The sequence below is a fragment of the Adiantum capillus-veneris genome, chromosome 10 (assembly GCF_014529385.1).
Source record: "Adiantum capillus-veneris isolate H3 chromosome 10, ASM1452938v2, whole genome shotgun sequence".
Classification (NCBI taxonomy): Eukaryota; Viridiplantae; Streptophyta; class Polypodiopsida; order Polypodiales; family Pteridaceae; genus Adiantum; species Adiantum capillus-veneris.
This window is the reverse complement of record NC_140940.1, coordinates 100,465,473-100,537,561: the sequence shown is the minus strand read 5'-3', so window position 1 is coordinate 100,537,561 and position 72,089 is coordinate 100,465,473. Positions and strand designations below refer to the sequence as shown.

General features: G+C 43.5%; 2 protein-coding genes across 2 annotated transcripts; both read left to right on the top strand.

The window, feature by feature from the left end:
* Nucleotides 1-38,548: 38,548 nt before the first annotated feature.
* On the top strand, nt 38,549-41,584 carry LOC147449345 (uncharacterized). Its single transcript, XM_086521806.1, has one exon. The coding sequence runs from the start codon at nt 38,781-38,783 to the stop codon at nt 40,275-40,277; it is 1,497 nt and encodes a 498-aa protein (XP_086377932.1). The 5' UTR covers nt 38,549-38,780; the 3' UTR covers nt 40,278-41,584.
* Nucleotides 41,585-66,327: 24,743 nt separating this feature from the next.
* On the top strand, nt 66,328-69,363 carry LOC147449344 (uncharacterized). The gene has a single exon (XM_086521804.1). It carries the CDS (start codon nt 66,560-66,562, stop codon nt 68,054-68,056), a length of 1,497 nt encoding a protein of 498 aa, XP_086377930.1. The 5' UTR covers nt 66,328-66,559; the 3' UTR covers nt 68,057-69,363.
* Nucleotides 69,364-72,089: the final 2,726 nt, after the last annotated feature.

Genomic DNA, 72,089 nt, shown 5'->3' with positions numbered 1-72,089 from the left:
ATGGCCGCTTCAAAAATTAGGGGTGGGGCAAAGGCGGGTACGTCCTCATCTCCGCATCACAAGTGCACTCGCCGATCTCGATGATCGTCAGGTGGAGGTGGTGGTTGCTATGGAGGAGGGTCCACAGATGCTTCGACCCCTCCTCACTCACGACCCCCATCCTACCCAGGCACACCTCTCGACACACCTCGGACACCTTGGAGGGCACAGGATCCTAGTGCCTCCAAGCTATAGACTGTATGGATAGATGGTTCTGTTGACATGGATAGAGTCGGGACTGAGATGAGACAGCGGATTCGCCAGCTCACGGAGCTGCAATTTTCGACCAGCATTCTGACGTCTTGGGGTGAGCAGGAAAAGGACAAAGTCAATTACATAGTGGAGACCATCCTGAGAGAGTACCAGTCTGCTCCGGGTTCAAACGTTATTCTGAGGAGGTGGATCAAGGGTGTTGCACGAGACACCGTGAAACATCGACGAGATGCATCTCGGAAGGCTTTCAGGACCGGCTCGCTGAAGCCTTCGAGCATCCCACACAAAACGTGGCTGCAGATCAAGGAGGATGAGCGAACAGCAGACACGCGGTTCAAATAGCAACGTGAGGCCACGCAGATACAATAGATGACTAGGGGGACATCTCATCTTGGCAGCGGAGGCTTCGACACCTTTTCCTATGAGTTTGTGAGTTTCTAATCCAATCTTAACTATGACGTTTTTTAAAACGCGATGAATCATGTATTCTTATTACTTTGATTTTTGTATAAACGCAGAATCTTGCGATGCATCGAGCCCTGACACGCCAGGAGGAGTCAGATGGATATTGCAAAGGTATCTATGAAGTATTGAATGATCTTGATGATTCAAGAGAGCCTGTAGACTGGGAGGCCTTACGGTCTTGCTGATCGCTTGAGGTGAGACGTTAATATGTGTGAGTTGATTTAATTAAGTAAGTATATGTGAAGTAATATCAATACTATTTCTGTGAGTTGTTCTATGTGCAGGTTGTGACCCCTAGTCATCAGTGGACCAGATTTCATAAATATGCTTTGTGAGACACAGACACGCTTCTATGTCTCTTTTTTGTATAGACATATATGGTTATGGTTATTGTTCAGACAGTTATTGTTTTCCTTATGGTTATGGTTATTGTCATTGTCATTTTATAGACATGGTTATTTCTCCTATTCTTGTATAGACATAGTTATGGTTCAGGTTTTGTTTATGGTTATGTTTAACTTTATGGTTATGCTTATGGTTATTGTTAATTTTGTTTATGGTTATGGCTATCTGCATTATGGTTTTGATCAAAGTGGTTATGACCGGTTATGGTTTTAAGTTATGGTTATGGTTCGTTATGGTTATGCTTTTAAGTTGGTACGGTTATGGTTTTGCACAAAGTTCATTTCATTTCTTTCATTGGCCTTAAATCTCATGTGAGATCCTACATGGATAGCATGTAGGAGGCGTATACATGATATGGTTTTTTTTGAAAAGTTTATGTAAAAATGAAGGGAACTCTGTCGAAATTTCTGCGGGAACACGGTTGATTTTGGTGCTGCTCGCTTTCTTGGGCAGAGGGCAGGAAGTCTGGCTATGGTGGCTGTGTCCATCTTTTCACTTGGCACAGGCTAGGCTACCTGTCCTCTGCCCAAGTTTTTTTTTCTATTATGGTCATCGATATATGTGTCTATATCCGCGTCTATACTTTTCTCGAAATCTGTGTCGCTATCTGTGTCTATATCTGCGTCGCTATATGCGTCGCAAATAAAGCCTTTCCACATGTATATCGACGTAAATTCCAACAGTTTTACAGGGATGCAGATAGCGACGTTAAGCGTTGCTATATACGTCGATAACACCTTTTTTTGTTGTAGTGTTACATGATGTTAAGAAACCTCTCTCTTTTGATGAAGCACAAAAATTGGATGGCTGCCATGCAATCCAAATATGATGCACTTATAAAAAATGACAAATGGACTTTATGTGATTTTCCTCCTAGCAAAAAGGCCATTGGTACAAAGTGGGTTTACAAGTTGAAACGCAAGCCAAATGGTGAGATTGATCGCTATAAGGCTCGACTTTGTGACAAAGGGTTATTCACAGACCAAAAAGGCATAGATTGTGAAGATACTTTTTCTCCCACTCGTCATATGACTACTGTATGTTTTCTATGTGCATTGAAAGCTCATTTTGGTTGGGATGCGCATCAATCATACATTGTCACTTCTTTTTTGAATGGTGACATATTTGACGAAGTTTATGTAACGTAGCCTCATGTTTTTGTCAAGAAAGGACAAGAGGATAAAGTGTGCACATGTAAGAAAGATTTGTATGAAATGAAGTTATCTCTTCGTGCTTGGTATGAGAAGACTGACACTCGTTTGGTCAAATGAGGCTTTTGTAACAGTTCAACAGAAAGCACATTGTATGTAAAGCGTGAGGGTGATGTACTTCTCATTGTGGTTCTTTATGTGGATGATTTGATGATCACTCGACCAAATGAGATACATATTTCTGAATTTAAGGCGGATTTGAATGCTACTTTCAGGATGAAAGATTTGGGGTTGTTGCATTATTACTTTGGTATACAGTTTAGGCAGTGTGATGGTGGTATTGCCTTGTGTCAGAAAAGTTATATAGAGACATTGCTATGTAAGTTTGGACTTGAGGATTGAAAACCTATTGCCACTCCCATGGAAACAAGTTTGAAATTGAGTCTTCATGCGATCATGATGTTGGTGATTCTGCAGATGTCACTTTTACCAAACTTCTATTGGATACCTCATTTATGTATGCAACAAGAGGCCAGATATTCAGTTTGCAGTCTAACAAGTCAACAAATTCATGCATAGCACAAGGTCTAAGCAATGGCAGGTTGTCAAGAGGATTTTTTTGCTACTTGAGTGGCTCTTTACATCTTGGCTTGTTTTATCCCAAGGGGGGATCATTGCCGCCAGATTTACATGCTTTTTCGGACTCAGATTGGGCTGGTTGTTTTGACATGCGAGTGTCCATAAGTGGTTTTTGTTTCATGTTGGGCAGTTTATGTATATCATGGCTAAGCAAGAAGAAACCTACTGTGGCCAGTTCTAGTTGTGAGGCTGAGTACAGGGCAGTCTTCACAACTAGCGTTGAGTCTGTATGGTTTAGATGCCTTATGGTTGATTTGGGTGTTGGACAGGACATTGCCAACACTATCTACACTAATAGTCAGAGTGCATGCACAGTTGCAAGGAGCCCAATTTTTCATGCTCGCACAAAGCACATTGAGGTGCATTACCATTATGTCAGCGAGAGACTCTCATTAGGAGAGATCAGTTTGGCTTATGTGCCAACACGGGAGAACCTTGCAGATCTTTTGACAAACGCATTGTCTTGTGAGAAGTTTGAAGCTTTTTGCAAAGATTTGGGCTTACTCCCATTTGTGGATTGATCATGTCCTTAGGGCATGGAACTTCCCTTTACTCTATGTGCCATCTCTTGTTCACCGCATCACTCCAGGGGGATTTTTTACCATATACATGTGGTAGTCATGTGTGAACAGATTAGGACCGCCACGGCATTTTTTTCCTCACTAGGAGGTTTTTTCCTTCGTGCATTGTATATACACCCATCATTCTAGGGCTATCTAACTTTCCATAGCACACTAAGAAATACACTCTCTGTTGTGTGCCTTGCCCTTCCTTTGCCTTCTCTAAGTTGTGTGTATTTTCTTGCAACGCTAATTCCAACACATGAGCTCTTGGATAGACAGTGTTCCTCTGGCGATGGTGGTAGTCCCAAGACATAGAAATCACACCAGACCTCCAAGGTTATCAGCTTGAGAAGAAACATCTACTACAATATGTTGAGAAATTTCAAGTTGTAATCTACTAGGGTTTTCATGGCATGCTACAGACGGGGGTGTGGATGGGCCTGCAAAATATACAAATAATATGCTACATACAATGAAATACATGAATCTGCATACCTGGAAATCGCACATAAACTGCACAAGATAGAGAGGATGAGAGAGAGCCAAAGAGCGTGTGCAGGCGCACCTCCTAGAGAAAAGTGCTACGCCCGGCAAAGCGAGAGAGAAGAGAGGAGAGGAGAGAAGAATAGACACAAGCACTGGGTGCAATCTCCCCCCATGCAAGAGTGTGTATTTTCCTCTCACGTATTTATTTATAGATTAGTGAATGATCAAATGAATACATATTGACCGACCGGGAAATAATTCACCATGGCTCATAAAGAGCACGTAAATGATAAAATATATTATCCTTTCATATAACCCTTGGCCTATTCCACCTGACAGTTGCATAAAATATCAAAATAGAAATTCCATAGCATCCATTCAAGAAATCTATAAATCAAATACGTGCAAAAGGGAAATGGTCACTCTTGCACGGGGGGAGATTGCACCCAGTGCTTGTGTCTTTCTTCTCTCTTCTCCCCTCTTCTTTCTCGTCATGCTGGCGTAGCACTCTTCTCTAGAAGGTACACTCCCAATCATTCACAGAGAGCCATGTAAACCAGAATGAGCACTATTTTATTTTGAGTTTATTATAATCATATCATTAACGACAAAGAGGTGCTTATTCGATTGCGTATACTAACCCTTTTCTACAAGATAGGGCTACCTCATCTTTACACAATCTACACAAAATAATCCCACTTTCTTGTCAATCAAAGGCTAATCATGGTAGGCCACGGTAAGTAGTCAACATACTTTTACCCTTCAGATCGAGTTTTCATGATTCCACCAAATTTCATCCTTACTTATTTTATTTTGGCCCATTGAAATAACTTAAGACTTTGGTTCTTGCATTTTTTCTTTTTGTTTGTGGCGCTAGAACTGCAAAGTATTTCTTCTCTCGCTAAGTTGTCACATTTCAATTTCAGCAAGGTTATGGATAACTTCTAATCCAGTTTAATTTAATTTTAACTTTTCAATTATCAAGTCAAGGTGCCAACACTATACATTTTAAAAGTGTAATCACACACTAATATTAAATCAAATTCTAGATAGGCAAGATTTTTTTTTAATTTCCCTACAAATTACTAACACAAAATTATAACATTTTGGATTTGTTAACTATATAAATTTTCTATAAGTTTAATAGTTGCAGCTTTCTCCTACTTGTGCCTCGCTCCACACGTGCACACTAGTATATCTATTTTCCAATGCAGTATAACATTTAGGTACGTACATCCAATACCTCCTTGCATTCTTATCTTTCAAGCTATGCACCTAGCTAATTTTCATATGGTGGCTTGAACACCGCACTAAATAGAGTTTTTACTGAGAACATTTGCCATGAGCTACAATACTTTGAATTAATGCACAAATAGTTTGCAAGTGATTTGATATACTCCAACGTTGGAAAGGGGGAAATGGGAAAACCACCAGCACAAACTCGATGCCTCTATATAGCTCAGTGATCTCACAACACCCCTATCCCTTAGCAAACACACATCCAGATACACAATCTGCAAACAACTAATGCCCAAGCCCGCATCCCACCAACCCTAGCTGCACATAACCGGCTATAATCGGCTGCCAAGCATACGACTATGATTCTCGACTATGACTCCTCAAAGCACCAAACACCATAGAAAGTTAAATTAAAACCTTGCAAGATCTCCAACAGGCATACGTTTTCTCACATATAATTGATATCCTTTTGGCATAAAAACTTTCCCGCTCGATACACCCATACCTCTGGTATATGTCGAAAGCACATATAAATAGCATACAACCACTCAACACAAAGAAAAGCAACTTTCAGAACTCACGATGTATAACCTCATGTAGACAATTTCAAAGCCTGGCAATCACACTCTGTACATAAAATGATAGTAACAAGTGGCTTTAGCACTCAATAATCATGCAGTGTCGCTCTTCAACTTCTTAGCTGCTGCACCTCGAAGGCGCCCCTTGACCACCTATGGCGAGTTCCACCATACCATCTGTAGCCCTTGCTTGGATTCAACCTCCGGTTCCTCCTTGATCACGACCCCTCCTCTCATGCAGCTGGTGCCATCTTTCCAATCCCCGCCTCCCTTCAATGCTCACGCCATGACTGGCGGCCCTCCTGCATATGGCAGCCCCTCGTTCTCTGTAGCGGCTCTACAGCCCTGCTCCTCACTTGACGACCTCTCTCATCCCTTGTATCTCCTGCAGCCCTTCCTCCAGCTTACTCTCGGCCCTTGACGGTCCTCCTATGCCCCATTCAACTGCACCTCACCAAGCCTCTTTCTGGATGCGCCTTTGTGACACCTCCCGGCCTTACCAAGCAACCCCTCTCTTGGGAGGTCAACCCTGCAACCTTCACAGATGCAGCCCCTCGGCTCTGCCCTATCTTCTCGTCACCCCCTAGACGGCTCCCCTGCATCAGCCTTCAAACGGCCCCTTCTCCCCTTCACGTGCTGGCTCCCCAGTCCCTCTGTAGCGCTGCCCTGCAGCCTTCTCAGATCGCGACCTCCCCTTCCTCTCTCTCCAAGCCTGGCTAGGCTTCAACAAGCTCTCCCTTTCTACTTACGGGTTCATCAAGCCCCCGTATGGCCAACAATATCCCCGCCTTCTGTAGACGTTCCTCCGAATATGGCAGCCCTGTCGACCCCCTTCCCATGCCCTGGCTACTTGCCCTTTCTCTCGAGTGCCTCCTCTGCATGCTACTCCATCTGGCCTCCAAGTGGCGGCGCTCCCCTCATGCAACCCCCAAATGGCGCACCCTTCTCTTTTCGATAGCCCGCCATGTCCTACATCAACTACCACTTGCTTTTTTTTTTGGTATGTTAATAGCTTTAAAAAACATCGGGCTTGGCCCCCTTGCACACGCACTACATGGCTACCTGCGGCCGTGCTACAAGTGGATGCACATACTAGAGCACACCAAAGGAAAACAACCACATTGCTCGTTGACTAGCATAAAGTCTTTAATACCTAGCATAAAAAGAGCCCCTCAATTGTCGTATTTTGATTAGAGGATCCTGAACACGACCATCACGATTGGGTTTTTCCTGTGAGCTCAATGCGATATCCAACTGATGAATGGCAAAGAACCTTCACTCAAGCATATGAAAAACTTTGAAGCACTGATCTTGGCCACCGATCCAGCATAAATACCACAACTGCACCACCTTTAAGCTTCCTGACTCATATAACTCAAAACCCATGACTTTACCTGCAAAGGACCGCACTTGGCATGCATACCACTGTGAGGCCTGCTCCAAAATGTAGTTGAGACCTGCCCAAGTCTGATATCATCAATCTGTCAGTTGTCATGCACCTGCTGCTGACACTTTCCATGGTTCGACACAGTTTGGTTGTACCAACGTGTCCAACAAAATATTTTCCTCTTTTATGTCTTGTCTGGTCCATTGGTCACGTGCACATAGATTTGCCGATTTAGGCAGTGTGTAAATGCTCATCCTGGTGTGGGTTTGCCGGTTTAGGCAACACCATTTGTCCATGCAGCTCCACCGATTTCGGTAGCACGATTGTAGATTCACCGATTTAGGCAGCACAACAATGATTTTTAAATAATATCAAACGCATATTCGCCGACTTAGGCAGCATTAGTGTAGATTTGCCTATTTAGGCAGTACGTCGGGTGTAGATTCGCCGATTTAGGCAACACCGATCACAAAATCATGCTGCGGTGACTGGCCACCACTGCAACTGGTATGATTTTGTTACCCGGGTATACAACCTGAAAGATATTTGGATTTGGAATTGAAATGGGTACATGTTGGCAGATTTTTGGATTTGGATTTGGAATGGATGAATGATGATATCCTGATAGTGTTGAACTTGCGATTGATGAGTGTTGATTATTGAATGTGAGTGTGACTAATGATATCCTGATTCATCAGGGTATGACATATACTACCTATTCTAGTGGTATCGGACACTAGAATAAGTAGTATGTGGATGATGGCAGGCATAAGCAATGTTGTCTAATTTTATGAATTTTTCTTTTACTATGATAGTTCTGATACAAATTTCTAATCATTATTTTTGACAAGTATTGTTTGCAGATTTTTATCTTTGCAACTGAGGACAGTTGCTTTCCAACGGAGAGGTATGTTATGAAATTGCTATTTTGATATTTTATGCAGCTCCCAGGTGGAAAAGGCCAAGGGTTATGCGAAAGGATAATATATTTTATCATTTAATTTCTCTTTATGAGCCATGGCCAATTATTGCCCAACCAGTCAATATGTATTCATTTGAGCATTCACTAATCTATAAATAAATACGTGCAAGAGGAAATGCACACTCTTGCACGGGGGGAGATTGCACCCAGTGCTCGTGTCTATTCTTCTCTCCTCTCCTCTATTCTCTCTTTCCATGACGAGTGTAGCACTCCGCTCTAGGAGGTGCACCTGCATGCGCTCTTTGCCCTCTCTCATCCTCTCTATCTTGTGCAGTGTATGTGTGATTGCCATGTATGCAGATTCGTGTATTTCATTGTTTGTAGCATATTATTTGTATATTTTGTAGGTCTGTCCACTCCCCCATCTGTAGCATGGCAAGCATGCCAAGACACCCCCCACTCTGCTAGAAGCTACACTCCAAAGGAAGATATCAGAAGGCATGTGACTTTGGGCAATTTTTTCCTTGAAAGCCTTGCCAAGTCCTTGGAGTGTGCATCTTGGTAGCTATAGACATCCACCACTGTTATGGCACTGCCTCTGAGAAAAACAATGGGGCAAAAAAAAAGGATCCTTCTCTTGCAAGTGATCCTTATGGCCCTATTGGATAGAATGATGAGGACGACAACGCACCCAATGCAAAATGGAGTAAGGATGGGAGTGGCTAGTAAGTCCAAGGTCTGACACGAAGCTTCTTTCATAAAAAAATTTGTAAAATCTAGAAGAAAAATTTTGCTCTGTTTGCTCTTTGACAGGATCTGTATGCTTTTAAAAAAGAACACGGCTGAAGCTCTGCTACCACTTTCATGGGAACGAGCACTATGTGCCAGTAGAAAAGAACACGCTGAACAACTTAAGCACTTCAAATAACTAATAAACTAAAAGAGATGCACAACACAAGATGGGGAGTGGTGGAGTTCCACCCCAAGAGATGACTAGCCCCAAACAATGACACCCCTTTTTGTATTTCTTTATTATTACTGATTTGTAAAGTACAGCAAGTGAGGAGCACCTACTCTACAATCTACACACTGAAGAGTGCGAGAGAGGGCCCCCAATGCTCATATTTAAAGGCCCAAAGCCTAAAAGCATCAAATATGAAAATCTAACCTCAAAAAAACACTTTTCTCAATTTTTGGGATTTCCCTAAAAATTCATTCACAAATTTCAAGATGTCGGTACAGGTGCCACATCATCATATTTTGAGGTTATAAACTTGTCTGACTTTATTCACGCCACTTTTTGGCGCTTTAAGCAAGTTTTCTTTTACTTGTAGGGTTTTTAGGCCCTCGATTGCTTATCTGTGAGTTGGTCGGGGATTCCTTCTGTTTCTTCTTCTTCTTCTAGGTTTAAGGCCCCTTGGCCTGGATCTATTCCATTGGTCAGAACTTGGAACTCTTCTTGAAAAATAGTCCACTCGGTAAGACTTTATAAGTTGGTAAAACATTTTTTGATGCTTCTACTGCTTCTTTTAGGGTTTAGGCCCCTCGGCTCGAGATCTGTAGGCTGACTTGGTTCTTTACTGGCTTGACACATCAGCAATTTGTGACATTCTCTATGGGCTTCACCAATCTTTATTGTGAAGAAAAAAGATGGTTTTATGCAACATTGTGTTTATTATAGAGCACTATATAAACAATCTCATGATCAAAAATAGGTTTCCCATACCTAGAACGGAAGATCTTTTAATTGATCAGTTAGAGAGAGCCTAGTATTTTACCAAGATCAACTAATGATTTGGTTATCATCAACTAATGATGTTGAAAAAATAGCCTTTAGGACTAGGTTATGCTACTTCTGAAAGGGCACGGGGACTGAACATGCTAATCTCCACCCAGCCATGCCCTATATAGGCCCTTGGCCTGCTAAATATAGGGACCCCCTTGACTGCATGTCCATTCTGGCCCTTGGTCGTGACTGGTCCTACCCTTGTCCTGACATTACTCCCCCCTTGGAGAAGCATTTTCGTCCGCGAAAACACAAGTTATGGTATCTTCATAAAAACACTAATGTTTTCTACCGTAACATCCCTCATGGATCCAACGGTTCATTTGAGCGGAACCCGGTTCAGTAGGAGGTTCAATGAAACCAAGAGTAACATCTTGGTTTTCTACATTGTTGTCCATTTGTAACCATCTGATGGTATCGTTTCCTACCCAAACATAGTGCGTAGAGTCCATTTACAGCACTCATGAGCGTGGTAAATGAGTTTATCACTACAAAGATGTACCAAAAAGAGTACCTCTTGTTACTTTCCATGAAAGTAACTTGCTGACATAACTCATCAACCAAGTTTAAGTTGACTTGTTCCCAAATTTCATCATCAGTAAACAACCCCACCCTAACGAGTGTTCAAGGTTGAGAACCTAACTTATACATGAAGAGACTACCTAGTCGCAACATGCGTTAACTGATAGTAGTAAACTCCAAGAAGAGCAATAAATGCTTATTAATTGGATTGCTTGGTGCTAATGTACGCACTTTGCATATCCTTTAGCCCAAGGTTACACTTTGTAATCTGTCAATCCCCTTGGATACTGATAGTACTGTGGTGTGTTTCCCCCACGGTTTACAGACAGTCTTCCCAGACGACTGGTAAACGGGGACTCACAGTAGCTTATAACATTGTTGAGGAATCAACAATGTCCGGAATAACCATCGTGGTTAACTTGAAAAATCCACAAACACCCAAACCGAACCATGACCTCTATTGGTGATTAGTAGAGCCAAAAGTAATCTCATAAAGATAGTGCACATAGAGTGCAAAATGCTTCATAAGCAACAACCTGAGGAATATGCATGTCGTTCCAAATCAGCCTTTGCTAAACACTAGGGCCCATAACACCTAGTGTGCATGCATTTAGCAAAAAGCATATCCGAACCTATATATCCATGGTGATCCTTGCCGATACTTATGGAAAATGTGATTCTCCTAGCACACATTAAAAAGGAATGTAAATAGGTTTGAAAAGAAACTAAATACTTTGAGTTTCAATCTTGTGCCAACCTTGCTGAAACGTCTGAACCGTAATAGAAGGTGAAACATGGATCGCTTCTAGGTACAAACAATGAAACTTTTTCATTTACAACGTAGAGCCTTGCTATATGTATAAACAACCATTTGTAATGTTGTTTAGTAATACTTGTACGTGAACAAGTCACTCTAAGTATCCGACAATTTTTGGCCACTGAAATTGCTCCTGATACGTCGTGCTAAAAAATGGTCTAGAAACCAGATTTTACCAGCACCTAGTTGGATTTTGTGATGACACATAATTGAAATAATGGTGTCAGTGTCAGTCCAGAGACTCGTATTCTCCACATGTGGAGAATGTCTCATGTGAGGATGTTTTAAAAAAGAACATCCGTCAAGTACAAGATATACTTGTGTGTGGAGGTAACTCTAAACACTCTACGACAAGAGTGAGAGGGACCCTCATTCATTACTCCACACTGGCAAAATTGAACTCCTTGAGTTCCTAGACCATGTTGTATCCCATGTGACAACATGTGCCGAATTGAACCCTACAAGTAGGTTCGTAACAGCATAAGGCAGAAAGATAGATTGGACAGTTGGCCCAAAATACTTTGTGCCGATATGCCCTCATGGTTCTGTAACATTCAAGCGTACTTATACGTCTTGAAAAACCAAGCAAAGCATACTAAGAATGGAATAACACCAAATCAATAGATGTGTATCTGGAGATTTGAACGTAAAGTTCACTTACCTGCATTCAAATGTTCACTTACCTATATCTGGAGATTTGAACGTAATGTTCACTTACCCGTATTCAAATGGAGAGGAGCACGTCCCCTACCTAAAAAAACAAACAGCATTGCACTGGGAACCCTGGGTGTTGCCTTTGCAATCGAAGCCCTTAGATTAGAATCTACGTAGTCAAACCCCTTGGTAAGACTCTTTGTAGAAACTGCTCAACTAGCAGATAACGGTACCCAACATAGTCAACCTTGTACAGAATGATTGGAATCAACTTGAAAAGTGTGTTGGTTCACTACTGCGTGGTAGATTGCGGAATTCTTTCCTTGAAAGTATAACTGGGAGAGATCAATTGTGATCCTCGATGCAGATCAAACTGTGATCCTTAATGCCTATGGGATTATGTAGCAATCACTTGCCGGGTCTTACCCCAAAATAGTATGTCCATAGACACTCCGTAGTGCTATAGAGAGAGGAGGAGACCCACACAAGTGAACTGCCGAGCTCTTATGGACATCCATGCTGTCACAACTCATTGCTACATCTACACTTTCGTGTAGAGATCAGCTGTTGTGAGTTGAAGATTAGCAAAAACTCAACGTGAGTGTCGCACTGAAAACACGTAGTGCAAAAATGACACCCTAAACATCCATAATGACAAGACCCGTGCTTGTCCATTAACGTCGATGTGTACTTCCTTGGGTAGAGCTTGAAAGCAATCACCCAAAGAATGCCAATAGTTGGGTCCTACCCTTCGCCTGACAATGGCTATTCGCCTATTTGGCTCATAGCCCTTATGCAAAATAGTGTTCAATCGCCGAACCAATGAAGACTAATTTGAGTAGCATCTTAGGCACGTGCTAGCTGTGAGTTAGAGCACCTTGGCTCAAGCTGACTCCCGAGCAAAACATGTATCAAAATCTTCTTAGAAGATTTTCATTTTTATTTTATTTTTTAATTTTTTTTTAAGAAAGAGAGATAGAGAACGAAAAGAAGAGCATGCTGGGTTGAGGAACTTTCCCCAGTTTTCTGGTACAAATCTCTCAGTGAGAGAGGAAACAGAAAAACACAAAATTTATTCCGATCCACCTACCTTGCAGGGGTCGTGATTGTATGAGGACGACGTAGCATTGGCACTTTTCCCATGAAGTAAGTCCTAGATTTAGGTTGCCCTTTAGTGTTGTTGTGTGTTAATAACAACCAACAATAATGTTAAACAATCCATCACTGATTCTGTCATTGACAGATTTTCGAGTGTGATAGCGGAAGCGTAATCCATGAAGTGGTGGAGGTCATTCCACCTGGCTAGCATGCCTTGCATGCAGAGTGATGTCCTCAAATGTGAGAACCAAAACCATAAGTGCCTTACACAGTTCAGACTGGTAGGGAGTCTCTTTCCAGTTCCTCAAACTTGGGTGCCAATGCCCTTGATTCCAAATGAATGGGCAGTACCTCGGCACAAGGGAGAAGCCTTGATTCCTATAAAATTTCCAAAATACTTTGCTTTGTACAATGACAATAACTGCCAAGTGAAGTGTAAATATGAAAAAAAAATAAGGAAAAACTAAACTTGGCTAACCTGGTCGTTGTTACTGCAACCAGTTGTCATGAGATTTGGAAGGAAACACTCATTCCAAACCGACTCATAGCTATATCAGCACAGACGCTGGTGCAGCCAAAGTGTGTCTACTCTAGAAGGTGACATGGGCAGGTATATGCAGGCAAACAGAAGCATGGAAAAGGGATGGAGCAGCTAGGAAATTCATGGGATGGCAGGTAGAAGTAGAAGTGTATGCATGATGCAGCTTATAGGCCAAGGAAGGCTCCATGAGGGGCTAATTTGGGTAGCAAGTAAAGGAGATGCAAAGTTCAGCATTTGGGTCCAGGAATGAAGCGCTTGAAGTGTTGAAGGAGCAAGTCGAGACGGCTCATCAAACCGAGCTACGGAGACCAAGTTATTGACGGTTCAAGCTTTAGTGGTTTGCAGATTCTTGCTGGAAAGGGCAACTGGGTACAGGTGATCCAAGTGGAACTTGGAAAATTCATGTGTAGAGCTCAATTCATGGAGCCTACCCGTCTTTTTGGATTGCGGATCGGAGCCATGGTTTGCAAGATATGGTCAATTGAAGTTTTTATGGGGGCCGGGTCTGAGCCCACTTGGCCACATTGGAGAATGGGCCATCTGGCATCTTTTGAGCCTCAACAAGTTCTAGAGCAGGGTGTGCATCATACGGAGCTAGCAAAAAGTGACTGCATGCCAAACGAAGTCCGGAGCAAGAAGTTATGGTAGTCAGAAGATTCAGTGTCTTTCTCCGGAGTTGATGGCAGATGAGTTGATCATGTTTTGGCGGCATCGGGTGGTAGCCTTGGGGATCTCAAAATGGGGCAAGAGAAATATGCCTTGATGATGAAACTGGTGGACTTCAGGTCAGGCTTCAAAGCCGGGGTATAGGCCTACTAGGCAAGATCAAACAGGGTACCCAAATCAAGGAAAAAGAGGGGGTTTTAATGTGGATTTTTTTGAAAGGTTGTGGAGCCCCAAGGGCTATGGCCTTCGACCTCCCACGTGGCCCAAACATATCCCATATGCGCAGTGTAAGGGCCGAAGCCCGCACTATATAGGAAACATCGAGGCCTCTTCATTGTACAGAAGAGGGGAGAGAGAGGGGACCTCTCCTCCCATGGCTATGGCATGCACGAGCCTTGCCCTGCAATGGCCGTTGGCGGACCTGGTGGCGGCCGGCGAGGCGGGGCGGCGCAGGGCGCCGCGTGGTTGGTTTCGGTGATGATGTGGCTGGCAGTAAGAGGGTGTGCCCACGCCTGCTAAGGGCCAAAAATTTTGAGGAGAAGGGGTGTACCCCCCACAATAGTGACATCGCTATTGCCTCGACAGGGGAGGTCTCCTGCTACAGAAGGAGGTGCCGACATGGGTGGTTAAATGGCAAGGACATTCAAAGGCCCAAGAGAAGGGAAGATCCGGACGACCAAAGGGAAAGGGACCAAAACAAAAGGTGTAGCATGTAGAGGTTTCCAAAAATCAAATATGCCAAGTGTTGGCAATGCAAGAAAATTCTAAATAGAGCTCCAAATGAAGTGCACGACATGGAAGATCACCCCATTTTTCTTTTTTGGGACTCCTAGGCACACCGTTATAAAAGGAGGTTTATGTTCATCTTTTAGGGTCTTTGGACCATTGTGGCTTTTTTGCCTCTGTGTGTGAGTGGAAGCTTGAAGCTTGTGTGTTGTTAAGCTTGCCATTGAAGCTGCATAAATCGATTGTACTACTCCCAATGCAATAATACCACTCGTTTTGCCCCAATATCTTGTGTTGCTTCTCCCCACTCCCCTTCTCTTCTCTCGCTCTTTGTGTGTTGGCCATTGCTTGCAGAGGGTTTGCTTGCAGCTCGAAAGGTGCTACCAAGAGGGCAGATTAGGAGTGTTTTGTGAGTCGGAAAGGGTGAGTTGAGCGGTGTGGGTTCTTTTGTGTTGTGGGTGTTTTTTTCAAGGTGTGAGTAGTTGTTTTGTATGCTAAAGCGGAGTTGTTAGTGCAAATTAGCCAATTTGAAGAGAGTTATTTGAGAGGTTAGGGGTGTTGTGGAATCCCTGGGCTATAGAGAGGCAAATATTTTGTGTGTTGGGTGTGTTCCCTATTCCCCTTCTCCATCTTCTAGTGCCCCCACAGAGGAGCTATCTGATGCTCCAATTTGCGGTTGAAAGTGGTGTTTTTTAGCCAACAAAGCGGTTGGTTGATGGTCGAGATGTTTGATGGTTGAGGTTGAAACTGACAGAGATGGTGGAGCCAGGTTTTGGTCTCATATTTAGAGGCGTCGAAGATCCCGAGGATTGGTTAGCTGATTTCGAATTATGGTTGTTGTCGAGGCATATGTCGACGGATTCAAAAAGGTTACAGACGGTGCCGTTGTTGATGCGAGGGCGAGCCAAGGTGTGGTTCGATGGCCTAAAGAGTAGTGATCGAGAATCATGGAAAATGTTGCAGAATCAGCTTCTGGAGCGGTTTCGAGAGGTGATTACGGTAGAAAAAGCCGGTGCAAGGCTGAAGGCGGTACACCCCAGGATGTGAGTAAATATTTCTCTATTTTCATTGAGCAGTTTTAAGCTTGTTGGAAGCAGTTAGAGATTGATACTGGGGTCAAAAGCAATCAATCTTTGAAGCTGTCAAAGATGTTAGAGTGCTTGCATCCGAGGATTAGAGAAAAGGTCAAGGATGGCACCGATACCTATGAAGACATGGTCTATCTGGAAAAGATAAAGAGCAGAAAGGTGAAGTGGAAGTTGGAGTTGGGAATACTAAAGCCGGCACATTATATTGCGGAGGTAGCAAAGTGCTCTTCGGTTCAGCAAAAGGTGATTCCAGTTGTGCAAAATGCAAGGCCTGTGGAGGTAAGACCTACTATTGGTTATGTTCCTTGGAGGGTTTCAGTTTGTGATGTGCATGTGCCGAGAGTTGAAGAGCTTGTCAATGAGGGTAAGCTCCATGTCGAGGTGAACCAAGATGAAAAAGCGGTAGCATATGTGGAGGTTCTGGTATGGATTGAAGAGGTAAAGCATGTTCTTGTTGAGAGTTTGCCTGAAAAGGTAGCAGAATGCAATCGAGATGCAGATACCAAGGGTTCAAAAGCTGATGAAGAATGTTTGCAAAGTAGTGAAGATGGTCAAGCTTTTGTGGAGCATCAAGGGGATGCGGATGCTGATACGGAGTTGGTATATGATACCAATGCCGATGATGATACAAGCTCGATTTGTTGAGATACAAGCGGGGAGAATAGTGCCGATGAGTCCACATCCCAGGACGAAGAGACGGAATCTGATGAACCTTAACTCGTAAAGGTAAAGATGCCCTCTTATATGTTTGATGATATGGTAATAGCCCATGTGCTAGAAGAGCAAGGAATAGAGCAAACCGAGATGCTTGATGAAAGACAAATGGTGTGGTCTAGGCCTACAGATGATGATGTGCAGGTAAAGGTAGTGTGTGGTGCCATGCTAATGGCTGTGCTAATGAAAGTAGCGGTGGAAGGTGCCATGGTGGTGCGACATGTGCAGAGTTTTGCCAAGAGAGATAAAGCAGTCGTGTCTATGGAGGAACTTGAGATGGATGCAGTAGAGAATGATTTTCTCTCTTCCATAGAGGAGCATGATGCAGTGGTAGAAGAGGTGATTGAAGAGTAGGTAATTGAAGCTGAAAAGCAAGAGGTGTTGGTCGACCTTGAAGGGTCGGTTGACAAGGAAGGGTTCAATGATGCTGGAATTGAGTGTGTGGCCAAAGAGGAGGTTGTGATGCCAAAGATGGAGGAGATTCCGATGTGGCATACATGTCCAATGGTGGAGAAAGGAGAATCTCAAGCAGTGGCTTTGATTCCAGTCAAGGTATGTGAATTATGGTTGATGAAAAAGATGGTAGATACAGTTGTATGGAGGCTAGTTCACCAGGTACAGGGGTATACGCTCAAGGCCTCCACTTTATTTGGTTGGGAGGGAGGGTCAGATATGTGTTGTAGATTGGTGTCAGGTACATGTTTTTTTTATGATAATATGCTTGGTGCTGCTTGGTATGGAGTAGACAGGGTGCAAAGGAGTGCATGGAGTGCAGAAGGTAGGCTATGGGCAGTCTACACACATGGTGGTCTAGGTGCTTGGGTAGGGCACTATTGGAGATTGTTGAAAATGGTTGAAAGTGAACAGACCGAGGTGTATGATCCAGGTGGAAGCTATGTTATGCAGGGGGTGGGGCAACCCACTTGAAGGTTTGGCAATAGGGTGTAATAAAACATTGTACATATGGTTTGAGTTTTCTCATAGTGTGTGCCAGGTTTTGCAGTTAGTAAGAGAATAAAGCTTTTATGTGGTTGATCAAAATGCTCAACAAGGGGGTGGGCAATGATGGTGCAATCAAAGTGTGTCGACTCTAGAAGGTGACATGGGCAGGTATATGCAGGCAAACAGAAGCATGGAAAAGGGATGGAGCATCTAGGAAATTCATGGGATGGCAGGTAGCAGCGGAAGTGTATGCATGATACGGCTTTTAGGCGAGGGAATTCTCCATGAGGGGCTAATTTGGGTAGCAAGTGAAGGAGATGCAAAGTGCAGCCTTTGGATCCAGGAATGAAGAGCTTGAAGTGCTAAAGGAACAGGTCTAGACAGCTCATCAAACCGAGCAACGGAGCCCAAGTTATTGAAGATTGAAGCTTTAGTGGTTTGCAGATTCTTGCCGGACTGGGCAGCTGGGTACAGGTGATCCAAGTGGAACTTGGGGTATAGATGTGTAGAGCTCAATTCATGGGCCTACCCGTCTTTTTGGATTGCGGATCGGAGCCATGGTTTGCAAGATATGGTTAGTTGAAGTTTTTTCAGGGGCCGGATTCGAGTCCACTTGGCCACATTGGATAATGTGCCATCTCACATCTTTTGAGCCTCAAAAAGTTCTAGAGTAGGGCGTGCATCATACGGAGCTAGCAGAAAGTGACTGCATGCCAAACGGAGTCCGGAGCAAGAAGTTATGGCAGTCGGAAGATTCGGTGTTTTTGTCCGGAGTTGATGGCAGATGAGTTGATCGTGTTTTGGCGGCATCGGGTGGTAGCCTTGGGGATCTCAAAATGGGGCAAGAGAAATATGCCTTGATGATGAAAACGGTGGACTTCAGGTCAGGCTTCAAAGCCGGGGCATAGGCCTACTGGGGAAGCTCAAACAGGGTACCCAACTCAAGGAAAAAAAGGGGGTTTTAATGTGGAATTTTTTGAAAGGTTGTGGAGCCCCAAGGGCTGTGGCCTCCGAGCTGCCACGTGGCCCAAAGATATCCCATATGCGCAGTGTAAGGGCCAAAGGCCGCACTATATATTAAAAAGTGTGGCCTCTGCATTGTACAGAAGAGGGGAGAGAGAGGGGAGCTCTCCCCCATGGCTATGGCGTGCGCCAGCCTAGCGCTGCACTGGCCGTTGGCGACAAACCTGGTGGCAATTTTGATGGCGGCTGGCGAGGCAGGGCGGCGCAAGGGGCCCGCGTGGTTGGTTTCGGTGATGACGTGGCAGGCAGTAAGAGGGTGTGCCCACACCTGCTAAGGGCGAAAAATTTCGAGGAGAAGGGGTGTACCCCGCCACAATAGCGACATCGCTATTGCCTCGACAGGGGAGGGGTCCCGCTGCAGAAAGAGGTACCGACAAGGGCGGTGAAAGGGAAAGGACATTCAAAGGCTCAAGAGAAGGGAAGATCCGGCGGACCAAAGGGAAAGGGACCAAAACGAAAGGTGTAGCATGTAGAGGTTTCCAAAAATCAAATATGCCAAGTGTTGGTAATGCAAGCAAATTCTAAATAGAGCTCCAAATGAAGTGCACGACATGGAAGATCACCCCATTTTTCTTTTTTGGGACTCCTAGGCACACCCTTATAAAAGGAGGTTTATGTTCATTTTTTAGGGTCTTTGGACCATTGTGGCTTTTTTGCTTCTGTGTGTGAATGGAATCTTGAAGCTTGTGTGTTGTTAAGCTTGCCATTGAAGCTGCATACATCGATTGTATTACTCCCTATGCAATAATACCACTCGTTTTGCCCCAATCTCTTGTGTTGCTTCTCCCCACTCCCCTCCTCTTCTCTCGATCTTCGTGTGTTGGCCATCGCTTGCAGAGGGTTTGCCTGCAGATCGAAAGGTGCTACCAAGAGGGCAGATTAGGAGTGTTTTGTGACTCGAAAAGGGTGAGTTGAGCGGTGTGGGTTCATTGGTGTTGTGGGTGTTTTTTGCAAGGTGTGAGGTAGTTGTTTTGTATGCTAAAGCGGAGTTGTTAGTGCAAATTAGCCAATTTGAAGGAGTTATTTGAGAGGTTATGGGTGTTGTGGAATCCCTGGGCTATAGAGAGGCAAATATTTTGTGTGCTGGGTGTGTTCCCTATTCCCCCTCTCCAACGCCCTTGTATATCATATACACCGGTCAGGCACGTAATGAAATAACCTGCAAGCGTTGTCAGGAGTTTTTTGGAGCAAGGGATTGCGCATATGTACATACACATGCATGGTGCATAGAATAAAGGATTGCCCATTTTCCAGAGCCAGATGGTTGCGTGGGGCCCACATGTGTACAGCTAGGATAGCATGTACATAGTGCATCGATTTTCATCGTTACTAGTACTAGTGTGTTTTTTCTATAATAATGAGGATTTGGTAGTGCATAAAATTTCTTGAGGAAGCTATCCGCGGGCCGATGACATGAGGTAAGCAGGTGCGTCAGATGGCATCTAGTGGCGTTAGGAGGGTGAATGGGGTCAATACTTGCACGCGGAGAAGTACGGACACAACGTGGGTGTTTTCTTGTGATACTTATGCAGAAAGGTCATCATGAGGACCACTTTTTGGGGCCACTTCACATGGTGACGGGATGCATTATTGGAAAAAGTTGAGTGCCAGGTTTGCGGATGATGTAAAAAGGTGACAGCTATGCACTGCGAGGTCAGCTTTTGGCATGTTCGGGGTCCGTTTGAGGTCATCTAAAAGGCCAAGGGTGCCCAACTAATAAAGCTAAGTGTGGGAACTGAAAAAACAGAAGGAAGACCAAATGTGGAGATCCTTTCGGTGATACAGGTAGCTGGAGCACCCTTTCTGTGACCTCGCCATAGGCTATGTACTAGTGATTCCTAATTGATGCTCGGGTTCTATTGTTGGCAGTTTATGCATACATATACAGTCTATATTTTGGGTTCTTATTGCTCTACTTCTGGGGAAACTCTGCCAAAATTTTTCCAAGTTATGATGGCTAGTTTTTTGGTCTTTTAAGCCGCTGTTATGCTACTGAAATTTTGGCAAAATCAGAGGATAAGACAGGTGTGCTTTCTTGGGAGCTGCATGGTTGACTTTAATGGATGATCAAAATGGCCCTCAATTCACTCCTTTTCATTTAACTCAAAGAATCCAGATAAATGTTCATGTGTCCAGGAAGATTTTTTTCCAACAGCACATAGTCTTTATGTTCGGGCCAAGAAGATTAAGAGAGATACTGGAATGCCCTTTACCTGTTGTGATTCCGATGATTAACTATGAAAACTCATTTGATGTGCACGTGTTTGTCCTTATCTAAAGCTTGAGCGCCATTGAGGTTTCAAGGGATTGAGTCAGTCAAAAGTTTTGGGTTCTTGCACGTGTGTTTGAAGGGGTTCTCAAAGCATTGTAACTTGGGTAACCATGGCTTTCTCTTATCCGAAATTTCATGGAAGAAGTGATGAAGATGTAGAAGACTTTTTGGAAAAGATGGAGGTTGCTTGCATTAGCAACCAGATTCATGACCCTGCGCAGATGTTACTTCTTCTCCAAATCTATTTGAAGAGTGATGCACGTGTTTGGTCCAAATCGCTTGAAGAGGAGTTGCGTGGGGCTAATCCACCCGTAAGGTTGAGTTGGGACAATCTACGGCATGGGTTGGAAGTGGAGTTTGTGAAGATAGAAGATCCTAACAAAGTGTGGCAAGAAGTACAAGGTTTGGTGCAAAAGGAAGGTGAGCCAGTAGATGCATACATACGTAAATTTTCATTGGCATGGGAGCGGATGTGCAAGGCCTTAGCACCACAGGTATCCCCACCTGACATGATGAAGAAGGACAGGTTCTTGGCTGGTCTTTGGGAGAATATACGTTGGAGAGTGGAGCTAAAGAAGCCTAGGACATATGAAGATGCACTAGAGGTAGCAAGAAACAAAGAGTGGAAGCTGAGAAAAATGAGCCAGTTAGGGGTGGAGTCTTTGCCCATGAGGTCTGAATTTCAGCCTATGGACTCTTTGCAAGGTCGCATGCTAGGGGTTCATCATGAACCAGTGGTTTCTGTTATTCCTCAGGTTATGCCAGCAGTGGTCACTACAGCAGTGCAAGATGATGGCCTAAGGCAAGACATGAGGCAAGTGGTAGATGTAATGAAGAATCTCAACCTAAACATGCTAGGTCAAGTGGGAAATAATCGAGGTCAAGGGAGGTTTGCAAATCAGCCACAAGGTGAAGAAAGACCCAAGAATGGTGTTGGACAAAGTAATGGTAGGTTCTGGAGGCAGACGCCCACATGTTATAATTGTGGAGAGTTAGGACACATCAGCCCGCAATGTGATAAGCCACCAAGGATGGGAGGAGACATGTATCCATTGCCAAGATAGGTGCTAACTAGGTCAAATGATAATGGCATCGAAATTAAGGGAGAGGAAGGAACCAGTGGATTAACCCAGGAGGAAAAGGGAAAGACAAAAGTGATAAGTGTGGTCACCTTGGAGAAGGCATCAAAGCTAGAGGATACATTAGCAATGCCTATTGGGAAGAGGACCACAGAGGACAATGAAGGAAGAAGTGCCCCAGGTCCTAGTAAGAAGAAGGGAAAGAGCCATGAAGGCGAAGATGTCAAGGCTAAGAGGAAAAGTCGTCGCAAGTTTCATGTTTCAGATTTTCCACTAGGGGATGGGCAATTAATCTATGACTTGAAGGAGGATCTGACAATCAGGAAGGTAGATGTTACTTTTGGACAGCTTATAGAGATGGTGCCTAAGCTAAAGCGACAGTGGAAGAGGATGGTTAACCCAATGGAGAAAGAGCCAGAGAGAGGTTCAGTAAAGGTGTTGGCAATGGATGAGCTACCAGACATTTGTCCAATAGTAGATGTGTGGCACAAAAGAAAAAATATGGGACAAGGTTATGTGGATGGTGGAGCCCAAATATGTGTCATAACACGCTCATGCGTTGAGAAGATGAGTCTTACAGTGACTGGGGTGTCAGGCTTCCGGATCAGATTGGCAAACCATCAAAAAGTAAAATTCTTGGGTGTTGTAAAGAGCTTAGAAGTGGAGGCTTATGATGCAAAGGCAGTGGTTGATTTTCATGTGATGCCAGCAGGATTGGGAGCATATCCTATTATACTTGGCATACCATGGTTACGTGCAGTGGGAGCTGTTCAAGATTGGCGACGTGGTACGATTAGCCTCTATGGAAAGACAGGTGCCAAGAAGCTATATAATATGGACACAAGAAACGATTGGAGGAGCTTTATGAAGATGAAGATGAGTCTAGTGATGAGGACAATTCCACAGTGATTGATGAGGACAGTGAAAGTACGACCAGCAGTGATGAGGATGTTGATGTTGCATTTCTTTTGATGGACAAAGAAATCCAGGAGTCTAGTTTAGTTGCATTTGCAAATGAGGTTGAAGATGAAAGTGAAGAGCCTTATGAAGTGATTGAAGGGCTGATGCAAACCAAGGTTGAATTGTCAAAGAAGCTGCAATTGATGACACAAATGATCAGTGGGGACCTCTCAGCTATGGAGGAGATATATTTGCACATGCTAGCTAGTTTTCTTGATTTTTTCATTACTTTATATGAAGAGATCAGAGGGTTCAAGGGCGAAGAGATGCATATAGAGTTGAAAGAAGGTGCTAAGCCAGTGCGGAAAAGGCTAAGAAGGATGGGTCAAGAGCAAATGGCAGCCTTGCGGGAAGAGGTGGACAAGTTATTAAAGGCAGGGTTCATAGTCCCAATGGAGACACAGAATGGGTGAGTCCAGTAGTAGTCAGCCCTAAGAAGGATGGGATGTGGAGGATTTGTGTATATTTTAAACCCTTAAATGCAGCCACTAAGAAGAACCCATATCCTCTTCCATTCATCAATCAGATCTTGGATTCAGTGGCAGGTTATGAGAGGTACAGTGTGTGTGATGGTTTTTCAGGCTATTTTCAATTGAAGATTGCTCTTAAAGACGGCACAAAGACAACTTTCATTACGCCATGGGGCTGCTATTGTTATACAGTATTGCCATTTGGGTTGACAAATGGGCCATCTTTCTATCAAGAGAGAGCAAATTGGGTATTGGAACCATTTATTGGTAGTTGTGTTAAAGCTTTTATGGATGACTTTTGTGTCTACAGTAGTAGGGTTGAACACCATGAGAAGTTGCAGATGGTATTGGCTCGATATGATGAATGTGGAGGACAACTAAATCCAAAATGTCATCTAGCACAACCAAGGGTGAAGTTATCGGGCCATATGGTGTCAGAAAATGGCATTGAGGCTGATCTAGACAAGGTTAAGTCTATTATTCTTCTTCCATCACCTACGAGTACAAAGCAATTGGCAACCTTTATACACAAAGTGAAGTATATGGCATGGTTTATTCCATTGTCTTCACAACTCCTTTATCCATTACACAAGTGGCAAAGCATGATCCATTGCAATGCGATGACAAGTGTGAAGAAGTGTTTCAAGAGGTGAAAGAGGTGTTAGGGGGTCTGTCAGCCATGCAGGCTCCTGATTGGGAGAAAGTTTTTTATGTAAATCCATCAGTAGGGGATGATGCCATTGGAGCCATGCTATTGCAAAAGGGGAAGGGCAGCAATTATATGAGGCCAGTGTATTGTGCAAGCCGAGTGAAGTTGGTAGCAGAGAGAATTTCTCGGAAGTAGAGCTAGTGATGGCCAGTGTAATCTTTGCTTGTCGACGATTTCGTCATTACTTGCTACCATGACCTTTAGTTTTCTTGACGAGTTATGCCTTTTTGCCACAGTTAATTAATGGCACAAACATGTCAATTGTGGTCAAGAAATGGGTAATTGAACTGCAAGAGTTTGAGTTCTCTTTTCTAGTGGAAGACAATACAAGGGCTACCCTAGTTGTTGACTTACAAGGAGAATCCCCTTCTTGTTAAGGAAGAGGTGGTGAGAAGGGTAGTTGAAGAAGTGCCACAAAGCAATACACATGTTTTGTTCTTTGATGGCTCGTACAGAAAGAGCCATGATGCGGCTTCAAGGGGTATAGCACTTAATGATCCAGAGGGGAAGCTAGTATGCAAGAGAGGGTTCAAATTGGATGCTCATAGTAACAATGAGGCTGAATATGCTACTTTGAAATCCGGATTACACATTTGTTTGAAGCATGGGGTTAGAAGTTTGAGCATAAAAGGTGATGCCTTGTTAGTTGTGAAGCAAGTGTTGGGTGTGTGGAAGAGCAAGAACACCTCATTGAAGGAAATGTGTTTCAAAATTAAAGTCCTGTTAAAAAAGTTTGAAGCATGGAGCATCAGACACATTGAACGTGCTCTAAATGGAGAGGCACATGAAGCAGCTCAAAGCATGATTGGGGAGCTATTTGTGTTGAGGACCAATTTACCTCTTTATCATGGCCAGGAAAGTTTGGCTCAAGAAGAGGAGTTTTTGTTAACAGGAATCATTCCAAAGGAGATTCAGAAGTCGAAGAAGTATGGTTTTGTGCGTAGAGCATCCAGGTACAAATTGATTGGTGATGTCTTGTACATGAAAGGGGCTGATCTCATGTTAAGACGTGTACCTTGGCGGGAGGAGCTTTATAGAGTGTTGGAAGAGAATCATGAAGGGGCATGTGGCGGACATTTTGCTCTAAAGATCACCTTGCATAAGATCTTGCAAGAGGGGTATGTATGGCCTAGTTTGCACAAGGATGTTCATTGGTGTAGGTCTTGCAATAGGTGTCAAGCATGTGGGAAGAGAGTGTTGCAGCCAGAGCTATGAAAAACCATTATGGCCTTTGATGTGTTTGAGAAGTGGGGGATTGATGAAATAGGCCCATTACCTATCACAAGCAAGGGCAAAAGCTATATTTTGACTGTAGTGGACTATCTCTCTAGATGGGCAGAGGCTATAGCAATAAAATAGATCACTACAAAGGATGTGGCAAAATTTGTGTATGATGAAATATGTTGCAAGTTTGGGGTGCCATTGGAACTACTTTCATATAAAGGGCCAGGCTTTATAGCTAAACTGCTAGATTTTTTATGCGCGAAGATGAAGATTAGGCACCAACATACCACTCCTTATTACCCACAGTGTAATGGTTTAAATGAAATATTCAATGGTGAGTTGGTACAAATCCTTTCAAAAGTGACAGAGAACCAAGGAAAGAATTGGGATCTGGAATTGCCTAGTGCATTATGGGCTTACCGTACGTCAGTGAAGACAAGTACAGGGTTTACTCCATTTCATTTGGTGTATGGAAAGGAAGCACTATTGCCTGTGGAAGTAGAGTTGCCTGCAGTAAAGATGCTAGAGAAGTTGCTTGGGCCGCCTAGTGATGCATTCAAAGAGAGGCTCTTACAGTTACAAGAGGTTCAGCTGGATAGGATGAGTGCATTGGAGCATTATGGGCAGATGCAGGATAGGGCTTTGGCAAAGATAAATGAAAAGGTCAAAAGTAAGGGTATCAAGAAGCATGACTTGGTTTTGCGCTACAACAGTAAGTTGGACAACACCTTCCAAAAGAAGTTTCAAATTAAGTGGGAAGGCCCTTTCAAGGTAGTGGAGTGTTTTCCAAATGGTACTTATCAGTTGGCTAACCTGGATGGAATTCTACATAAGTCAAGGTTAAATGGATTGCGTATTAAGTTGTATCATGCCAGGTTGATGATGGTGGAGAAAGATGAGTTGTCTGAATGGCAAGTAATGTGTGAGGGATGAGGAGACCTGTGATGCGGCGAATCTCATATCTCTTTTTGCTGCTGCTGATCATGAATGATCTAGCAGGCTAGGGGATTGGCAAATTATGTCAGGAGTTTTTTGGAGCAAGGGATTTCACATATGTACATACACATGCATGGTGCATTGAATAAAGAATTGCCCATTTTCCAGAGCCAGGTGGTTACGTGGGGCCCACATGTGTACAGGTAGGACAGCATGTACATAGTGCATCAATTACACTATCACCAGTATCAGTGTGGTTTTTCTATAATAATGAGGAGTTGGTAGCACGTAAAACTTCTCGAGGAAGCTATCCGCGGGCCGACGACATGAGGTAAGCAGGTGCGTCGGATGGCATCTAGTGGCGCCAGGAGGTCGAATGGGATCAATACTTGCACGTGGATAAGTACGGACACAACGTGGGTGTTTTCTTGTGATGAATTATGTAAAAGGTCATCATGAGGAACATTTTTTGGGGCCACTTCACGTGGTGGCAAAATGCATTATTGGAAAAAGCTGAGTGCCAGGTGTGCGGATGATGAAAAAAGGTGACAACTATGCACTGCGAGGTCAGTTTTTGGCCTGTTCGGGGTCCGTTTGAGGTCAACTAAAAGGCCAAGGGTGCCCAAGTAATAAAGCTAAGTATGGGAACTGAAAAACCTGAGAGAATACCAGAAAAATGTGGAGAGAAGAGGAGGAACAGCTGCAACTGTGTTTTTACTGTTTTTGGAGCCTGTTTTGACCATAAACTGCTCATCCGAGGTAGGATTTGAGCACTTTGACATTGTACACTGGGGTTTTGGGCCGTTCCGGACACGATGGCGCTGTCTATTTTGCCAAATTCCTCACTATTTTTCTGTTTTTTTGGCTGTGTAAGTTTCTTCTGTGCAACAAAGCTTCTACTCCAATTTGTGATTGTATCTGGCATATTTTACCTATATTGTGTGAGCTATTTTCCCCATTGGTGTTGGCCCAAGCTCAATTGTGTCTAAACATCAGAAATTCTCCTCTTTTGAGCTGAGTTTTTTGGGTATGTCTCTCTCTCTCTCTCTCTCTCTCTCTCTCTCTCTCTCTCTCTCTCTCTCTCTCTCTCTCTCTGTGGAGTGGGTAAATGGGTAGTCTCTCTCCTCTCACTCCATAGGTGTGTTCCGTGTCTCAGCCAGGTGTGTTGTATAAGCTGAGTGGTGCCCCATAGAGTGTGTGTATCTCATCCCAAGAGTGTGTGTCGGGTCATTATAGAGGCGTTGTGTGTGTTTCCATCCCGCTCACAACGTGAATACAATATATATTATAAAATGGATCAAAATTGTTCAAATACAATATTTATGGATTTCAGAGGTCTCTCTCTCATCCTCGCATAGCTCAGCATAACTCCCTATGTCTATATAGAGCTCTCCGTTTAGGCAAACATCTGCCGTTTCATTTTGTAGATCCTCTCCATGCACCCCATAGAGAGTAACAGCTTGATGCTTGTCTGGCACCACCTCAGCGGCTTCTGACTGAGCATCTTCTTCGATCTTCTCCATTGATGCCGTTGTGATTGGCACATGGTAGCCCTCATACGTCCGTGCACTACGAGGGGCTACCTCTATGACGTACCACTAGTTTGGTGCAAACTTTGTAGGATGAAATATCACCTGCTGTTAACCCTCACGGCTCACGGACACCCTATCACCTACGACGGACGTTGTATTATTTACTTGTAGAGTCAGGTATCGGGCTTGTTGGTCCAATAGGAAAAGGGTAAGAGTGATCGCCGATGAGAGGCGCACTCTTACTAGAAAATTCAAGGGATTAGTTCGCTAAGCATGGGCGCCCAAGTGTGAATGGGGTGAACTCATATAAAAGTCAACTAAACCTAAAATTCACTCATTCTCTCATTTGTGCAATTGAAGAGTGCTCTTGCTCCATCTCCATCTTCTTCTTCTTCATCTCCTTGTGTGTGTGTGTGTGTGTGTATGTGTGTGTGTGTGTGTGTGTGTGAGAGAGAGAGAGAGAGAGAGTGTGTGTGTGTGTGCGATCGAGCATTGTGGCGGCACGACGGCGGCGAGGCGGTTGAGCGTGGCATAGCGGCGTCTCCCTCTTCTTCGCGGCGAGGAATCCTCCACGAAGCAAGCGTAGAGCGGTGAGTGACACACCATCATCATCTTTGAGCTTACTAGTTTAGGCTCGTTGTAAGCTTGGAGCCATTTGTGGCTCGCACATGGTGTATTGGCAAGTTCCTTGCATTGACACGTGCGACATACGCGCACATTTTTGGCGACGTACGTTGCCGGGGAATGCCATACACGAATCTTGAATGGCACTCTGTGCTTCTTTTGTGGTGCAATTTCAATTGTAGGAAAGGTAAGGAAGGAGGGTGTGTGTGTTGAGAAGAAGGATTTTGTGTTATACTGTGTATTTTTTTTGTTAATGGATTTTTCAAAGGTACTGTGTTTATTCTCTGTGTGTTAAGGTTGTTAGTTTTCTTTGTTAATGGAGTTTTCAAAGGTACTGTGTTTATTCTCTGTGTATTAAGGTTGTTAGTTTACTGTGTACAGTAAGTAGGAAGTAGATCTATGAGAGCTAATAGAGTGTGTTAGTGTGTAACAGTAGGTGTATTACTTAGAAGTAGGTAGATAGAGTGTGTGTGTGTGTGCTCTCGTGTAGGCCGCCGCGACCTTATCCTTTTTTCTTCTTTTTTTTAAATTAAAAATATTTTCTTTTTAAATTAAAAACATTTAAAAAAAAATTAAAGGTAGGACCGGGATCGGGAATATCTCCCAGACCCAAGCTCAGACCCAAGCCCAAGCTCACGCTCAGGCCTAGGCCTCATTCGCCTTTTAAAATTACGAATTTTAGCTTTACACGTAGCTAAAAATCGATTTTTTGAGGACCAACGGAACTTCAGATGCCTGAAAATTGTGTTGTAAAGCACACGGCAACCCTCTAAGTGATACGCTCGTTATGAGCTATCACACACTTTAATCAAAAAAATCAAACATTAAAAACGTAAAAAACACGAGTGAAAACGGACGCTTAAAAAAGATAAGCGGTTAACCTTCGAGGTTATTCACCGACACTTGTAGGGTGCCAAAGGCACATGCATCTGCGCTCTGGTCATGTGCTAGAGACAGAGCAACTAGAGAGAATTTTGACTTACGCGAGTTCTCAATATCCACCAACTTTAGGTTCCGGGCCCTCGGCGGAGACCCAAGGTAGTACAAACCAAGACCCGAACATAGCGGCTAGTGACTCTTCCTCTGACTACAACGTCATGGAGGGTTTCCCAATGTCTAACCCCGATAGCTCAAGTCAATACATGCATGCCATGGGCCCGCGGTCCGGGTCGAGCGTGCTTAGCCGCCTGAAGGACACTCGCTCCGAACATGGACACTCGCTCCGAACATGGAGCTAATGATGTAAATGAGGGGGGTGGGGAAGTAAATTCTCCATTCGTGACCAACATAGATCCTATACCGTTAGAGAATGTACACGTGAATACTTCATTCACTGCACCTCTGGACTCTTCAGAGTTATTTCCCTCCGAGGTCATATTGCTCGATGGTAGAAGCCTTGCCGAAGTGCAAGAGGTCGAGCGATATATCCTTGCAGCGAGGGAAAAGGAAGTCGAGAGCTTACGTAAGGTGGAGCAATGAAGAGAGTTAAAAGCGAAAGCCCCTATGTCAATATCCTTGCTAAGAGAGCAATTGAGTGCTCCTGACTTAGCAACCGCTAAGGGCCAACCCCTAGAAAGCAACATTGCACCTAGCACCTCAATCCTAGATGGAGTGTTCCTAAATGAGAACTGGGAGTATGAACTACAAATAAAAACTCTGATCGACCTATACACAGGTCACACATATCACGTGGGTTGGTTAGATGTCCTACAATCCACAATGGGCGTTACTAGTGTGGAGGATCAACAACAAAGAGTTTGTGAGGTCATCCATAGGGTCATTGAGTTAGAGAGACATAACAAGGGGATCAACATGCCTTCAATGGGTCTCATGAGATTCTTAGATACAGGAAAGGCTAAACAACCGACCTTATCGCAAATGGAGACTCCCTCGGTAAGTCCGATGGATCCTCCATATGTTGTTTCGCCAGGGGTCTCAGTGCAATCTGAGCCCACAAGTGATAGCTTTACCTTTCCAAGTCTAGCTCATCTTTCCCTTGATGACACCACGGCTACCATGCCTACCCCAATGATGGGCATGCCAAGAAACATGCCATGGACCTCATTTGTTAGTAAAGCACCGCTACATGGTAGTTCAATGCCTGCAATAGTACTTACAAGTGTGTACCAATCGTATGCACCTATGGGTCATCGCACTCATGTAGTCCCTACCCCTCCCATTATTTCAACTACCCATGCTCCACAACCACAACACCCAAGTTCTTATTTCCATGGGACTATACCGGCTAGCATTAGCATGTCACATCCGACCTCTGCTATGCCTAGGGCCACACATATGAACTTTGGACCACCACATGGCACAACATCGTACCCAACGTGGAGCCCAAGGGCTTCCTATGCACCAAGACAAATGCCAATATCTACTCCACATGTAGTCTCTGGAGCACCTCCACCCACGGTGCCTGCTCACTTAGTGACTTGGCAACATTTGCTCAAGCTATTGGTCGATCTATTGCTGAGAATATGCGTAACGTGCCTTATAGAGAGCTTAGAAGTAAGGCAGTACAAATAGCCAAGCTTACACAAAAATTTAGTGGAGACGAGGATGTGAGAAAGCATATCGAAGTGTTTGAACAAATATGCGATTCTCTAGGAGAACACAATGACCTACATAAGAGCAATGCCTTAAGCCTAACCTTAAGTGGAAAGGCTGGGGATTGGTATAGAACCCTAAGGGTGGAAGAAAAAAGGATTTACCCTACTCTTAGGAGACTGTTCTTAAAAGAATACATACGAGAGGGATTACTTTGGGGTGTAGCCTCTCATCTCCAGAAAGCCCAACGAGAGGAAGGAGAATCGGTGAGAGACTTTCTTAGTCGCTTGAAGCATTTGAATTCTCGTTGTAATCCAAATGAGTGCTTCAACAATATTAATCAATTGCTGGATAGATTCATTAGGGGATTACGACATGGGGATATCTACAATGGCTTAGTCAATAGAGGTATCACCACTTGGGAAGCAGTCACCACCAATGCGATCCAATTGGAGGATAATTTAGTGATTCAAGGAGAAAGAGTGTCTGTTGAGTCTGCATCTATTAGCTCACAAGCATCGGGGCATCAGCCAATGACCCTAAAGCCTATTGTTAAGGAGCCAAAGATATCTGAGATGACTTTAGCAGATCTCACCAAGGCTATTCAAGAGAGTCTTAGAGACAATCGTGCTCCGCAAAACAATCATATGTATCCAAGAAGGGAGCAGCAATGGTGCTCAGTATGCTATGGACCGCATAGTACCAGTGAATGCCCTATTTTTAGATTGAAATTCAATGGGAATTGCAATGCCTGTGGGAGGTATGGTCATCAAGCTAAGGATTGCATAGTATTTAAGCACGCGATGGCCAATAGACCAACCTTAGCATGGACAGACACACCTCGAGTGCCTGCATTGATGCCGGCCCCACCTCTTGAACAAACATCACAACACATGGTCCCTAGGGCCCAAAATGTTGTTCAAACAACACCTTTACCACCTCCAGTGCTAGGACCGCAACCACCACATCCGAGAATCACTTCTGTGAATCAAGTGAGTTGTGAGTCATCTATTTCTTGTTTGGAAGGCTGTGAGGAAGATATAGATCCTAATATTGTCTATGGGATGGATGTGCTTGAAGAAAGTCCACAATACTACATGGAGGACTATTGGGGACAAGTCAAACATGTCTATCGAGTAGCTACTCTTGTGGCAAGAGGCCAAAATATCAATTACACTGCTAAGAGACCACCTCTTTAATGCTATGAGTGTGGAGGCCCACATCGTGTAGCCAAGTGTCCTATTAAGCTACAAAAGAACGCCACACTAATGCAAACCAATCAAGCGAGCACATCTACAATGTCGATACTCATGTGTAATCAATGTGGCATAGATCATTTGATTGCCCAATGTCCAAATAATTCAAATGCACCGAAGATTACGCCGTTAAACTTGATTGAAGTTACCAAGGAGCCATCACCAAGTACATCTGTGGTACCAATAAACGTACTCACACGATCGATGCTCCAAAAACAAAATTTTATTCTTGAGGAAAGAGACACGGCATCAAGTGCCCAATCTCAAAAAAAGAAGAAAACACGAAGGAAGAGATCGCAAAAAGCAGCGAAGTCAGACTCCAGTTCAAAGACCAACATAGGGACTGGTGACGACCCCGTACATATGAACGACACTGAAGAGGATTCTGATTCAGGAGAAACCGTGGAGACCAAAACGACCACTAAGATAAAAACCAACAAGGAAGATCTTCATGAGCCACAATGGCCAGGATCCAAGAAGAAGATAGGAACTTACCCAAACCCTACAAAGGAGATTGAGCGAGTCAAGCAATTAAGGAGTTTGGTAGAAGATACCCAAAGGGATCTAGAACCAGCACCTAGGCAGATCCAGATTACAGACACCATGTTCCCTACGCAACAACAACCTCACCAAGTCCATAGACCCTTAGCCATACCTAGTGTCATCCAAGAGGAAAGTGACTTAAAGTCATGGGAAAGTGGGCGTACTCACTTCTTGATGGAAAGAATGTTTATAGAGGGACTACTTGATCCTGTAAAAGAAATGGAGATCCCATCTTCCCCACGTCAAGGGACTCAAGGCCAAAAGGTTCCGTTAAACATTGCCAAATTGATGGATTTCATGTCTTCAGAAGTTAGAACCACCACCATGTCCAAACTATATAAGGACCCTGAGCTAGTCTCAGCTCTTCGAGCCTTCCTCAATGGAGAACTAAAGTTTGGGCTACCACAATTTGCATAGATGGATGGAGCTGGGGAGATGCCAATAGAGGAGGAACACTTAGATCCACAACCCAACCTAGATGAGAACCTTGTTATAGAAATACATGTTAACAAGTTGGGACAATACTTTGAGGGTGATGAATCCAATGCAACCATACCAATCACTATAAGGGATTAACTGTGAAGGGAATCCTTGATGGTGGCGCTGGGGTTAGCATTGTGACTAAAAATTGCTGGGAAACTATGGGAAGACCTCACCTTGCGACCACAACCATAGTAGTGAAGATGGCCAATGGGTCTATTGTTAAACCTATTGGGATGCTAGAAGATCTCAAGATCAAGGTCTTTGGACATAAAATAAGGATTACCTTCATTGCTATGGATTTCTCCAAACACACTATGGCATCGGAGATGATCTTAGGATGTCCTTTCATGAGGGAAGCAAAAATGGTACATGACTGGTCTAAAAACCATGTCTACTTGCAGTTCCAAGATTATGTCATTCGAGTGGATCTTGTAAGGGGTCGAGCACATCCTCTAGGAAATAGGTTTATAATTGATCATAGATCTGACACCACAGTTCACTTGGCCCCATTGCAGTATTGTTACACGTGTAAAGCGAACACTGATGCAGGGGAAGATTCTTCTTATATGGATGTACTACCTGGGATGACTGAGTCAGACAATGTGGATTGGGTCCACCTAGCAGCAACCATAGATACTTGGGGGAATAGAGGGACGACCTAGGTAACACCTGCGGGGGATGAAATGCCACCACTCGTACCCTTAAATATGCTAGAAGCAATGCATATAACTTCTGACAAGACTCATCCTAATATAACGAAGAAAACATACAAGTGGGTCCCTAAATCTTCTTTAGCAACCATAGCTAGTGCTAAAAAAACATAAGCCTCGTAAAAAACGTCCCACTCGCCCCAAGAAATGTAAAGAAACGTTGCGTTGGATTCCTAAACGACTATTGGAAGCCCAAGGCTACTATCATGGAAATGATCAAATCTGGGTGCCAAAACGTAGATTGTGCTCTTACTTGTCACCGAGCCCATGTGAGCTCAATCCTGTAGCTCCAAAATGAATTGATGATCGTGGAAAGAAAAATCACAGAATGCTACACACCCGCTCCAAAGCTAGTTTGGGTACCGAAGAAAGAACGATTTGTTCCATCTAGCTCAGGAAGGGGGGAGTCCCATGAAGCTTCTAGCTCCTCATGTAATGCATCCGTAGAGGTAAAAGCTTCTCCACAACCTCCACCTAAAATAGTGGACCTCCATAAAGTTACAAAGGAATCCACACCTCCTAGTGTTCAAGAATCACCTGATGAACCATTTCAAGTTTGATCCTGGGAGAGTACCTTACCACCCTTGCAACTCGATGAGGCACCTAAGGTAATAGAAAACTACTGGCAAAAATCCTCACCTATTACCAACTGGAACAATTGGTTTCAAAGGGTGACAAGCACATTTCAAACGGTATGATCTACCAAGGAAGGGGGGAGTGTTTGCTGACAGTCATCATTCACTTGCTTCCCTCTCAACCTTCCTCCTTGACCTCTTAATCTCCAATCTTAGGGAATGTACATATAAAGCCTTATACTCATAAAAAACAAAAATAATAAAGAGCAAGAGCAATTAGCAAACGAGTATGCACAATAAAAGTCAAAACATAGACCAGACCTACATATTCACATCCGGTACACTGAAATAGAAAATTATGTCATCAAACACCTTTGATCCTCATCACTCGAGTGATGGAGGGTAGGTAGGATTATTACAATAGGAGTGTTTCTGTTTTAGAGTTGAGTGATTAGAAAAGTTATTTTTTCCCACCGATGTGCCTCCTAGAGGTATTGTTTGTGTTTCATAGTGTGTACAGGAACAATTGTTGTGGTTAGGATTTGGACCTCATGGAATCTTTCTCTCATCCACACTTCAAATCAAGCACGACCATCAACACAAACAAGTGTTTCTTGTCCCTTATATTTTTTGTATCCATGTTTGTCTGCTTTGATTGTGATTGGTAGCATAATATTCAACGCATTTTTTGTATCCATTAGCATTGTCCCTTATATTTTTTGTATCCATGTTTGTCTGCTTTGATTGTGATTGGTAGCATAATATTCAACGCATTTGCTTAGTACCAAACATTAAATTCAATGTAATTTTTTTGTCATAATCACTTGTCTAGAATTAAAAATCAAGCAGTCCGACTAAGCTAGTTTGACCAAGTTAGGTGTTACAGATCTTCTCTTAATACCATGGGGAATGCCTTCCTATTAATCAATGGTTACTTAGGTTAATCTTAATCCGATTTAGGCAGCATTGTATGAAATGTACTAGGGCTTTCTAGTGGGCTTAGTCCCTATTGACCTTTAGCTTAAGTATTATAAAGGGAGTTTACTAGTGTGATGAGCCTGGGGAGGTGTAACAGTGTTATATGACCCCCCAAAGTTACAAAATTAAAATGCTAAAAACGAACAAACAAAAAATCAAAGTGCCACAATGCATCTTAAACTGGAAGAGAAATCTCAGCTTGATTTGGTACTTCACTCACATGTATCACCTATGGTACTAGAGCCCTAGAGGTTCCCAGTGTACTTGCTTTTCCTTGAAAAGCAAAAAACCCAAGGCATACAAAATAAGCACACACATCAAAATTGAATCACTGTGAAAAGACTTTGGGGGGTCAAAGAAAAGATAATCAGTCAGGCGATGATTTCATGAGAAATTCCTTTTATCGTAGCTTAACTACAAGGTCTTCTAGGTATAGCCTCTAGTCAGCCCTCGAACATGAAATACTTGGCTCTCGCAATTAAACAACTTAATTGACCAGAGAAAATTAAGAAGCTTACCCATGGTATTAATAGTTGATCTCTAGTGCCTTTTGACTGTTAAATTAGCGACCCCGGACTTGTTTAATTTTTACCTTTACATCTGTTTATGCATTTGATTATATTGCAATTTAATGTTTATTGTTGACAAATGGTTTAAAATTTTGTTACCACTTACATTGTCTGCCTACAAGTGCATATGCTTTCTAATTGCTTATGAGAATGCAATTACTGTGCCAATGTTGTTTGATTTTGCAGTGACTGAAGGAGGCTAAGGACATTTATCTCAAGAGCTCTTCCACCTCGACGAACGAGCTTCAACTCACTACTTCCGAGGACGGAATCTACATCAGGAAGGGGGGCATGTTAACCCTCATGGCTCACAAACACCCTATCACCTGCGATGGACATTGTATTATTTACTTGTAGAGTCAGGTACCTCGCTTGTCGGTCCAATAGGAAAAGGGTAAGAGTGATCGCCGATGAGAGGCGCACTCTAACTGGAACATTAAGGGGTTAGTTGGCTAAGCATGGGCACCCAAGTGTGCCATAGCGTGTCTCGGGCTTTATCAAATCCATCTAGCCACTCTCCAATGTAAACTAGGGACTCTAATACCAACCAACCTTCTACCATGCTACCCTTCGGACGTGCCTTCTGACGCACATATCCCTTGAGCGTTTTCATGAAACGTTCTAAAAAGAACATCCATCTAAAATGTATTGTACCAGCTATTTCCACCTCATCAACTATGTGAACAAGAAGATGCACCTAAAAGGTTAGCATGGTAGTAGAAAAGTGTTTCTCAAACATGCACACAAACTCCACAGCGTTTAGTTTGGCAAATGGTATGGAGTCTACATTGATCTCCTTTTGTGAGATCCATTGCACCAACTTCGCAAGTTTGTAGATTTTGCTATGGACGTCAAGAGACAAACATTCCTCAATGGCCATCGGTAAAATAAATTGCAAAACACATCTAGCAATGATATTAAAGTCGACACACGAATTTATTACACAATTCCCACTATGATATTATTCCACTTCAAACATGCCTGATACATTTTATGCCAGTCATGTGACTTCAAACCAGTAAGCTTCCCGTTTTTAGTGAAACACGTTCGGAGCGAGTGCATTACGCTAGTGGCAGTACTCTTGATGACCTTCATAGATCTGCTTCTTCAATGAGGGCGCCTGACGTTGGTGCACCCAGTCTGTGTCAACCCATAGAAGTGCCAGTAGCAGCGGTGTGGAAATTAGTAGCCTGATGGGGAAATGCTTGGATAGGTACTAGATGTAAAGAACAAAAGATGTCATTAAGAATTGTATGTCGATTGTGTCTTTTAGTAGGTCAAGCATGATTTTTCTGACTGAGCTACTCGAAGTACCCAAAGGGCACTGCCTATCAATGTGTGCGGCTCCTGATGCTTTTTAAAGCATGTTTTTTATAGCTCTACATTTGAAACAATTGGGGACAAGGCTATTATACCAGAGAGAACCGACCTATTCCACATGGGCGACCTTGATGTAATCACACTCATGCTTCATTATTGCGGAGTTTTTTACGAGTTGCGCTCGAGGTGGATATTGATGCAAGGGGCTTCAAAGGAAGCGAAGCAGATGTTTTTTAAAAAGTGGAGAATCTGGGGAGTTGAAGGGTGTGCAGGTAGTGTGGTCAAAGGGAAGAGAAAATGTTTTTCCAAACTTCGGCAATTGCGGGCGTGGGAAAGAGAACCAGGCAAATTAACATAAAAAGTTAGCTTATCGCTAAATATTTATTTTAAAAAAACGAGTAAGACTACAGTGAAAAGAAAACGGCGCTGCATGCATGGGAAAGGAGCGCCATCTGTGTGGAGTGCATGAGAAGGCCTTAGCAAGGTGCAGGTCAAAGGGTTGGGGAAGGTTCAGTGGGTGCACGGGGAGGTCTGCATGAGCCAAGGGTTGCATGGCAGAGCCCGTCAACCTTCTGGAAGGGGCAGCTTGACAAAGAGGGGTGAGCGCTGCAGAGTAGAGGGGCCTTGCAAAGGCTGTGAGGAGTTGGAAGGGCCACGGGCTAATGTGCACGGCTACGAGCTGTTGGAATATAATAAAATATTCCAGCTGTCATGCCTCGAGAAACCAAGAGGCGTGAGTACCCATTCAAACCTCACGTCACAAGCCTATTTAACTACCCTGTAATCAATCAAGCAATGAACCCTACTAACCGCCTATCTGCGTGTGTCTCTTTCTACCTTCTCTCTCATCTCATTCTCTGTGTAACACACACACACAGTAATGTAATCTCTCTCTCCCACAATGCCTTTCCATTCTGTATCTGATAGTGGTCGTCCTCCTGGGCCATCCTGTCGACATGGTATCAATCGCCAGTTTTTTCCTGCACCCCTACTTCCTGATGGCGCCAGCCATTCTTGCTGCTGCTGCCCGAATAGAGAAACCTGCAATGAGCCAATTCTTGCTGCTGGTGCTACCCGCTTCGATGAACCCTGTTTCTCTTGCATGCAAGCACAGATGGTGCAACCACAGCCAATTTCAGCGATCACCTGCTGAATGCGAATAATGATACTGTAAATCATACATGTCCTGTGCAAGAGACTCAACTCAACTCCTCCTTTAATGCCAACTCTGAGCGCAGATATGAAGCATCATCTCTTCTTGCACATGCTCTCATTTGTTGCTTTGTGAAGGCCATTCAACATTCCTATTCAGCGCAATGCCTAATGCCATGCAAGCCTTCAAAGACCCCTAACCCTTTACATTCTGCATCCTCTAATGATGCTCCCTCAGGCAACGCAATTTGCCGGGGCTCATTTGAATATACAGAGGACGATGATGCCATCATTGAGGCATTTCTTGCTTCCACGGAAGGGGCACCTGAAGCGGCAGGTGATAAGATACCCAAAATACCCTCTGAAATGCAGTGTATCGGACCTCATTATGTTCATGTTCTTAACAAAGTTTGCGGCATTTACTTTGAAAATTCTGGGGATAGCAGTCTCAATGCTGAGCATCTTTCCAGCCCATTTCTGAAGGCTCACCATCCTGCTGGAGAAAGAGCAGATGACCATGCCATCAAGGTCTTCACTGCTGCTGAGAAGTCATGCCCAACCCATACTGTTGCCCATGCGCGCCAAGGACATGTTGCATCTTATCTTGCTCTACACATTGCTGGCCGTGATGATGATGAAATCATTGCAGCATTTGTTAATGCTTTTGTGAAACCCTGCATATTGGCGTCATTGTCTATGGAGGATTTCTCATCCGGTGCTGCAGACAACACTGTTCCTGTGCTGGCAGTCACTTCCCAGATGATTCTGGAGGACAATCAATCCCTTTTGCAGGTGAATAATCCTGCTAGCCATGCCCCTTGGCCTACTTTCGGCGTTGTCAATGACGTAGACAATCCAACTGAAGTGCCTAATTCTGCTCTTGATGACGCCAGACCCTCTTGCTGCAGCTATACATCACCTCATGATGTCTCTCTTGGCGCAGATCTCCAATACCCACCAAGCTATAGCCCTCTGCTGGCTGCCTTGCTGATAAACCAATGTAATGCTGCTGCTATTCATAATCGGCCTTGTTACAATCTGCCCCTTGCCCCCTCATCTGCAGTCCTTCAACAGCGAGCCCAATCCTTGCCATGCCTTAACTTGGAGGCAGATGATGATGACGATGAGGGTGCCATCATGAAGGATGTTATCAAAGGCTTGTCTCCTTCTTCAATGCCAACCTTGGATTCTGCAGAGACACTATCACTGATGGTAGACTATGGCCTCTATGGTAACCGTTTGCAAAGTGATGGCCTCCATGAAAATAAAGCAATACAAATTTCAAAGCTCGATGTTCTCGAGTGCTATGACGGTGTCCCCTTTTGCAAATACTGTTGTCGAGCTCCTCGCAATCGAAAACCAACCTTGTGCCACAATTTTGGAATTCAAAATCATCGACGTGATGATCCTTCCAATGGTCCAAAGCCAAAAAGTTCAGTAGTTATCTTCATCATGCTCAAATACTTGGACTCCTACCTTATCTTCTTCACCAAAAGCCAATCTGAAGCAAAATCTAAAGCACATGTTTTCAATCGAAGGGGGGATCAATTGAAGAAAATCATTCGATCTCAACATGCAGTAGAAGAACTTGATTCTCGTGCGAGAATCAAGATGAAACCTCAACATCAAACATGTCCACTTAACACCTTTATGCTTGAACCTGATTGATTGTGCAGAAAACCCAATTGAAAGCTAAAGTAAAATTTTCTTTCGTGCACCTCCATCGTTTGATGGAAACAAAAACAGAAAGCACTTTCCAGCTCATCTAAGCACTTCTCATGCACAATAAAATCTTCTCTCGGCATTCAGCTGAGGGGGGATGTTGGAATATAATAAAATATTCCAGCTGTCATGCCTCGAGAAACCAAGAGGCGTGAGTACCCATTCAAACCTCACGTCACAAGCCTATTTAACTACCCTGTAATCAATCAAGCAATGAACCCTACTAACCGCCTATCTGCGTGTGTCTCTTTCTACCTTCTCTCTCATCTCATTCTCTGTGTAACACACACACACAGTAATGTAATCTCTCTCTCCCACAATGCCTTTCCGTTCTGTATCTGATAGTGGTCGTCCTCCTGGGCCATCCTGTCGACACGAGCTACAGAGGGTTGACAGCCTGTGAGCAAGAGAGGCCATGGGCTGCAAGTTGGTAGGATGCGCCATCAAAGTTAAGCGGCAGGGGAGGCTGCTCTAGAAGGCCGCCACAAAGCTGCATGGTATTGGATGTCTTAAACGGGCCTGATGACTTCAGGAGAGGTACCATAGAGGAGATGGGAGCGTTGTAGAGCTGGAGAGGAGACCGAGTTCTACATAGGAGGGAGTCCGCCTGCTACAGGTCAGAGAGGAGGCGAGCCGAGAGCTGGCGGGCTGGTGGACGTGAGAGAGAAGCAAGTGGAAGCCGCAATCTGCTGAGTGGTGGGGCTGCGTGTAGGCCGAGATCAAGAACAACAGATTGGAGGTTGGGGCTGCCAAGGCTTGAGAAGGTCAGCTTGCAGGAGAGCCCCCATGGTCGAGAGTGGGTGGCAAGAGAGCATGGAGAAAGGCTAAAGGCAGCGCTGGGAAAGCTCAGCAAGATCGCGGGATATGCAGGGAATTTACAATCAAGGGTTCTCAAGAGCATGGGGGTTGTGCCTGTCGGGCTGCAGAGGGAATTGCGGTGCTGCAGGTAGACAGTCGGCCATTGTATGCGAAGCACATCATTGCAGAGAAGAAGCAAGATGATAATCAAAGGAGGCTCCGCATCAAGGAGTGTCAAGGAAAATCAATGTTGACAAGCAACGGAGATGGCCGACGCATCAAATGCAAGTGATTGAGCAGTAGGCCGAGCAATAGAAAGATAAAGGAGGCAGTTTTACTTATTAAATTCCATCATTGTACATGCTATCCTTGAATGGTTTCTTGCCACGTTAATTGCTCGATCTACCCCCATTTTTTATAAGAAGGTTCTCTTTGCTCTCGTGTCTAGTTGCATGTCGGTGTATCTATATGTGTGTATTGTGATGCGAGCCATTTGAATGTGAACGTGTAAGAAAAACTCATGTCTGTCACTGATGTTGGAGTATCGGGGAGTATTAACACATTTAAGGTTGCTTAGTTGTGGGTGTAATACAAGCTAGAGTTTTGGGAAGGGTGACCTATGTGTCAGTAAAGTCTGAGGTGCATCTATGTGGATGAAGGTACTCCCAAAGGGTCGGGGATGGGAGCCATGATTGTGTGCTTGGCGCCGGGATTGGCCTAGTCACAGCTGGTGGGGTATGGATTCGAACCATAGTCGTTGCTAGATTGTGAGTCTAGGTGTGTGTTTACTAGGGGATAGGGGTGCTGTGAGATCACTGGGCTATAGAGAGGCATTCACTGAGTGTGCTGGTGGTTTTCTTGTTTCCCCGTTTCCATCTTGTGGTGCCCCCACTGAGGATCCATTGATTGCTTCCTGACCGAGTGTTCATGAATCAAGATGAAGCAGGGGTTTGGTCTGGTGTTCAAAGGAGATCAAGATGCAGACGATTGGATTGAAGATTTTGAGCTATTTATGCTGACAATATTGCAGATGCCAGGTGATGAAGCAAAGCTCCAGACTCTACCTTTGGTGTTGCACGGTAAAGCAAAAGTTTGGTTCGATGGCTTAGAAGATGTGCACAAGCAGAACTCGGCCGGACTTTGCGAGCAATTTCTACAAAGGTATCGAAAGGTGGTGTCAGCTTCGAAAGCAGATGCAAATATCAAAGGCTTGCAGCAGGACATAAGTACAAATTTTGATGCTTTTGTTGATAAATTTGAAGCTTATTGGGGGGATTTTGGGGCTGCTACCCAAGCAACAAATGCGGGATATTTTAAGCTGGAAATTAGGTTTCTATCCTGCTTGCATCCCTATGTTCGTGAGAGAGTGGATTATGAAGATCCAAGTACCTTTGATGAAGCTGTCAAAGTTGCCAGAGCAAAGAGTCGAAAGATGAAGAAGAAGATGGAGGCAGGATTGCTGCAGTCAGTAACCATGACACTAGTGGACCTAGGCCCAAACAAATTGATGAGCAGCAAGAGGTAAAAGCTCCTTCTTTTATTGATATGCATTTGATCAAAGCACGTGAAGCTGATGCCCAGCGAGAGGAGATAGAACAAGTGCCAACCATGTCTCAAAAGGTGCAGAGAGGCATATTCAGACTGCCAACCAGCTTGCTTGCTCAAGATAACAAGGTGATAAAGGACTTCAAAGAAGAAGTGTTGGTTCCAGAACCAGCAACGAGGAAGGTAGCAGTGGTCCAAGAATTAGCAAGTTCAAAAGAGGAGTCCGACAGCTCCATAGCTCCAGCAACAGTTTGGATACCGATGCTACATGGGAGATAGAATCCATGTTTTCTAGGTATGAAACGTATGATTTTTTTCATGTAGATGAAGTGGAAAAAAATGTATGTGAGTTGTCTGTCAATCATTTGAAGGTAAAAGAGGAGCATAGTGCAAGTGTGGAGATGTCTTGTGTGAACAGGCCAGTCGAGCAGCCATATCTTGTGTCTGGTGGTGGTGAGTGCTTGCTAGAAGAGGTATGGTTTGATTGTGCATCCTACTTAATTGAAGAGAATTTTGTTGAGGATGACTTGCAGGAGCTAGGAAGAGAAGCTGTGGTAGGTCAAGCTGATTTATCTATGCAGGGGGTGGGGCAACCTTGCCTTGATGGGCATGTCGAGGTCCACTTTGAAGTTTTGGAGTTGGTTTGTGGCCGTGGAGAGTTAGCTCTGGCAGATGACTCTATTATGGAAACTGATGCAAGTGCAGTCTATAAGAGTGAGGCTCCATGCAATGAGAAAGGTGCCGCCAACCTTGCAGGAGATGAGGTATTTGATGAACAGGTTGAAGCTCAAGCGGGTCATACTCTTGGGTATGAAAAGTTGGCCTTGGAACAATTTACAGAGGGTTTGAATAGAGGTTTGCAAGGCAAACATGTTTGCTTGGCTATGCAGCGAGTGGAGGCAAATAGAAAGGTCTTGCTATTTTATGTGATGCTATGGATACATGTGTTATTGGAGGTTGCTTTACAGGTATTTTTGTATCAGTGGCGAGGTTTTTTTTGAAATCGACTATACTATGGAGGGTTCTGTAACAGATGACATGGTAGCGGCTTATTGTACCGGTGCTTCAAGTGATGGCAAGTATGTTTATAGTGGACACAAAGGATTATGGATGCAGGGTGACAAAGCTCCATGCTATGAAGGGCTAGAAGAGCTGGAAGGGTGGCGTGTCTATTGGCCTACAAATGCAAAGAGGGGCTTCTGCAATGTGCATACTTTACAGGTGGATGGCCACAGCCATTGTTTTATTTTTGATCCAGGTGGACTCTATGCCATGCTTGGGGGAGCTTTGAGCTTTCCAATTGACCCTGGAGGGTGATGCAGTAGCAGACAACTTTCTCTCTATCTCTATCCTATCTATATAGCCATTATACCATTTTTCTTATGCAGTCTATGTATCTATCTTATATCATACTCTCTATACAATCCTATTTTACCTAAATAATATTGTGGTTGAGCATGAATGCTGTGGTTGAGCATGAATGCTAAATAAGGGGGTGGGCAATGATGGTGCACCCAGTCTGTGTCGACCCATGGAAGTGCCAGTAGCAAGCGGTGTGGAAATTAGTAGCCTGATGGGGAAATGCTTGGGTAGGTACTAGATGCAAAGAACAAAAGATGTTATCAAGAATTGTATGCCGAATGTGTTTTTTAGCAAGTCAAGAATGGTTTTTTCGACTCAACTACTCGAAGTGCCCAAAGGCCACAACCTATCAATGTGTGCGGCTCCTGATGCTTTTTGTAGCATGTTTTTTATAGCTCTACATTTGAAACAATCAGGGACAAGGCTATTATACCAAAGAGAAACAACATGTTGCAAATGGGCGACCTTGATGTAATCACAGTCATGCTTCATTATTGCGGAGTTTTTTACGAGTTGCACTCGAGGTGGATATCAATGCAAGGGGCTTCAAAGGAAGCGAAGCAGATGTTTTTTAAAAAGTGGAGAATCTTGGGAGTTGAAGGATGTGCAGGCAGTGTGGTCAAACGGGAAAAAAAAAATGTTCATTCGAACTTCGGCAATTGCGGGCATGGAAAAGAGAACCAGGCAGCTTAACATAAAAAATTAGCTTATAGCTAAAGGTTATAAATAATAAAAAAAACGAGTTGGACTGCAGTGAAAAGAAAACGGTGCTGCATGCATGGGAAAGGAGCGCCATCTGTGTGGAGTGCATGAGAAGACCTTAGCAAGGTGCAGGGCTAAGGGTTGGGGAAGGTTCAATGGGTGCACGGGGAGGTCTGCATGAGCCGAGGGCTGCATGGCGGAGCCCGTCAACCTTCTGGAAGGGGCAACTTGACAAAGAGGAGGTGAGTGCTGCAGAGTAGAGGGGCCTTCCAAAGGCTGTGAGGAGTTGGATAATGTGCAGGGCTACGAGCTACAGGGGGTTGACAGCCTGTGAGCAGGAGAGGCCATGGTCTGCAAGTTGGTAGGATGCACCATCAAAGTTAAGCTACAGGGGAGGCTACTCTAGAAGGCCGCCACAAAGTTGCATGGTATTGGATGTCTTAAACGGGCCTGATGACTTCAGGAGCGGTATCATAGAGGAGATGGAAGCACTGTAGAGCTAGAGAGGAGACCAAGTTCTACAGAGGAGGGAGTCCGCCTGCTGGCAGGTCAGAGAGGAGGCGAGCCGAGATCTGGTGGGCTGGTGGACGTGAGAAAGAAGCAAGTGGAGACCGCCATCTGCTGAGTGGCAGGGCCACGAGTAGGCAGAGATCAAGAACGAAAGATTGGAGGTTGGGGCTGCTAAGGCTTGAGAAGGTGAGCTTGCAAGAGAGCCCCCATGGTCGAGAGTGGGTGGCGAGAGAGTGTTACCATATACATGTGGTAGTGATGTGTGTGAACACACTAGGACCGCCGGGGCATTTTTTCCCTCTTTAGGAGGTATTTCCCCCGTGCATTGTATACCCATCACTCTAGGGCTATCCATCTTTTCCATTGCACACTAAGTAATACACTCTCTATTGTGTGCCTTGAGCTTCCTTCGTCTTCTCCAAGCTGTGTGCGTTTCTTTGCAACCCTAATTCCAACAATTGGTATCAGAGCAGATTGCGTCCTCCCGGGCTTAGGCGCCAACTGCTCCAGCACACACCTGCTCACTTTCTCCGATTTCAGTGAGGTTTACAAGTTGAAACGCAAGCCGGATGCTGAGATCGATCGCCATAAGGCTCGACTTGTTGCAAAGGGTTATGCATAGCAAAAAGGCATAGATTATGAAAAGACTTTTGCTCCCACTTGTCGCATGACTACTGTGCATTTTCTGTGTGCATTGGCAGCTCATTTTGGTTGGGATGTATATCAATCAGACATCATTACTTCTTTCTTGAATGGTGACATATTTGAGGAAGTTTATGTAGCGCAGCCTCACGGTTTTGACATAAAAGGACAAGAGGAAAAAGTGTGCAGATGTACGAAGGCTTTGTATGGGTTGAAGCAATCTCCTCGTTGTTGGTATGAAAAAGCTGACACTCATTTGGTCAAACAAGGCTTTCGTAACATTCCAACAAAAAGCACACTGTATGTAAAACGTGAGGATGATGTATTTCTCATTGTGGTTCTTTATGTCGATGATTTGCTGATCACTGGACCAAATGAGAGACATATTGCTGAATTTAAGGCTGATTTGAATTCTACTTTCAAGATGAAAGATTTGGGGTTGTTGCATCATTACTTGGGTATACAGTTTAAGCAGTGTGCTGGTGGTATTACCTTGTGTCAGAGAAGTTACATAGAGACATTGCTATGTAAGTTTGGACTTGAGGATTGCAAACCTATTGCCACTCCCATGGAAACAGGTTTGAAGTTGAGTCTACATGATGCTGGCGATCCTGCTGATGTCACTCTTTACCAAACTGCTGTTGGCTGCCTCATTTATGTATGCAACACAAGGCCAGATATTCAGTTTGCAATCTCACAGGTCAGCAGATTCATGCATAGCCCAGGGTCTAAGCATTGGCAGGCTGTTAAGAGGATTTTCCACTACCTTAGTGGCACTTTACACCTTGTCTTGTTTTATCCCAAGGGAGGATCATTGCCGCCAGACTCACATGCTTTTTCGGACTCGGATTGGGCTGGTTGTTTTGACATGCGAGTGTCCACAAGTGGTTTTTATTTCATGCTTGGCAGTTCATGTATATCATGGTTGAGCAAGAAGCAATCTACTGTGGCCACTTCAAGTTGTGAGGCTGAGTACAGGGCAGTCTTCACAGCTACGGTTGAGTGTGTATGGCTCAGACGCCTTATGGCTGATTGGGGTTGGACAGGACACTGCCAACACTATCTACAATGATAGTCAGAGCGCATTGGCAGTTGCGAGGAACCCAGTTTTTCATGCTCGCATAAAGCACATTGAGGTGCATTACCACTATGTCAGGGAGAGGCTCTCAGCAGGAGAGATCAGCTTGGCTTATGTGCCAACACAGGACAACCTTGCAGATCTTTTCACAAAGGCATTGTCTCGTGAGAAGCTTGAAGCTTTTCGCAAAGCTTTGGGCTTACTCCCCTTTGTGGACTGATCATGTCCTCAGGGCATGGCACTTCCCTTTACTCATGTGCCAGCTCTCATTCACAGCATCACTCCATGGGGTATTTGTTACCATATACATATGGTAGTGATGTGTGTGAGCACACTAGGACTGCTGGGGAATTTTTTCCCTCTTTAGGAGGTTTTTTCCCCATGCATTGTATATATGCCCCATCACTCTAGGGCTATCCATCTTTTCCATTGCACACTAAGTAATACACTCTCTATTGTGTGCCTTGAGCTTCCTTCGTCTTCTCCAAGCTGTGTGTGTTTCTCTACAACCCTAATTCCAACAGAGAGCGTGGAGAAAGGTTGAAGGCAGTGCTGGGAAATCTCAGCAGGATCGAGGGATACGGAGGGAATTTACAATCAAGGGTTCTCAAGAGCATGAGGGTTGTGCCTATGGGGCTGTAGAGGGAATTGTGGTGTTGCAGGTAGACATTCGGCCATTGTATACGAATGACATCATTGCAAAGAAGAAGCAAGATGATAATCAAAGGAGGCTCTGCATCAGGGAGTATCGAGGAAAATCGATGTTGACAAGCGATGGAGATGGCTGATGCATCAAATGCAAGTGACTGAGTAGTAGGCCGAGCAATAGAAAGATAAAGGAGGCAGTTTTACTTATTAAATTCCATCATTGTACATCCTATGAATGGTTTCTTGCCATGTTAATTGCTCGATCTACCCCCATTTTTTATGAGAAATTTCTCTTTGCACTCGTGTCTAGTTGCATGTTGGCGTATCTATATGTGTGTATTGCGATGTGAGCCATTTGAATGTGAACGTGTAAGAAAAACTCATGTCTATCACACTGATGTTGGAGTATCCAGGAGTATTAACAGATTTAAGGTTGCTTAGCTGTGGATGTAATGCAAGCTAGTGTTTTGGGAAGGGTAGCCTATGTGTCAGTAAAGTCTGAGGTGGATCTATGTGGATGAAGGTACTCCCAAAGGGTTTGGGATTGGAGCCATGATTGTGTGCTTGGTGTCGGGATTGGCCTAGTCACAGCTGGTGGGGTATGGATTTGGACAATAGTCGTTGCTAGATTGTGAGTCTAGGTGTGTGTTTACTAGGGGATAGGGGTGTTGTGAGATCACTGGGGTATAGAGAGGCATTTACTGAGTGTGCTGGTGGTTTTCTCGTTTCCCCCTTTCCAACGTGCATTAAGTCTAGGTCCATATGTGACACATGCTCTGTATCCGCTTGTTTGAAGGCGTGCACATGACAATAGATAAGCTTAAGAAAAACCAAGATTTGCAGTGTTTGAGTTTGAGTGTAGATCACCTGAGCATTCTGTTAGTCCGGGATAGTCATGCATGGTCCACATTAGAATGCCTTTGATCAAAGCATTCCATCAACCTGTGTGTCGACTCATATCCACCACTTTTATGCCAATCCACAATTGTTGTAGCTCTTCCAATAGTGGACAAAGATACACATCCATATTCTTCACTTTATACCGCCCCGGCACTATCAAGCTTAGCAACAGGTGCCCCTTCTTGGTAGTCAGCCACGGGGGAATGTTGTAGTTGACAATGACAACGGGCCATACACTGTAAGATTTTGATCTCTAACCAAATGGATTTACGCCATCCATAGCCAGGCCTATGCGCAAATTTCGAGCTTCCGTGGAAAAATCCGGCCACGTATTGTCTATATGTTTCCAGGCTGTGCAATCTGCAGGAATCCGTAACACACCATCCAAAGATCTATTCTCCTTGTGTCATGATGCTAGGGCGGCCATGGACTTACATTCAAAGAAATGCTTGATGTGAGGAAGCAGAGGAAAATGTTGCAAAACCTTTGTGAAATTTTTGTTCCATGGAGATCTACCTCTTGGAATCACATTTCGGACACTTCTCCATGTTTATGTATTCCCCTCTAAAAAGAATGCAATCGTTCGGACAAGCGTGACCTGAATTGTAATCCATCCCCAAGTTTCGCAAGATCTTTCTTGCTTCCTCTCTAGAATCTGGCATCACATTATCAATTGGCAGTATGTGCTCTTTGAGCAATCTACACAAAAGAATGCGGTACACTTGAGTAAGTAATATATCATATCATTATACATCTAGAGTTTTTTATTGAAGTAAACACATTGTAATAGATCACCTGAAAAGCGTTGTGATGCTAATGTCACTCCATCCAAACTTCGCCTGCATGTTGAGAATAACCAGGAGCGCCTTTAATCTAGACACACGTGCTCCATCATAGAATGGCGTATCGGCTTCACTTTTCATATCATCATAGATAAGCCTTTCTGAATCCCTGATCGTCTCAATCATTTCATCGATCTTGGGTCAAACCGATGAAATGCTCATCTACTTCATTTCATCAATCTGCATGATCATCCTCCGAGCTGTCAGAGGCTACATCTTGTGGTCTCACATATGCTGCTTGACCAAAGCGCCTGTGAACACGTATATTGGGTTGCAAGATTGCTACCTGTTAGCCAGCATCAGAGTCCCATGAGTTATAATTGGTAACAACTCGATCTATAATAGATGAATCAAACTTGCCAAATTTGCGAACGTGCGCGCTGCAAAGAAACATGTCTTGTCCATCGCACAACATGCTTGCATTGATTACAAGGACATAAGATCCTTGTTGAGAGATAGGTGTTTTGGTTGGACGGCCCCACATCCTTGTCACTACTAATAATGAATGTAAAAACCTTACAACTTGGACAAAAATTAAATCTTCTATTGGCATCCTCCATCTTATCTCTCTCTCTCTCTCTCTCTCTCTCTCTCTCTCTCTCTCTCTCTCTCTCTCTCTCTCTCTCTCTCTGTTCACACTATAAACTACCTCACATTCTCTAGTCATGTCTGATCCCCGCACACCTCGGTCTAGAGGTGCACGGAGATCAGAACCACCGGGTTATAATCTCGTCTTTATTGGACAATGCCTATATTTGTGGGCATGAGAAATCTACACACCCACGTCAACATGATAGTGCATTTAGTGGACAAAACTCCTTTGCCTCTTCTCTAGCTATAGCAATTCACAGCATCTTGACATCTCTTCACAGCAGATCCTTGTTGGAGGGATTACTTTGCACGTTACATGTTGGTTTCCAATCTGAGTATCATGCCGTTGAAAGCTTTCCAACTTAAGGTCGCATCCGTAGAGAGGAAGAGAGGGATCACCATTCACCTAACTCTAAAATTTTTTCGTAATCCCAAAGGTAGACTTTAATATAAAAACTAAATCCAAAATCTAATCTTAAATCTAACCTAATTGAACATATGGTGATTCTGAGCTAATTGAACGTGGTTAGTGGGTGAGTTAATAGGTGTCAGATTCTGATGGGAATATACATATTGTTGTGTAACTAGTGTTTGCTCTTTGGGCAATTAAAGCCTTCATTGACATGCCCTAAAATCTAACCTAAATCTGATCTAATTTAATCTAGTCTTAATTCAAACATAAATCTAGATCTAATCTAATCGATCTTAAACTCAACATAAACCTAAATCTAATCTAATCTTAAATCTAACCTAAACCTAAATGTAATCTAACTTAAATCTAAATCTAATCTAATCTTAAATCTAAATCTAATCTAATCTTAAACTCAACATAAACATAAATCTAATCCAATCTTAAATCTTAAACCTACATGTAATCTAACTTAAATCTAACCTAGCTAATCTTAAATCTTGCCCTTTTTTTAAATCTAACATAATCTTAAACTCAACATAAACATAAATCTAACCTAAACCTAGATGTAATCTAACCTAATCTTAAATCTAATTTAAATTTTAACATAATCCTAAATCTAACCTAATTTTAAATTTAACATAAATTTTAAATATAAGTTAAATGTAATCTAATTTAATCTTAGATCTTAATCTAACCTCATTTTAATTAAATGTAATTTTAAATCTAACCCAACCCTAAATCTTAATATAACATTTCGTTTCATATTTTCTCTACTTTTTATCTCTCTCTCTCTCTCTCTCTCTCTCTCTCTCTCTCTCTTTGTTTTCTCCCCTTACCTCTCTCTTTCCATCTTCTCCCCCTCTCTTTTTCTTTGGTCTCTCTCTCTCTCTCTCTCTCTCTCTCTCTCTCTCTCTCTCTCTCTCTCTCTCTCTCTGTGTGTGTGTTATTGGTGTCAAAAATTATAACACAAACTACCACCATAACAAAGATCTAATATCAAGTTTGAGCCTTTTATTTATGCTAATGTTTACATCTTTTAATTCTAGAAAAAATTGGACAGCATCTCCTTTGTAAATTGGATCAGTTTTCAAAAGTCCAGTCTACTACCATCTCTTCCGAGACCCCCACTTGAGGATTAAGGCTCTTTTAATTTGAATGAATTTCAATGTAGAACATTTGTGTTAAAAATTATGTACTTATCCAAGAGCATCAAAAAGTACTTTGTAACTGTGAAGTTAGCACTATATACTTACCTTCATCAGAAGTGATTTCCTGCATACAAATATAGAAGTACATATCTATAAGGCCATTTAGCTAGGTGGATGTTTAAAGTTGGACCTCATATTACTTACATACAGATTGTATTTCAAAAGTTCCAGCCATTACCACTTCCTCAAAAATCTTTACCAGACCCATAAGCCTATTTATATAATTTGATTGAGCTCGAAAGATCGATAATATCTTAAACTATTAAGTAAAAATCCAAAAATAACCTAATCCGTGTAAACTAGATCTGAGTGTCGAGCTAGAATCCATGGAGGTAGCCCAATGGAAGTTATATGCACCAATAAGGCTAATGCTTAATTTCTTCTGTAAAGTCAGCCTATAAAGTCTGTAATCATTATTCTACACTATGTATGCAAACATTTCGGCAGCATTTCCTTTGTATATGCTCAGTCATTTCAAAAATCCAGTCCATGCCATCTCCCATGAGACCCTCACATGAGGTTGTATGCAACAAATAGTGATACTCATTTTCCCAGACAAAAAGGGTTTAAGAACTTCTGTCACAATGGATTAAGAACTCGCATTTGTTACCATTACCAGTTCAGCACCCATCATAGTACTTATTGAAATTCTTCCTTGCAAAGAACATCATGCAAAAAATTCAAACGATAAGCCTACAAAGTCTGTAAAAGTCATTGTGCATCTGTCTATGCACAATGCTATAGTATGCCAAAAAACTGAACCAAATCAAAACCGAAGCAGAGATCGTATCAAGTGCAATAGGTTCAATTAAAAGACCAGAATTTCCATATATTAAAAAACTAAAATTCTTGAGTAGGTGCAATTGCACCTACCTGTATGTCGACTGCACGAGCAAATCAAGCCAATGAGCACTCATGTTTGCCACAGTATGTCCACCACATTGCTACTTGATTGTGTTCATCCGCGGTCTGTCCATAATCTTGCAAGGAATGTCCATCATATGCAAGCAAAGCACCAGGGTATGGCGAATCGGAAAAGACACACTTCTATCATGTATATGTGTGTGTGCGCGCGTGTGTGTGTGTGTATTGGAGGAAGCATAGGGAGGGAGGGATTGCTCCACTCTGTATGTGCGGATCCGGATACTACCGGTCCCTGTGTGTGTGTATGTGAGTGTGTGCGTACCCGCTAGAGCAAGAGAGAGATATAGAGCCTGTGTGCTCGTGTGTGTATGAGCGGAGAAAGATAGGTTTGCATTTTGAGAGAGAGAGAGAGAGAGAGAGAGAGAGAGAGAGAGAGACCGCTTATCTGCGAGAACCAATCAGCAGGGGCACTGTAATTGTGCCTGCTCAACTTCCAGTGTGTGTGTGTGTGTGTGTGTGTGTGTGTGTGTGTGTGTGTGTGTGTGTGTGTGTGTGTGTGTGTGTGTGTGTGTGTGTGTGTGTGTGTGTGTGTGTGTGTGTGTGTGTGTGTGTGTGTGTTGCCCTATCATGTAAAGCATTTAGAATTGAATGCCAAAATGGGCTTTTCGTTAAAACTAGCCCATGCCAGCTATACCACTAGCTTAGGATGTAATCACCAGATTATGAGTGAGGTAGTGAGGTAATATTTTTAAGATGTATAATGCGTGCAACAAACCACACAGAGTGAGTGGGTGGGTGGTTAGCCGTAATTGCTCGCTTCAAAGTACGTGTGATCTGGGTTTAGCAGATCTGGGCGTCTATCACTGAGAAGGCCGGGCAACACCAGGTTGTACCGCCAAACCAAGGGATCCCACAAGGACTTCCAGAATGCCGTCATAGCGTAGATATAGGAATCAACACTGTCAACCCGTAGAGTGAGACAAAGGTAGTGACTGAAGAAGGGCCGAAATAAAGAATAGTATCTATAATTAATATACAAGGGTGTGTGTGGGTGTGGTATACATCTTGTAGAAATTTGGTACCATGAGCAATTACATGTGGTCTTCTCTAGAGACTCGGTGAAATTTTTCTAGAGAATAGCAGCTCTAAGTTGCCACACCAAAAAGGGAAGCTGTCAGCCAAGGGTTAGCCAACGACTTGTCAGCTAGATATGTGTGTGTGTGTGTGTGTGTGTGTGTGTGTGTGTGTGTGTGTGTGTGTGTGGCCCTCCCCCATCCTAGAGGAGAGATCCACTTGGTGGAGGATGGTCCACCAAGTGGACCAATCCCCCACCAATTGTAGTAATTGCTTCCTAAAAATTTCCATGCTTTATAGCTCAGTCACTTGTACGGTGTTAGCAAGGTTTAGATGCGAGATTACTCATTTGTAATGTGTTTGAACACAACTTAGATGTAAGTACACCCAATTGTTATATGATAAAGGGGTCCTCCAAGGAGGAGAGTAAGGTATTATGAAATCTACATACCTGATGTCTCATGATTTTGATGATGTCACTCCAAATTTGTGGAATATGTCGTGACGTTGGTTACTGTACAATACTCCGATCCTGCAAGAGAACTTGAAAATCCACCCTGCTCAAGGGTGGTCAATGCTAACAGTATATGGATTATATGTAAACATGTAGGCGCTTGACCAATTTAGGAGTTGAGAGCCCCGACCCATCCCTTTGGATTGGGTGGATCATGCTAATAATAATGTAACTTGTATTAAAGAGTAGGCAATCCAATTCTTAAGGTATAAATACCCATATCCTGACAAAAACCGTTTGATTGAAGTCAGGATAAATTGGAGTAGCTATATTATTATCTGATATATTATCTAATCCCAATTGCTAAGTATGGCACTAGTCCGACCAAAGACTAGTAGGGAAATTGTATGTGTGTGTTTGAGTATGAAAAATCCCCTCATAATTGAACCATACTTAAACAATTGTGTTAGATAATATATTAAATAACAATATTTTAAAACAAGATGTCATAAATCATTTCATATACACCAATACAACCTTCTGTATCTAATGGATAATACAATCATTTAGATCAAAAATTTGATCTTTGATCACTACAATATAATATCTGTATCCTATGTGCCCATCGAGCTTCCACTACATCTACATGTAGAAGGATCCAACTGGTACATTGGACGATCTTCCGTTACTGCTGCAGTTTTTGTTGTAATCCCAAGGAAAGAATCTATTACCTGCCACCATGCAAGAAACACAAGCCTGTCAGAACTAGCATTACTTGGGAAGACAGGTGTCAACGACTCCCTCCCCTTGTTATTGGTGTCAAAAATTACAACACAAACTACTACCATAACAAAGATCTAATATCAAGTTTGAGCCTTTTATTTATGCTAATGTTTACATCTTTTAATTCTAGAAAAAATTGGACAGCATCTCCTTTGTAAATTGGATCAATTTTCAAAAGTCCAGTCTACTACCATCTCTTCCAAGACCCCCACTTGAGGATTAAGGCTCTTTTAATTTGAATGAATTTCAAAGTAAAACATTTGTGTTAAAAATTATGTACTTATCCAAGAGCATCAAAAAGTACTTTGTAACTATGAAGTTAGCACTATATACTTACCTTCATCAAAAGTAATTTCCTGCATACAAATATAGAAGTACATATCTATAAGGCCATTTAGCTAGGTGGATGTTTAAAGTTGGACAGCATATTACTTACATACAGATTGTATTTCAAAAGTTCCAGCCATTACCACTTCCTCAAAAATTTTTACCAGACCCATAAGCCTATTTATATAATTTGATTGAGCTCGAAGGATCGATAATATCTTAAACTATTAAGTAAAAATCCAAAAATAACCTAATCCGTGTAAACTAGATCTGAGTGTCGAGCTAGAATCCATGGAGGTAGCCCAATGGAAGTTGTATGCACCAATAAGGCTAATGCTTAATTTCTTCTGTAAAGTCAGCCTATAAAGTTTGCAATCATTATTCTACACTATGTATGCAAAAATTTCGGCAGCATTTCCTTTGTATATGCTCAGTCATTTCAAAAATCCAGTCCATGCCATCTCCAATGAGACCCTCACATGAGGTTGTATGCAACAAATAGTGATACTCATTTTCCCAGACAAAAAGGGTTTAAGAACATCTGTCACAATGGATTCAGAACTTGCATTTGTTACCATTACCAGTTCAGCACCCATCATAGTACTTACTTGTAGAGTCAGGTATCGGGCTTGTTGGTCCAATAGGAAAAGGGTAAGAGTGATCGCCGATGAGAGGCGCACTCTTACTAGAAAATTCAAGGGATTAGTTCGCTAAGCATGGGCGCCCAAGTGTGAATGGGGTGAACTCATATAAAAGTCAACTAAACCTAAAATTCACTCATTCTCTCATTTGTGCAATTGAAGAGTGCTCTTGCTCCATCTCCATCTTCTTCTTCTTCATCTCCTTGTGTGTGTGTGTGTGTGTGTATGTGTGTGTGTGTGTGTGTGTGTGAGAGAGAGAGAGAGAGAGAGTGTGTGTGTGTGTGCGATCGAGCATTGTGGCGGCACGACGGCGGCGAGGCGGTTGAGCGTGGCATAGCGGCGTCTCCCTCTTCTTCGCGGCGAGGAATCCTCCACGAAGCAAGCGTAGAGCGGTGAGTGACACACCATCATCATCTTTGAGCTTACTAGTTTAGGCTCGTTGTAAGCTTGGAGCCATTTGTGGCTCGCACATGGTGTATTGGCAAGTTCCTTGCATTGACACGTGCGACATACGCGCACATTTTTGGCGACGTTGCCGGGGAATGCCATACACGAATCTTGAATGGCACTCTGTGCTTCTTTTGTGGTGCAATTTCAATTGTAGGAAAGGTAAGGAAGGAGGGTGTGTGTGTTGAGAAGAAGGATTTTGTGTTATACTGTGTATTTTTTTTGTTAATGGATTTTTCAAAGGTACTGTGTTTATTCTCTGTGTGTTAAGGTTGTTAGTTTTCTTTGTTAATGGAGTTTTCAAAGGTACTGTGTTTATTCTCTGTGTATTAAGGTTGTTAGTTTACTGTGTACAGTAAGTAGGAAGTAGATCTATGAGAGCTAATAGAGTGTGTTAGTGTGTAACAGTAGGTGTATTACTTAGAAGTAGGTAGATAGAGTGTGTGTGTGTGTGCTCTCGTGTAGGCCGCCGCGACCTTATCCTTTTTTCTTCTTTTTTTTAAATTAAAAATATTTTCTTTTTAAATTAAAAACATTTTAAAAAAAATTAAAGGTAGGACCGGGATCGGGAATATCTCCCAGACCCAAGCTCAGACCCAAGCCCAAGCTCACGCTCAGGCCTAGGCCTCATTCGCCTTTTAAAATTACGAATTTTAGCTTTACACGTAGCTAAAAATCGATTTTTTGAGGACCAACGGAACTTCAGATGCCTGAAAATTGTGTTGTAAAGCACACGGCAACCCTCTAAGTGATACGCTCGTTATGAGCTATCACACACTTTAATCAAAAAAATCAAACATTAAAAACGTAAAAAACACGAGTGAAAACGGACGCTTAAAAAAGATAAGCGGTTAACCTTCGAGGTTATTCACCGACACTTGTAGGGTGCCAAAGGCACATGCATCTGCGCTCTGGTCATGTGCTAGAGACAGAGCAACTAGAGAGAATTTTGACTTACGCGAGTTCTCAATATCCACCAACTTTAGGTTCCGGGCCCTCGGCGGAGACCCAAGGTAGTACAAACCAAGACCCGAACATAGCGGCTAGTGACTCTTCCTCTGACTACAACGTCATGGAGGGTTTCCCAATGTCTAACCCCGATAGCTCAAGTCAATACATGCATGCCATGGGCCCGCGGTCCGGGCCGAGCGTGCTTAGCCGCCTGAAGGACACTCGCTCCGAACATGGACACTCGCTCCGAACATGGAGCTAATGATGTAAATGAGGGGGGTGGGGAAGTAAATTCTCCATTCGTGACCAACATAGATCCTATACCGTTAGAGAATGTACACGTGAATAGAGACACTCGCTCCGAACATGGAGCTAATGATGTAAATGAGGGGGGTGGGGAAGTAAATTCTCCATTCGTGACCAACATAGATCCTATACCGTTAGAGAATGTACACGTGAATACTTCATTCACTGCACCTCTGGACTCTTCAGAGTTATTTCCCTCCGAGGTCATATTGCTCGATGGTAGAAGCCTTGCCGAAGTGCAAGAGGTCGAGCGATATATCCTTGCAGCGAGGGAAAAGGAAGTCGAGAGCTTACGTAAGGTGGAGCAATGAAGAGAGTTAAAAGCGAAAGCCCCTATGTCAATATCCTTGCTAAGAGAGCAATTGAGTGCTCCTGACTTAGCAACCGCTAAGGGCCAACCCCTAGAAAGCAACATTGCACCTAGCACCTCAATCCTAGATGGAGTGTTCCTAAATGAGAACTGGGAGTACGAACTACAAATAAAAACTCTGATCGACCTATACACAGGTCACACATATCACGTGGGTTGGTTAGATGTCCTACAATCCACAATGGGCGTTACTAGTGTGGAGGATCAACAACAAAGAGTTTGTGAGGTCATCCATAGGGTCATTGAGTTAGAGAGACATAACAAGGGGATCAACATGCCTTCAATGGGTCTCATGAGATTCTTAGATACAGGAAAGGCTAAACAACCGACCTTATCGCAAATGGAGACTCCCTCGGTAAGTCCGATGGATCCTCCATATGTTGTTTCGCCAGGGGTCTCAGTGCAATCTGAGCCCACAAGTGATAGCTTTACCTTTCCAAGTCTAGCTCATCTTTCCCTTGATGACACCACGGCTACCATGCCTACCCCAATGATGGGCATGCCAAGAAACATGCCATGGACCTCATTTGTTAGTAAAGCACCGCTACATGGTAGTTCAATGCCTGCAATAGTACTTACAAGTGTGTACCAATCGTATGCACCTATGGGTCATCGCACTCATGTAGTCCCTACCCCTCCCATTATTTCAACTACCCATGCTCCACAACCACAACACCCAAGTTCTTATTTCCATGGGACTATACCGGCTAGCATTAGCATGTCACATCCGACCTCTGCTATGCCTAGGGCCACACATATGAACTTTGGACCACCACATGGCACAACATCGTACCCAACGTGGAGCCCAAGGGCTTCCTATGCACCAAGACAAATGCCAATATCTACTCCACATGTAGTCTCTGGAGCACCTCCACCCACGGTGCCTGCTCACTTAGTGACTTGGCAACATTTGCTCAAGCTATTGGTCGATCTATTGCTGAGAATATGCGTAACGTGCCTTATAGAGAGCTTAGAAGTAAGGCAGTACAAATAGCCAAGCTTACACAAAAATTTAGTGGAGACGAGGATGTGAGAAAGCATATCGAAGTGTTTGAACAAATATGCGATTCTCTAGGAGAACACAATGACCTACATAAGAGCAATGCCTTAAGCCTAACCTTAAGTGGAAAGGCTGGGGATTGGTATAGAACCCTAAGGGTGGAAGAAAAAAGGATTTACCCTACTCTTAGGAGACTGTTCTTAAAAGAATACATACGAGAGGGATTACTTTGGGGTGTAGCCTCTCATCTCCAGAAAGCCCAACGAGAGGAAGGAGAATCGGTGAGAGACTTTCTTAGTCGCTTGAAGCATTTGAATTCTCGTTGTAATCCAAATGAGTGCTTCAACAATATTAATCAATTGCTGGATAGATTCATTAGGGGATTACGACATGGGGATATCTACAATGGCTTAGTCAATAGAGGTATCACCACTTGGGAAGCAGTCACCACCAATGCGATCCAATTGGAGGATAATTTAGTGATTCAAGGAGAAAGAGTGTCTGTTGAGTCTGCATCTATTAGCTCACAAGCATCGGGGCATCAGCCAATGACCCTAAAGCCTATTGTTAAGGAGCCAAAGATATCTGAGATGACTTTAGCAGATCTCACCAAGGCTATTCAAGAGAGTCTTAGAGACAATCGTGCTCCGCAAAACAATCATATGTATCCAAGAAGGGAGCAGCAATGGTGCTCAGTATGCTATGGACCGCATAGTACCAGTGAATGCCCTATTTTTAGATTAAAATTCAATGGGAATTGCAATGCCTGTGGGAGGTATGGTCATCAAGCTAAGGATTGCATAGTATTTAAGCACGCGATGGCCAATAGACCAACCTTAGCATGGACAGACACACCTCGAGTGCCTGCATTGATGCCGGCCCCACCTCTTGAACAAACATCACAACACATGGTCCCTAGGGCCCAAAATATTGTTCAAACAACACCTTTACCACCTCCAGTGCTAGGACCGCAACCACCACATCCGAGAATCACTTCTGTGAATCAAGTGAGTTGTGAGTCATCTATTTCTTGTTTGGAAGGCTGTGAGGAAGATATAGATCCTAATATTGTCTATGGGATGGATGTGCTTGAAGAAAGTCCACAATACTACATGGAGGACTATTGGGGACAAGTCAAACATGTCTATCGAGTAGCTACTCTTGTGGCAAGAGGCCAAAATATCAATTACACTGCTAAGAGACCACCTCTTTAATGCTATGAGTGTGGAGGCCCACATCGTGTAGCCAAGTGTCCTATTAAGCTACAAAAGAACGCCACACTAATGCAAACCAATCAAGCGAGCACATCTACAATGCCGATACTCATGTGTAATCAATGTGGCATAGATCATTTGATTGCCCAATGTCCAAATAATTCAAATGCACCGAAGATTACGCCGTTAAACTTGATTGAAGTTACCAAGGAGCCATCACCAAGTACATCTGTGGTACCAATAAACGTACTCACACGATCGATGCTCCAAAAACAAAATTTTATTCTTGAGGAAAGAGACACGGCATCAAGTGCCCAATCTCAAAAAAAGAAGAAAACACGAAGGAAGAGATCGCAAAAAGCAGCGAAGTCAGACTCCAGTTCAAAGACCAACATAGGGACTGGTGACGACCCCGTACATATGAACGACACTGAAGAGGATTCTGATTCAGGAGAAACCGTGGAGACCAAAACGACCACTAAGATAAAAACCAACAAGGAAGATCTTCATGAGCCACAATGGCCAGGATCCAAGAAGAAGATAGGAACTTACCCAAACCCTACAAAGGAGATTGAGCGAGTCAAGCAATTAAGGAGTTTGGTAGAAGATACCCAAAGGGATCTAGAACCAGCACCTAGGCAGATCCAGATTACAGACACCATGTTCCCTACGCAACAACAACCTCACCAAGTCCATAGACCCTTAGCCATACCTAGTGTCATCCAAGAGGAAAGTGACTTAAAGTCATGGGAAAGTGGGCGTACTCACTTCTTGATGGAAAGAATGTTTATAGAGGGACTACTTGATCCTGTAAAAGAAATGGAGATCCCATCTTCCCCACGTCAAGGGACTCAAGGCCAAAAGGTTCCGTTAAACATTGCCAAATTGATGGATTTCATGTCTTCAGAAGTTAGAACCACCACCATGTCCAAACTATATAAGGACCCTGAGCTAGTCTCAGCTCTTCGAGCCTTCCTCAATGGAGAACTAAAGTTTGGGCTACCACAATTTGCATAGATGGATGGAGCTGGGGAGATGCCAATAGAGGAGGAACACTTAGATCCACAACCCAACCTAGATGAGAACCTTGTTATAGAAATACATGTTAACAAGTTGGGACAATACTTTGAGGGTGATGAATCCAATGCAACCATACCAATCACTATAAGGGATTAACTGTGAAGGGAATCCTTGATGGTGGCGCTGGGGTTAGCATTGTGACTAAAAATTGCTGGGAAACTATGGGAAGACCTCACCTTGCGACCACAACCATAGTAGTGAAGATGGCCAATGGGTCTATTGTTAAACCTATTGGGATGCTAGAAGATCTCAAGATCAAGGTCTTTGGACATAAAATAAGGATTACCTTCATTGCTATGGATTTCTCCAAACACACTATGGCATCGGAGATGATCTTAGGATGTCCTTTCATGAGGGAAGCAAAAATGGTACATGACTGGTCTAAAAACCATGTCTACTTGCAGTTCCAAGATTATGTCATTCGAGTGGATCTTGTAAGGGGTCGAGCACATCCTCTAGGAAATAGGTTTATAATTGATCATAGATCTGACACCACAGTTCACTTGGCCCCATTGCAGTATTGTTACACGTGTAAAGCGAACACTGATGCAGGGGAAGATTCTTCTTATATGGATGTACTACCTGGGATGACTGAGTCAGACAATGTGGATTGGGTCCACCTAGCAGCAACCATAGATACTTGGGGGAATAGAGGGACGACCTAGGTAACACCTGCGGGGGATGAAATGCCACCACTCGTACCCTTAAATATGCTAGAAGCAATGCATATAACTTCTGACAAGACTCATCCTAATATAACGAAGAAAACATACAAGTGGGTCCCTAAATCTTCTTTAGCAACCATAGCTAGTGCTAAAAAAACATAAGCCTCGTAAAAAACGTCCCACTCGCCCCAAGAAATGTAAAGAAACGTTGCGTTGGATTCCTAAACGACTATTGGAAGCCCAAGGCTACTATCATGGAAATGATCAAATCTGGGTGCCAAAACGTAGATTGTGCTCTTACTTGTCACCGAGCCCATGTGAGCTCAATCCTGTAGCTCCAAAATGAATTGATGATCGTGGAAAGAAAAATCACAGAATGCTACACACCCGCTCCAAAGCTAGTTTGGGTACCGAAGAAAGAACGATTTGTTCCATCTAGCTCAGGAAGGGGGGAGTCCCATGAAGCTTCTAGCTCCTCATGTAATGCATCCGTAGAGGTAAAAGCTTCTCCACAACCTCCACCTAAAATAGTGGACCTCCATAAAGTTACAAAGGAATCCACACCTCCTAGTGTTCAAGAATCACCTGATGAACCATTTCAAGTTTGATCCTGGGAGAGTACCTTACCACCCTTGCAACTCGATGAGGCACCTAAGGTAATAGAAAACTACTGGCAAAAATCCTCACCTATTACCAACTGGAACAATTGGTTTCAAAGGGTGACAAGCACATTTCAAACGGTATGATCTACCAAGGAAGGGGGGAGTGTTTGCTGACAGTCATCATTCACTTGCTTCCCTCTCAACCTTCCTCCTTGACCTCTTAATCTCCAATCTTAGGGAATGTACATATAAAGCCTTATACTCATAAAAAACAAAAATAATAAAGAGCAAGAGCAATTAGCAAACGAGTATGCACAATAAAAGTCAAAACATAGACCAGACCTACATATTCACATCCGGTACACTGAAATAGAAAATTATGTCATCAAACACCTTTGATCCTCATCACTCGAGTGATGGAGGGTAGGTAGGATTATTACAATAGGAGTGTTTCTGTTTTAGAGTTGAGTGATTAGAAAAGTTATTTTTTCCCACCGATGTGCCTCCTAGAGGTATTGTTTGTGTTTCATAGTGTGTACAGGAACAATTGTTGTGGTTAGGATTTGGACCTCATGGAATCTTTCTCTCATCCACACTTCAAATCAAGCACGACCATCAACACAAACAAGTGTTTCTTGTCCCTTATATTTTTTGTATCCATGTTTGTCTGCTTTGATTGTGATTGGTAGCATAATATTCAACGCATTTTTTGTATCCATTAGCATTGTCCCTTATATTTTTTGTATCCATGTTTGTCTGCTTTGATTGTGATTGGTAGCATAATATTCAACGCATTTGCTTAGTACCAAACATTAAATTCAATGTAATTTTTTTGTCATAATCACTTGTCTAGAATTAAAAATCAAGCAGTCCGACTAAGCTAGTTTGACCAAGTTAGGTGTTACAGATCTTCTCTTAATACCATGGGGAATGCCTTCCTATTAATCAATGGTTACTTAGGTTAATCTTAATCCGATTTAGGCAGCATTGTATGAAATGTACTAGGGCTTTCTAGTGGGCTTAGTCCCTATTGACCTTTAGCTTAAGTATTATAAAGGGAGTTTACTAGTGTGATGAGCCTGGGGAGGTGTAACAGTGTTATATGACCCCCCAAAGTTACAAAATTAAAATGCTAAAAACGAACAAACAAAAAATCAAAGTGCCACAATGCATCTTAAACTGGAAGAGAAATCTCAGCTTGATTTGGTACTTCACTCACATGTATCACCTATGGTACTAGAGCCCTAGAGGTTCCCAGTGTACTTGCTTTTCCTTGAAAAGCAAAAAACCCAAGGCATACAAAATAAGCACACACATCAAAATTGAATCACTGTGAAAAGACTTTGGGGGGTCAAAGAAAAGATAATCAGTCAGGCGATGATTTCATGAGAAATTCCTTTTATCGTAGCTTAACTACAAGGTCTTCTAGGTATAGCCTCTAGTCAGCCCTCGAACATGAAATACTTGGCTCTCGCAATTAAACAACTTAATTGACCAGAGAAAATTAAGAAGCTTACCCATGGTATTAATAGTTGATCTCTAGTGCCTTTTGACTGTTAAATTAGCGACCCCGGACTTGTTTAATTTTTACCTTTACATCTGTTTATGCATTTGATTATATTGCAATTTAATGTTTATTGTTGACAAATGGTTTAAAATTTTGTTACCACTTACATTGTCTGCCTACAAGTGCATATGCTTTCTAATTGCTTATGAGAATGCAATTACTGTGCCAATGTTGTTTGATTTTGCAGTGACTGAAGGAGGCTAAGGACATTTATCTCAAGAGCTCTTCCACCTCGACGAACGAGCTTCAACTCACTACTTCCGAGGACGGAATCTACATCAGGAAGGGGGGCATGTTAACCCTCATGGCTCACAAACACCCTATCACCTGCGATGGACATTGTATTATTTACTTGTAGAGTCAGGTACCTCGCTTGTCGGTCCAATAGGAAAAGGGTAAGAGTGATCGCCGATGAGAGGCGCACTCTAACTGGAACATTAAGGGGTTAGTTGGCTAAGCATGGGCACCCAAGTGTGCCATAGCGTGTCTCGGGCTTTATCAAATCCATCTAGCCACTCTCCAATGTAAACTAGGGACTCTAATACCAACCAACCTTCTACCATGCTACCCTTCGGACGTGCCTTCTGACGCACATATCCCTTGAGCGTTTTCATGAAACGTTCTAAAAAGAACATCCATCTAAAATGTATTGTACCAGCTATTTCCACCTCATCAACTATGTGAACAAGAAGATGCACCTAAAAGGTTAGCATGGTAGTAGAAAAGTGTTTCTCAAACATGCACACAAACTCCACAGCGTTTAGTTTGGCAAATGGTATGGAGTCTACATTGATCTCCTTTTGTGAGATCCATTGCACCAACTTCGCAAGTTTGTAGATTTTGCTATGGACGTCAAGAGACAAACATTCCTCAATGGCCATCGGTAAAATAAATTGCAAAACACATCTAGCAATGATATTAAAGTCGACACACGAATTTATTACACAATTCCCACTATGATATTATTCCACTTCAAACATGCCTGATACATTTTATGCCAGTCATGTGACTTCAAACCAGTAAGCTTCCCGTTTTTAGTGAAACACGTTCGGAGCGAGTGCATTACGCTAGTGGCAGTACTCTTGATGACCTTCATAGATCTGCTTCTTCAATGAGGGCGCCTGACGTTGGTGCACCCAGTCTGTGTCAACCCATAGAAGTGCCAGTAGCAGCGGTGTGGAAATTAGTAGCCTGATGGGGAAATGCTTGGATAGGTACTAGATGTAAAGAACAAAAGATGTCATTAAGAATTGTATGTCGATTGTGTCTTTTAGTAGGTCAAGCATGATTTTTCTGACTGAGCTACTCGAAGTACCCAAAGGGCACTGCCTATCAATGTGTGCGGCTCCTGATGCTTTTTAAAGCATGTTTTTTATAGCTCTACATTTGAAACAATTGGGGACAAGGCTATTATACCAGAGAGAACCGACCTATTCCACATGGGCGACCTTGATGTAATCACACTCATGCTTCATTATTGCGGAGTTTTTTACGAGTTGCGCTCGAGGTGGATATTGATGCAAGGGGCTTCAAAGGAAGCGAAGCAGATGTTTTTTAAAAAGTGGAGAATCTGGGGAGTTGAAGGGTGTGCAGGTAGTGTGGTCAAAGGGAAGAGAAAATGTTTTTCCAAACTTCGGCAATTGCGGGCGTGGGAAAGAGAACCAGGCAAATTAACATAAAAAGTTAGCTTATCGCTAAATATTTATTTTAAAAAAACGAGTAAGACTACAGTGAAAAGAAAACGGCGCTGCATGCATGGGAAAGGAGCGCCATCTGTGTGGAGTGCATGAGAAGGCCTTAGCAAGGTGCAGGTCAAAGGGTTGGGGAAGGTTCAGTGGGTGCACGGGGAGGTCTGCATGAGCCAAGGGTTGCATGGCAGAGCCCGTCAACCTTCTGGAAGGGGCAGCTTGACAAAGAGGAGGTGAGCGCTGCAGAGTAGAGGGGCCTTGCAAAGGCTGTGAGGAGTTGGAAGGGCCACGGGCTAATGTGCACGGCTACGAGCTGTTGGAATATAATAAAATATTCCAGCTGTCATGCCTCGAGAAACCAAGAGGCGTGAGTACCCATTCAAACCTCACGTCACAAGCCTATTTAACTACCCTGTAATCAATCAAGCAATGAACCCTACTAACCGCCTATCTGCGTGTGTCTCTTTCTACCTTCTCTCTCATCTCATTCTCTGTGTAACACACACACACAGTAATGTAATCTCTCTCTCCCACAATGCCTTTCCATTCTGTATCTGATAGTGGTCGTCCTCCTGGGCCATCCTGTCGACATGGTATCAATCGCCAGTTTTTTCCTGCACCCCTACTTCCTGATGGCGCCAGCCATTCTTGCTGCTGCTGCCCGAATAGAGAAACCTGCAATGAGCCAATTCTTGCTGCTGGTGCTACCCGCTTCGATGAACCCTGTTTCTCTTGCATGCAAGCACAGATGGTGCAACCACAGCCAATTTCAGCGATCACCTGCTGAATGCGAATAATGATACTGTAAATCATACATGTCCTGTGCAAGAGACTCAACTCAACTCCTCCTTTAATGCCAACTCTGAGCGCAGATATGAAGCATCATCTCTTCTTGCACATGCTCTCATTTGTTGCTTTGTGAAGGCCATTCAACATTCCTATTCAGCGCAATGCCTAATGCCATGCAAGCCTTCAAAGACCCCTAACCCTTTACATTCTGCATCCTCTAATGATGCTCCCTCAGGCAACGCAATTTGCCGGGGCTCATTTGAATATACAGAGGACGATGATGCCATCATTGAGGCATTTCTTGCTTCCACGGAAGGGGCACCTGAAGCGGCAGGTGATAAGATACCCAAAATACCCTCTGAAATGCAGTGTATCGGACCTCATTATGTTCATGTTCTTAACAAAGTTTGCGGCATTTACTTTGAAAATTCTGGGGATAGCAGTCTCAATGCTGAGCATCTTTCCAGCCCATTTCTGAAGGCTCACCATCCTGCTGGAGAAAGAGCAGATGACCATGCCATCAAGGTCTTCACTGCTGCTGAGAAGTCATGCCCAACCCATACTGTTGCCCATGCGCGCCAAGGACATGTTGCATCTTATCTTGCTCTACACATTGCTGGCCGTGATGATGATGAAATCATTGCAGCATTTGTTAATGCTTTTGTGAAACCCTGCATATTGGCGTCATTGTCTATGGAGGATTTCTCATCCGGTGCTGCAGACAACACTGTTCCTGTGCTGGCAGTCACTTCCCAGATGATTCTGGAGGACAATCAATCCCTTTTGCAGGTGAATAATCCTGCTAGCCATGCCCCTTGGCCTACTTTCGGCGTTGTCAATGACGTAGACAATCCAACTGAAGTGCCTAATTCTGCTCTTGATGACGCCAGACCCTCTTGCTGCAGCTATACATCACCTCATGATGTCTCTCTTGGCGCAGATCTCCAATACCCACCAAGCTATAGCCCTCTGCTGGCTGCCTTGCTGATAAACCAATGTAATGCTGCTGCTATTCATAATCGGCCTTGTTACAATCTGCCCCTTGCCCCCTCATCTGCAGTCCTTCAACAGCGAGCCCAATCCTTGCCATGCCTTAACTTGGAGGCAGATGATGATGACGATGAGGGTGCCATCATGAAGGATGTTATCAAAGGCTTGTCTCCTTCTTCAATGCCAACCTTGGATTCTGCAGAGACACTATCACTGATGGTAGACTATGGCCTCTATGGTAACCGTTTGCAAAGTGATGGCCTCCATGAAAATAAAGCAATACAAATTTCAAAGCTCGATGTTCTCGAGTGCTATGACGGTGTCCCCTTTTGCAAATACTGTTGTCGAGCTCCTCGCAATCGAAAACCAACCTTGTGCCACAATTTTGGAATTCAAAATCATCGACGTGATGATCCTTCCAATGGTCCAAAGCCAAAAAGTTCAGTAGTTATCTTCATCATGCTCAAATACTTGGACTCCTACCTTATCTTCTTCACCAAAAGCCAATCTGAAGCAAAATCTAAAGCACATGTTTTCAATCGAAGGGGGGATCAATTGAAGAAAATCATTCGATCTCAACATGCAGTAGAAGAACTTGATTCTCGTGCGAGAATCAAGATGAAACCTCAACATCAAACATGTCCACTTAACACCTTTATGCTTGAACCTGATTGATTGTGCAGAAAACCCAATTGAAAGCTAAAGTAAAATTTTCTTTCGTGCACCTCCATCGTTTGATGGAAACAAAAACAGAAAGCACTTTCCAGCTCATCTAAGCACTTCTCATGCACAATAAAATCTTCTCTCGGCATTCAGCTGAGGGGGGATGTTGGAATATAATAAAATATTCCAGCTGTCATGCCTCGAGAAACCAAGAGGCGTGAGTACCCATTCAAACCTCACGTCACAAGCCTATTTAACTACCCTGTAATCAATCAAGCAATGAACCCTACTAACCGCCTATCTGCGTGTGTCTCTTTCTACCTTCTCTCTCATCTCATTCTCTGTGTAACACACACACACAGTAATGTAATCTCTCTCTCCCACAATGCCTTTCCGTTCTGTATCTGATAGTGGTCGTCCTCCTGGGCCATCCTGTCGACACGAGCTACAGAGGGTTGACAGCCTGTGAGCAAGAGAGGCCATGGGCTGCAAGTTGGTAGGATGCGCCATCAAAGTTAAGCGGCAGGGGAGGCTGCTCTAGAAGGCCGCCACAAAGCTGCATGGTATTGGATGTCTTAAACGGGCCTGATGACTTCAGGAGAGGTACCATAGAGGAGATGGGAGCGTTGTAGAGCTGGAGAGGAGACCGAGTTCTACATAGGAGGGAGTCCGCCTGCTACAGGTCAGAGAGGAGGCGAGCCGAGAGCTGGCGGGCTGGTGGACGTGAGAGAGAAGCAAGTGGAAGCCGCAATCTGCTGAGTGGTGGGGCTGCGTGTAGGCCGAGATCAAGAACAACAGATTGGAGGTTGGGGCTGCCAAGGCTTGAGAAGGTCAGCTTGCAGGAGAGCCCCCATGGTCGAGAGTGGGTGGCAAGAGAGCATGGAGAAAGGCTAAAGGCAGCGCTGGGAAAGCTCAGCAAGATCGCGGGATATGCAGGGAATTTACAATCAAGGGTTCTCAAGAGCATGGGGGTTGTGCCTGTCGGGCTGCAGAGGGAATTGCGGTGCTGCAGGTAGACAGTCGGCCATTGTATGCGAAGCACATCATTGCAGAGAAGAAGCAAGATGATAATCAAAGGAGGCTCCGCATCAAGGAGTGTCAAGGAAAATCAATGTTGACAAGCAACGGAGATGGCCGACGCATCAAATGCAAGTGATTGAGCAGTAGGCCGAGCAATAGAAAGATAAAGGAGGCAGTTTTACTTATTAAATTCCATCATTGTACATGCTATCCTTGAATGGTTTCTTGCCACGTTAATTGCTCGATCTACCCCCATTTTTTATAAGAAGGTTCTCTTTGCTCTCGTGTCTAGTTGCATGTCGGTGTATCTATATGTGTGTATTGTGATGCGAGCCATTTGAATGTGAACGTGTAAGAAAAACTCATGTCTGTCACTGATGTTGGAGTATCGGGGAGTATTAACACATTTAAGGTTGCTTAGTTGTGGGTGTAATACAAGCTAGAGTTTTGGGAAGGGTGACCTATGTGTCAGTAAAGTCTGAGGTGCATCTATGTGGATGAAGGTACTCCCAAAGGGTCGGGGATGGGAGCCATGATTGTGTGCTTGGCGCCGGGATTGGCCTAGTCACAGCTGGTGGGGTATGGATTCGAACCATAGTCGTTGCTAGATTGTGAGTCTAGGTGTGTGTTTACTAGGGGATAGGGGTGCTGTGAGATCACTGGGCTATAGAGAGGCATTCACTGAGTGTGCTGGTGGTTTTCTTGTTTCCCCGTTTCCATCTTGTGGTGCCCCCACTGAGGATCCATTGATTGCTTCCTGACCGAGTGTTCATGAATCAAGATGAAGCAGGGGTTTGGTCTGGTGTTCAAAGGAGATCAAGATGCAGACGATTGGATTGAAGATTTTGAGCTATTTATGCTGACAATATTGCAGATGCCAGGTGATGAAGCAAAGCTCCAGACTCTACCTTTGGTGTTGCACGGTAAAGCAAAAGTTTGGTTCGATGGCTTAGAAGATGTGCACAAGCAGAACTCGGCCGGACTTTGCGAGCAATTTCTACAAAGGTATCGAAAGGTGGTGTCAGCTTCGAAAGCAGATGCAAATATCAAAGGCTTGCAGCAGGACATAAGTACAAATTTTGATGCTTTTGTTGATAAATTTGAAGCTTATTGGGGGGATTTTGGGGCTGCTACCCAAGCAACAAATGCGGGATATTTTAAGCTGGAAATTAGGTTTCTATCCTGCTTGCATCCCTATGTTCGTGAGAGAGTGGATTATGAAGATCCAAGTACCTTTGATGAAGCTGTCAAAGTTGCCAGAGCAAAGAGTCGAAAGATGAAGAAGAAGATGGAGGCAGGATTGCTGCAGTCAGTAACCATGACACTAGTGGACCTAGGCCCAAACAAATTGATGAGCAGCAAGAGGTAAAAGCTCCTTCTTTTATTGATATGCATTTGATCAAAGCACGTGAAGCTGATGCCCAGCGAGAGGAGATAGAACAAGTGCCAACCATGTCTCAAAAGGTGCAGAGAGGCATATTCAGACTGCCAACCAGCTTGCTTGCTCAAGATAACAAGGTGATAAAGGACTTCAAAGAAGAAGTGTTGGTTCCAGAACCAGCAACGAGGAAGGTAGCAGTGGTCCAAGAATTAGCAAGTTCAAAAGAGGAGTCCGACAGCTCCATAGCTCCAGCAACAGTTTGGATACCGATGCTACATGGGAGATAGAATCCATGTTTTCTAGGTATGAAACGTATGATTTTTTTCATGTAGATGAAGTGGAAAAAAATGTATGTGAGTTGTCTGTCAATCATTTGAAGGTAAAAGAGGAGCATAGTGCAAGTGTGGAGATGTCTTGTGTGAACAGGCCAGTCGAGCAGCCATATCTTGTGTCTGGTGGTGGTGAGTGCTTGCTAGAAGAGGTATGGTTTGATTGTGCATCCTACTTAATTGAAGAGAATTTTGTTGAGGATGACTTGCAGGAGCTAGGAAGAGAAGCTGTGGTAGGTCAAGCTGATTTATCTATGCAGGGGGTGGGGCAACCTTGCCTTGATGGGCATGTCGAGGTCCACTTTGAAGTTTTGGAGTTGGTTTGTGGCCGTGGAGAGTTAGCTCTGGCAGATGACTCTATTATGGAAACTGATGCAAGTGCAGTCTATAAGAGTGAGGCTCCATGCAATGAGAAAGGTGCCGCCAACCTTGCAGGAGATGAGGTATTTGATGAACAGGTTGAAGCTCAAGCGGGTCATACTCTTGGGTATGAAAAGTTGGCCTTGGAACAATTTACAGAGGGTTTGAATAGAGGTTTGCAAGGCAAACATGTTTGCTTGGCTATGCAGCGAGTGGAGGCAAATAGAAAGGTCTTGCTATTTTATGTGATGCTATGGATACATGTGTTATTGGAGGTTGCTTTACAGGTATTTTTGTATCAGTGGCGAGGTTTTTTTTGAAATCGACTATACTATGGAGGGTTCTGTAACAGATGACATGGTAGCGGCTTATTGTACCGGTGCTTCAAGTGATGGCAAGTATGTTTATAGTGGACACAAAGGATTATGGATGCAGGGTGACAAAGCTCCATGCTATGAAGGGCTAGAAGAGCTGGAAGGGTGGCGTGTCTATTGGCCTACAAATGCAAAGAGGGGCTTCTGCAATGTGCATACTTTACAGGTGGATGGCCACAGCCATTGTTTTATTTTTGATCCAGGTGGACTCTATGCCATGCTTGGGGGAGCTTTGAGCTTTCCAATTGACCCTGGAGGGTGATGCAGTAGCAGACAACTTTCTCTCTATCTCTATCCTATCTATATAGCCATTATACCATTTTTCTTATGCAGTCTATGTATCTATCTTATATCATACTCTCTATACAATCCTATTTTACCTAAATAATATTGTGGTTGAGCATGAATGCTGTGGTTGAGCATGAATGCTAAATAAGGGGGTGGGCAATGATGGTGCACCCAGTCTGTGTCGACCCATGGAAGTGCCAGTAGCAAGCGGTGTGGAAATTAGTAGCCTGATGGGGAAATGCTTGGGTAGGTACTAGATGCAAAGAACAAAAGATGTTATCAAGAATTGTATG

Coding starts and splice junctions, on each gene's coding strand:
- LOC147449345 (XM_086521806.1), top strand. CDS start 38,781: ATGCCATGCAAGCCTTCAAAGACCCCTAACCCTTTACATTCTGCATCC.
- LOC147449344 (XM_086521804.1), top strand. CDS start 66,560: ATGCCATGCAAGCCTTCAAAGACCCCTAACCCTTTACATTCTGCATCC.